General features: G+C 41.7%; 1 pseudogene; it reads right to left on the bottom strand.

The window, feature by feature from the left end:
- Positions 1-45618: 45618 nt before the first annotated feature.
- LOC144790861 (F-box DNA helicase 1 pseudogene) lies at positions 45619-47648 on the bottom strand (annotated as a pseudogene).
- Between the last annotated feature and the right edge of the window lie 24441 nt (positions 47649-72089).

The following is a 72089-nucleotide window of genomic DNA, read 5'->3' as shown; positions in this document are numbered from 1 at the left end:
GATAGCAAAGACATATTAATTTTGCACCTTGACTCAAAGACTATGTTCTGTATTGTGAACTCCTGGTTAGTAATGAGCCATTCACATCTAAGTTCATTTTCAAAGGGCTCCACTGATTAGAAAGAACAATTACACTGAACTAATCATCTACTCCTTTTGTACTAAATAAAAATTGAACTGTGCCATGAGTTATGCCTTGTAGCATTATCAAACAGCTGATGGCTTTACTATTGATCAAACCACAAATTCTACCATTTACCAGAGCATTTGAGGTCAATGGTACAATGCGCCTCAACACATATTTAAGAAAAAAATGTGATGTAATTTTTATATAGTGATAAAAGACCAGTGAATCTGCCAACACGTGCAGTTCAGAGTAATGAGCATGAATAAAGCAGTAGTCTGGTAGCTCAATTATTTTAATCCAGGAAAATGTACTTGCTTGGAATCAAAAAAGTTCATCATTTTATATTCAATCATTTTGTTGTCTCACCACTTGTCTCTAAAGGAATGCAAATCCAGGGTCATGTTGGAACATAAAGCATGATTTATGCTGCATAAATTCTTAATTTTCCAGTTCATTACCAAATCCTATTTGAATAGAATTTAATGTAGCCTCTTATTTTGTCTGACATTTGCATCATTCTTATTTTATTGCACTTTTGTGTTTGAATTCAGTGAAATACAAAAGGATTAGGGACAAATAATGCATTACATTTTTTATATTTTACTGCAGACAATAATTACCAGTAACCCATGGTCCTTTTCCATAAAATTGCCTTTCTCTGCATTCATTAATCTACTGTCAGTGCTCTTGTGTTTCTTTTTGCAACGTTTGGTTGATATATTTGAGGGTATTTAGAGAGCCAAGAATGCAAAAGACTTTGATCAGTACAGGGTTGAGCATTTATACTTTGAAATTGAAACGATGTTTTAGATATAATTATTTGCAGACTTTTAGACATGAAATGCTTGCTTAATAGACAGAAATATAAGTATATTTAGATGCTGTTTCACTGATGTACCTCTGTTTTATGAGGTCTAACAGGAATATATGAAATATTACATTTTAAACTTACACTGTCACTAGTGAGTAAGTATCAATCCTTAGACGCCATAACATAAGTCGAAAATCTGTGTTCTGTATATGTTCCAAACGTATTTGATGTCTTTCATCTCACCCACGCACACATGTATACACACACACGTTCTCCCACATACTAAACTCGCACTCACTTTCTCCAAACTCACCAAAGTAAAAAAAAACATGCACTCAACGCATGTGCCTGTGCACACGGTAGCACACACAAACTCACACACATATAGGATTCATAGACCCATTGCAAAAACACGAACACCAGGCACTTTCTTTCTCTTAACCAATGCTTGCTAAAGCAACAGAGTAAGCAATGAGATGAAGGAAGCGGGCAATAAAACTCATTGCATCCCAACATGCTAGGCTTTTTAAGTGGTAATTTATTTGCATTGTAACAGGGCCGGACTTCAGAAGCTAAAATTAGCCCCAGCCAAAACCTTCCCAGAAGCCGCAGATGCCAGAAGTGGCGACTGGAATGGGGCATGGAGGCTTTCATGATTGGCTAATGGGTGACCACCGATATGTGAAAGAGTGGCCGTTATTATATTTTAACAGTAGCTTTTTAATTTTTGAGGTTTTTAAACAAACTTTAAGGTATTACAGCCACTGCAAATCAGCCTAGCACTGTACATCTTAGAAGCTTAAAAACTGGTCTGCAGAGTGCCTCAAGGTTCATCTCTCATCCTTATCTCTTCAATACATATAGGACTCTACTAACCAGCGTCCTGACACAACATCAACACCATCTCATATGCCAATGACAGATAACTCATACTGTCCCTCTCAGACAAAACCCCCAACATAAGGGACATGTTCACCACCTGCATGACTGAATTTGCCACCTGGATGAAGTTCAACTGCCTCAAACTCAACACCAAGAATACAGAAGTAGTGATCTTCACAAAAAATACCTCAACTTGGGACTCCACCTGGTGGCCGGATAACCTTGAACCTACACCCACCCCCAGCTCCTACGTCAGGAATCTTGTGATCATCATTGACAACAAGGTGGACATGTCCGCACAAGCTAATGCTGTCCCAGCATACTCCTTCAACACCCTGAGGTTGCTGAGGAAGACCTTCAAATAAGTAAGTGAGTTGCTCTATCATGACCCCTGATCAGAACTGATAATTCTGGAAATGAATCAGATCCGTATGGATATGATGGTTTGACTTTGATGCCATGGAACTAGGCAGAGATTCATTCTAAACTCTCTGACCCGATTAGATCATGTTTAATGGTAAAACTATATATGTGTTTTCGAGGAGACATGGGCAGTGGATAAAGTTTATGTCAATGGCTTCTGTACATACAGTGCTGAAGCCAGCCCTCTGGAAAAAGCTGGGAGAGTGATCTAATAAAACATTATCTTACCTGTGCCCACAAGCAGTTAAAATTGATTCCCCTGATATAATAGGGCTCAAGCTCAATTTTCTCTCTGGGTTAAACTTGATTGTACTTGATTGAAATTAATGCAAGATCGGCCTCTTCGGTGTTGACTCAGTAGTTTTGGCTATGTTAGACGATCTAGTAGGCCTTTACAAACAGCAGGCTAAAATTGTGGTTACAGGGGAATTTAATGTTTAATTTCAAAATCTTCTATAATACCTTGATAGAGAAGGAAGATGAGCTCTGGGGCATCCCCCTGTTGCCTGGGAACACCCAACATGTTTTCCCTAATGACGCCCTTCAGCTTGCTTCCCTAGTGGTTGGCAGGAGCTTAAGGGCCGGCATTGGGTGAACGTGTTCTTTCAAAAGGGAAATGAGTAGTAGTGTAATTGATTATATTCTGCTTGATGTAAGACTTTGGCTGTTTCTTAGTGACGAGAATAGTTTTATGATTAGATTGGTACCACAATCCTATGTGTTTATCTCTGGCTGGTGATTTGCTTGAGAAGTCTGTCTTCCTGCTATACCTAAGCCCTGGAGCCCATCCTAACAAATACATTTTGAGGAATTACATGGTCTCAGGTTCAAACAGACTGTGGACTGTACTCTATGATCTACCAGTTGTTTTTGCAGTGTTTAATCAGTATGAAAACAGCTCTTTTTCCCCTCTATCACTATTAACTTTCCAGAGTGATTTAGATATAAATATATGCTGACCAAATCGAAAAACGAATGGGCTGACAAGCTACTAGGGCCAAGAATAACTGCTCCTTTTGGTACATAACTTCCCATGGAAGCTTAGGTTGCATTAGCACCCCTAGTTATCATGTTCAGCCGGAAAGTGGGTTGATCCCTTTTCTGCACATTATGACAAATATGATACTACTGCTATTATACTTGAGCACATGGCACTAAACACTCTTTCTTATGATGCATCTACAGATGTTGAATTAGCTTTCAGTCTTGAAGACACATGTACGGCCATTAACTGATTAAAATCAGCAAAAGTGATTGGCCTTGATCACATTCCTGGTTACCATTTTAAGTCTGAGTCCCTAATCTGGGCGCCGTACTTTAACATTATATCAAATTTAGTAGCTACGGGGCGAGACATTCCCGACACTTGGAGGGGTGCGGAGATTATTCCAGTGTATAAGAAAGGAGATGCTTCTTGTCCAATGAATTACAGGCCCATAAGTCTAAATTACAACTTGCCCAAAAAATTATTCTCAAGTATTGGACACATTACAGAGCTAGATGGATGCCAAATGCATTATTTCACGTCTTCTGTCAGGGTTATGTGCTAAAAGAAGTATGTTCTCACTGTTAAACTGGAAATATGTATTGTTAAATATCTAGAAAATGTACATTGCTTTTGCTGATTCAAGATCACCTTTAGACCTAGTGCCTCAATAAAGACTATGGAATGTAATGTTGAGCATGGGAGCCCCTGTTGACCTGGTAACTTTGCTAGCTAGAATACATGAAGCCAATTATGCTCAATTTCATTGGGGGAAGCATTGAGAGCTAAAGGAAAGAGTACCCACACAGCGTGGAGTACACCAAGAGTGCATTTGACATATCAAATGACAACACTGATGACTTCATCTTGTGAGTGTGTTTTCAAGAGTTTTTGGCTGTTAAACATATATATATATATATATATATATTACCTACTGGCGGTCGCCAGTAGGTATATATAGTTAGGATTTTTTCTCTATGGGATTTTTGAAAATTCTATGTCTAATAACTTTGGCGTTTGTGGACGGAATTGGCTGAAATTTTCAGGAAAATTGAACATTTTGTTTCTGAGCAGCCCCTGAAAATTTGGGGGGGGGGTTCGTCAAGGGGGGGCCGAGAAAAAAGGGGGGTCCCAAAACGTGTTTTTAACATTGAGTTTTCCATAGGGCGGTTGGCCTCACTTTTAGCCCGAACGGCTGAATGGATTTGCACGAAACTTGGCAAAATTGTAGGGACTGGTAGCCCGATGTGCCTTTGCTAGGTCTCAATATATGTGCTCCAGTGGATTTTGAGAAATTAACGTTCAAAAAAAGATATATATCTGTAACAGCGGACCGGGCAGCGCTCCAGTTCGCGTACTTTTCGCGTTACGGAGCTTTGTGAAGCGAAGCTGATTGGTTCTCCGGCGTCTGTAAACATTCCAAACAGTCCGTAGCGGCCGCCATCTTGTCTCTCGGTAGGATCGAGAGACAAGAGGAGGCCAAAGCGAAGGGGCAAATGACCATAAGGGGGCATAGTAGATCCTCCCTGACCCCCTAGGTTTGTTGTGGAGGTTTTAAAAGGGCCCCGCGGGGCAAAAAAAAAAAAAAAATAATCATAATCGAACAGCTGAATGGATTTGCACGAAACTTGGCAAAATTGTAGGGACTGGTAGTCCGATGTGCCTTTGCTAGGTCTCAATATATGTGCTCCAGTGGATTTTGAGAAATTAATGTTCAAAAAAAGATATATATCTGTAACAGCGCTCCGCTTCGCGTACTTTTCGCGTTACGGAGCTTTGCGAAGCTGATTGGTTCTCCGGCGTCTGTAAACATTCCAAACAGTCCGTAGTGGCCGCCATCTTGTCTCTCGGTAGGATCGAGAGACAAGAGGAGGCCAAAGCGAAGGGGCAAATGACCATAAGGGGGCATAGTAGATCCTCCCTGACCTCTTAGGTTTGATGTACCATTTTGCCAAGTTTGGTGTAATTCCGTTCAGCCATTCAGGCTGTAGACGTATCTGAATGTCCTATGGAAAATTGCATGGGGAAAACACATTTGAAAGTGTTGAAATTTAGAACCAATTAAAATGTTACTTTGGTTTTGTATTTGTGTGTGATGAAAGTTAATTGGTTATGTATATATCTAAAATGAGAGGAAACCACAGCCATTTTGTGATACTACTGTCTGAGGTACATTTGTGAGGAATTTTTGGTGGTCAATTGCTGGTGTTTGATTTACACAGTACTAACACTTCTCCTACTTTTAAAAAGGTGAGTTGTTAATTTGTAAGGTGAACTATGTTGTACACTTGAAGATAATTTGAAAAATGTTTTCTGTTATTTATTTACAGTCCTTCTGTTATACTAAATACTTGATAAAGTTAGTTTTATATTATGTATTACTAAAAACGATAAATGAAAGTGATTATTTTTTTCTGCAATTTACAGCAAGCAATTTCAAAATAAAATGGCTCACAATGAAGAGACCGTGGCAATTTCTTTTGAATTATCCACTACATTTATTGAAATTGAGAGCACCAATAATGAAATATTGTCACAAGGAGGAGATGACTTGAATGATTTTTTTGATCAATCTGTTGATGGCGAATTTATCGAATGTTTGGAGACCATAGAGTTACAAGAATCATCATTGCATTCTTTTCATGAGGAGATTCCAGATGAGATGATTGAAGAGGAAATTCCTGATGAGGACATGTTACTAGTTCTTTCAAATTTTGAAAATTCAGAAGAATAAATTTATATTTAGAAACCAAAAGTTGTTTGAGACATTATTTATTTTTAATTTATGAGGTTGTAGCGAAGTGATTGTAGTATAAAATGAGACTTATAGTATAGAGTGCAACATTTTTATGTTACATGGTAAGTTTACTCATATTTACTTCCCTTCTCCCACTATATTATCTCCAATGTGTATTTGACATCTCTTCTTCATCTTCGGCCTCCTTTCTCTCACTGTCTGTCTCTGATGCATCTTATCGCTGCCATTTTGTGTAATTACAGAAGAGAGTAAAAAAAAATAGTTCGGAACGTGAAAAGGGGGCAAAGTAGAGTACCCCTCACCTCCTAGGCCTTCTCAGGCGGTCCCAAAAGGATCAGTTTCTGCTTTCCTGAGAGATTATGGTATGAGTTCCATATACCACAATAACTTGCATTACAACATGCAAGATATCTATCTCCTATTACCAACTTTTGGAGATATTCGCGCTAAGCGCGAATATCTCCAAAAACTAACACCTGCCCTGAGCAGTTCTTAGCCATGTTATCCAATGGGAGGTGGATAACATGGCTAAGAGCATTAGCTCGGTAATGCATGAATATCGCTGACTTTTTAGCGATATTCATGCATTGCGGCCGTTTTTTATCGCATTTGCGATAAACCTTGATAATAGCAAGGTTTATCTTCGATAATTTCTGACGATGCTTAGCGGTAAAAAATTCGTTGCTAAGCATCGTTAGCGATAAATATCGCTTAACTTTGGTAATATGCACCAACGTCTGTTAACGTTCGATTCGAAGGAAATGAGGAAGTGTTGAAAAACATTGTCTGCGCCATCTTGCCTTTTTTGAAATGCCACACTTTTGTCGTGCACGGCAGCCATTTTAGATGCCTTGACCAGACCCACTCTCTGCACGCTGTCGATTCGTAGCATGGCTCCCCACCCTCGCAAGCATCTTCCCCAGGCACTGGTCACCCCCGCTCTCTGTCTTATGCATGGGCAATAAACCTCCCCCCATCTGCGCTGCTCTTCCCTGAGAATCACACTCTGTGCCCGCCCGACACCTCCCTTTCGCCCTATTCACTACCGCACCCTCTGACACTCCTCTTCCTCTGTGTCCGATTGTCCAGGCTATCAGCTAGCCCTGCAGATGTAGTTTATGGCCCCAGCTGTAAAGAATCACCCCTCTTCAAAGGAGTTATAGTAGATCAAGGCCCACACCCGATGAGATCCGTCACACCACACGTGTTCCTACTATCTGAAAACCATCCTGTATTGTGATTGGGGAAGGGACCGAGCCTGAAGCGGAAGATTCCAGGGATGACTCTTTGTACATCAAAGTTTTTACAATTATGTGTCATATTAAAAATATATAGCACTCCAAAAAGTAGTAGGATTATAAAACTTTAATAACTTATAAATATATACAACAAAACAAAAACAGTAAAAACATTTAAACAACGAAGAGACCGTGGCAATTTCTTTTGAATTATCCAATACATTTATTGAAATTGACAGCACCAATAATGAAATATTCTCACAAGGAGGAGATGACTTGAATGATTTTTTTGATCAATCTCTTGATGGCGAATTTATCGAATGTTTGGAGACCATAGAGTTACAAGAATCATCATTGCAGACTTTTCATGAGGAAATTCCTGATGAGGACATGTTACTAGTTCTTTCAAATTATGAAAATTCAGAAGATGTTGCCTGGGTGCCGCACTGATTTGGGTATCCGGCGTGGGGCGTCCCAGGGGGTGGATTGTCAGTAGCGGTCTGTTGTGCGAATAGTTCCAAGGCAGCAGAAAGCGCTGAAATCTGGATGTCACGAAGGTGATGTCTAGTAAGTTGCCGCCCAGCAAATAACGGCGTGGGGCGCCGCGGGGGTGAGTGAGTCCAGTAGGCACCACAGCTATACTTACCGGCATTGCAGAATTACTGCTGGGGACAATGCCTGTGCTGTAGCAGGGTCACAGCAGAAACAAAAAGGATTCTGTTGAAGATGTTGTTGGTTTTCAATTTGAAAACAGTTCTGGTGTCAACTGCTATGCTAATGTAGTGGTTAATGTTTTGTTTTCTCTAGAAAATGTAAAAGAGGGGGAGGCAGTCCAAAGTTCCGGTAAAAGGGCAAAGGAAAGGATCGGTGGTTTGAACTATCAGTCAAAAAGGGGAGGGGGTGCAACAATTTTTCCTACCGGGTTACACTGTGCTTTCACCGGAACTGAGGTCTGCAGGATTCTAGTCATTCAAACTGAGGCTGGCGGCAGCATGGGAGCGCCGACGTTACGCGGATACAGTTTCGTCACTCCACGGGCGATCATGGCAGTCATTCCCCATCGGGGGGTGTCTGCGGGGGTCGGAGACTCCCGCGGCTCCTCTAGAATCTTCAAGGTCGTGGAGGACTACGGTGGTGGAGTCAACCAGTGACCGGGCCATTTCTTTATGCTGGGCCCGCTCTTGCCAGGTCGACCGCCATTTTGAGAGTTCGGTAGCTACTGGCGATCGCGGGGTCAAATGAGCGGACGGGCTCCACCCTGCCGGGCGAGACGTTGCAGCATTGCCACAGTGGAAGAACCCTTTTCCGGGCGCCTGGAGCGCTGAGGGTGCAGCTGGGAAGCCTCCACCTGGGGAGGCGGGAGAGGCCTGTTCGCACCGTCTCTCCCTCCCAGTGCACCCCACGGCGTCTCGCTTGACATTTGTTATGGCCGGACCAGGCGATGAGGATGAGGAGGGGGGGGGGGTCGGAGGCATGTGCAAGACATCCCCCCCCAGTGTTGTCGCAGCCATTATAAAAGAAAGAAGAAATGTCCCGTCCGTCTTTGGGCCGCACCTCCGGTGGATGGCGGCCGGACGCCCTTTGCTCTGGCCCCATGAACGGGTTCCTTGGCTCATCGGCTGCAGCCGGATCCTTTTCCGGGCGCCTGGAGCGCTGAGGGTGCAGCTGGGAAGCCTCCACCTGGGGAGGCGGGAGAGGCCTGTTCGCACCGTCTCTCCCTCCCAGTGCACCCCACGGCGTCTCGCTTGACATTTGTTATGGCCGGACCAGGCGATGAGGACGAGGGGGGGGGGGTCGGAGGCATGTGCAAGACATCCCCCCCCAGGGTTGTTGCAGCAATTATAGAAGAAAGAAGAAATGTCCAGTCCGTCTTCGGGCCGGACCTCCGGTGGATGGCGGCCGGACGCCCTTTGCTCTGGCCTCATGAACGGGTTCCTTGGCTCATCGGCTGCAGCCGGATCCCGTCAGCCCCAGCCCCCGGCCGTTGGTGGCCGGACCGGGAGAGAGTGTGGGGGGACAACCTGCAACTCTCAAGGGCCACCGCGGCCGGACTGGGAGAGAGAGGGGAGGGTCGAGGACACGGACATTCCCCCACCTAAAACTGTCCAGTGTTGTCAATCCCCCTGGCCGGGTCCCGCTGGCCTCGGCCTCTCCTCCGGCTACACCCTACATGATGATCTCCTGGCCGAGGCGTGGCAGCAGGACCCGCCTTATATGTGTTGCTTCCGGCTGGGCGTAGCCGAAAACCTGTTGCACTTTGGAAGTTTCTAGAATGGGGTGGATGTCTGCTGACTTGTATCTTTCCCAGTTTGCCGTTATTTGGCCGTGGCAGGCGGTGGGACAGACAGGTTTTGGGGCAGTGAGGGGCGATATTTTCAGGTTTCTTATTACAGGCTTACTTTTAACGTTTCTTGTTTCTAGGACAATAATAGGTTTTATCATTACGTATTGTTATCGTTTCTTTGTTTGTTATTTAATAAAAAGTTCATCAGTGGCCTACTGATTTTCGTTTTCCTATTCTTTTCTTTCCAGGTTGTTTCATGCTAAAGTTTCTGTTAACAGGATACAGTGATCACTTCGTTATTATTGCATATGTCCTTTTCACTAGGGGTGCTCTCTGGTCGGGCCAGATGACGTATCTCTAGTAAATGGTCCGGGTGAAACAGATGCATCAATCAGTGGGGAGTAGATAGGCATGACAGATTACAACGGGGGAGAAAGGTCCGCATTACGTACCCTTTCACTACTTGCAAAGATTTTCCTACGTATATTTGCAAACAGGGAATACCTCCAAAAAGAACCAATTCCCAAACAGTCAATGTTTGGGCAAACAATCAATCAATGAGGAACGAAATAGGCACGATGTGTTAAAGGTTTGCGTTACCTACCCTTCACTATCTGCAAAGGGAGAGAGAATATTCCTATTCTTCCTCGTTTGCAGGCAGAGAAGATCCTTAAGAGAACCAACTTTGAACAATTCAATGTTCGATTCAAACAATCAACAAGGGGTATTGTGAACACAAATGAACGCCGCTTATGTACATACACATTGCTATTTTCAACAGGTTGTTCCTAATGTTTCTATTTTAGCGAGGTCAAAAAGAGATCCCATTAGTGGCCTACTGATTTTGCTCGATTCCTTTTGTTTTTTTACACGATTTTTCGCTATCTGCAAAGACTAAACAGAGTATTGCGACTCTGTGCTTGTTTGTAAATAGAGAATGAACCAAAGAGAACAATCAATCAAATGGAGAGAGAAGCAGGCACGACGGATTACAACGGGGGCAAAGGCCTGCGTTAACTACCCTTCACTATCTGCAAAGAGAGAGTACTCCTAATAGAAATGAGGGGTGGGGGCAGCATTCAAAGCAGATCAGTGTGCATAAACACGAAAATGTTTTTACTTACCACGTACTTGACATTCGACAGCTTATGATATTTGCTATTAAAAAACCATTGAAATTCACTGAAAAAACCATAGGTTATAGACCATATATAGTTAGGAATTAGCATTTACAAAACCTTGAAAATTCACTGAAAAAACCATAGGTTATAGACCATATATAGTTAGGAATTAGCATTTAAAAAACCTTATTTTACTCACACAAAACCATTGAAATTCCATATATAGTTAGTTGCACTAACTATATATCGCGCACCCGCAATCCACTGCTGATCATGTCACATATTACATCATTCATGACATGGTCAGTGACATCACTGATGACATCACTGATGACATCTCAAATGACATCACTGATGACATCAATGATGACATCTCATTTGACATCATTCTTGTGCTAATACGATAAACCTCTTCAGACTCTAATATAACCTTAGATACACTCAGTGTATACAGACACTCACACACTGTCACTCATCCATGGAGTTACTCACACACCTAGTCAGTCATGCAAAGAAACAATCTCACCTCCATTTCTTCAACTATACAGTTATACACACCCTACTTATTCAAACATATACTAACACATATTTACTCTCTTATACAATCCCTGATACAAGTTCACAATGATCCATACAACCACTCACACATTCAGTGGCTCTCATGCACAGTTATTTATATATGCCAACTCTCACATGTACTGTGTTTTACATATGTACTTACTATGACATGTAGCATTGAGATATCCATTCACTCATCAATACACTCATGCACACAGTCAACTGCCCATGTAGCTGTTTCCACATGCACTCTTGAACTCATACACCTAGTGAATCAACTGCTCACACATCTATGCACAGAGTCACACACCTCCCAGCCACCCCTACACAAACTCAATCTCCCATACAAATACTTGGGCAACCAATCAATAACACATATAGCCTCTCGTATAGCTAATGATCAACACATGCAGCAGTTTACATCACAACAGACATAATGATGCACAAATTAAGACAGTTTAGTCACTAACCCATGCATTCAGTGAGACACATTTAATCACTCACTCATACAGTCAGTCACGCACCTACTAAATCCTTCATCCAGACACTTATACATCCACTCATTCTTCAATATGTAAGACATATTTTAACTTTACAGAAACATACAGTCACTGGATGTTGTCATCAGTGATGTCATCAGTGATGTCATTTGAGATGTCATCAGTGATGTCATCAGTGATGTCACTCACCATGTCATGAATGATGTAATATGTGACATGATCAGCAGTGGATTGCGGGTGCGCGATATATAGTTAGTGCAACTAACTATATATGGAATTTCAATGGTTTTGTGTGAGTAAAATAAGGTTTTTTAAATGCTAATTCCTAACTATATATGGTCTATAACCTATGTTTTTTTCAGTGAATATATATATATATATATATATATATATATATATATATATATATATATTTTCACTGAAAAAACCATAGGTTTCACACCAGTTATAGTTAGGAATTAGCATTAAAAAAAAACGATTAAATTCATATAAAAAACCATAGGTTTCACATCAGTTATAGTTAGCTGGAAGTTTTACTCGCATAAAACCAATGAAATTCCCACGTTATAGTTAGTTGGACTCACTATAACATGCGCGTGCAATGCACTGCTGATGACGTCACATATTACATCACTCATGACATGGTCAGTGACATCACTCATGACATCACTGATGACACCATCCAGTGAATGTGTGTCTTTTTGAAAAATAAATATTAGTGAGTAATGTTTAAATATTTAAATATATTAATTAGTGTTTCACTTTGTGTATAAGTGGCTGCATGGGTTGGTGAGTAGGTACATGTGTATGTATATGGGTTATTAGATGTTTTTCTTAGTATCAGTATGAGTGTTTGTATGGTTTGGTGGAGGTATTACTTAGCACATAGATGCATGAATGACTGACTCTCTCTTTGTATGTGTTTTGAAGACAGCATATGTGCAGGACTGTATGGGTGGATGACTGTGTATATGTGTGTGTTACTGAGTGAATGAGTGTCTCACTAGTTTCTTTATCAGTAACTACATATGTTTTAATCTAGTGTATGTGAATATTGATGTATATAAGTGAGTATATCTAAGAGTAAGAGATTGTAAGAGTTCCTATTTAAATTAGTATGTGTTTCTATAAGTGATTGTTTAAGAGAGTAAGTATGTGTAAGTTTTCTTTGAAGTAAAGTGGTAGTGTGTGTATAGCTGTATATGCAAATAAATGGATGTTCAATAGTTTATTTGCATGTGTGAGTATGTGTGTGAGTAACTTTTGGATGACTGTCGGTGTGTAACAGGATATATAGGTGTATCACTACATATGATGAGTGACTATATGTATGAGTGACTATATAGAACTGTTGGTGAATCAGTGCATGTGTATATAGATGGTGGAATTATTCAATTGGTTGTAGTAACTGGTATGGGTATCTCCATTTTTTTGAAAATGTTACTTTTTATTTTTGAATATGTGTTTCAAGGATTACATTTCAGTGAAAGGAGGTCTGTCACTCTGTCACAAGGATGGTGTCATCAGTGATGTCATGAGTGATGTCACTGACCATGTCATGAGTGATGTAATATGTGACGTCATCAGCAGTGCATTGCACGCACAAGTTATAGTGAGTCCAACTAACTATAACGTGGGAATTTCATTGGTTTTATGCGAGTAAAACTTCCAGCTAACTATAACTGATGTGAAACCTATGGGTTTTTAAATTAATTTAATTGTTTTTTTAATGCTAATTCCTAACTATAACTGGTGTGAAACCTATGGTTTTTTCAGTGAATTTCAATGGTTTTTTAATAGCAAATCTTTATAGTTATAAAAAGAATACATTTTAAAGCGAATTTTATATTGTATAATTATGTCAATTTTTTATTTATTTATTTTTTAACCCGGGGCGCTCCCGGGGCGCTTACCGGTGAATGCACAGGTAAGCGCAATATTGCGGCGCGCTCTGGGGCGTGTACCGGGGAGCGTCCCGTTAGCGCTATTGCCGTGATCGAAAAAACCACATCGTGACGCGTCGCGTAAGCGTGACGTATCGCGTAGCCACGTGATGCGTCTTATGGCGCGTCGCGTTAGCGCACCCGGGAGCGCTCAGCGGCGCGGCCCGGTGCGCATAGCGTAAGCGTGCCGGAGCGCGTAACGTAAGCCCATCGGGTCATGTGTCGGGTCATGTGACCTGAAAATAACACTTTTCATTAGTTCTCATCATTATTTTCTCCAAATGATGAAAGCCCCCCCTTTTTTCCTCATTCTAACTTTCTTCATTGAGAGAGCAAGAGCTATTTTTGATCACTGCAATGGCATCACTTGTAGCTGCAGCTGGTGCACCCCCACCACCACCACCACCACCAAGAAAAGAAGGTCCACCACCACAGTTCCTTGGAGGAGAAGAAGAACAAGAGGAAGAAGAGGAGGAGGAGGAACAATCAAGGCGCTTCCTGCATGAAGAACCAAGGCAAAGGCATGTTAAAGTGCACTATATTTGGCAATTCTTTTCAATACCTGAAGACAAAAAAAAGGTGAACGCCCCCAAAGTCACCTGTCTAATTTGTGGCTCAGTCCTCTCCAGGGGCAATCCCCTAAAGAAATATTCATTTGGTAATTTTACCATGATCCGCCACATAGAGAGGTTTCATCCCAATAACTTAGCCCACGCTGAAGTACAGGAACTTCAGAACAACCCACCCCCTGTGGCCAGCACCTCCTCTACTGAAGACTCACTTTCTGGTCCTGAAGCACGCCGAATGGTGCCAAATATACAACAAAAATTTGGCACCATAAAACATGTTTGCATTTTCTGTGGCAAAACGTTATGTTATGGTGAACTTAGTGTCACCTTAATAAATAATGCTGTGGACAACCACCAATGCAACAAGAAAAGGAAGCACTAATTCTTTTCTTTTTTTTGCTCCTGTTGAGCCATTTCCACTTCCCTGTTTTTTGTTTGTTCCCTTAAAAAACACAAAAAAATATAAAATTGTTCAAAAATACCAAAAAAAATATGTTCAGTAAAATAATAAAAAAATATAAAACAACAAAAAGAATTAAAAAAAAGTTATTTTCAGAACTACCTCACATTTATAAAATTAAACCTATATTTTTAAAGGATCTCTGTCAATTTTTTGTCCTTAGGGTACGCGTACCGGGGCGCGCCCCCCCCAAAAAAGAAAAAAAATATTTAATGAAGCAGTTAGCATGAGGGAAGGACACAAACAGAGTTATGTGAAGAGAAAAAGAGCTACAAGATGACCACAGAGGGATTGTTTATTACATAGTAAAAAATAGAGAAGGTGTAATTGGATGAAAGTGAGAAAAGTAAAATGACTAAAGGAGCGAAAGAAAGGAAGAGAGAGGAAGAACACTAAAGTAGAGATAGTGTGAGACTGTGATTGGCTGTTAAAAGAAAAAGAAAGGACAGTAAAAAATGGAGAATGAAGGGTAGTGGCTGAACCACGATAAATGAAGAACGATGAGGGAAAGTGAGAAAAGACCAGGTAGTATAAGTAAAGAGGGGTGAAAGAGGGAGAAAAATTGAATTAGGATAACACATGGGGAGTGACAAAGAGAGTAAAGGAAACAGTACCTGAATGGGCTTGAGTAAAACAGCAAAAAAAGATAAGTAATGCAGTGTGTGTAACTTATAGGGATACAGTGGGTGTAGGTCGCGGTGTGGGTGTGTAAGGTGTGTCTGTGGGTGTGGCTGTGTGGGGTGTTTCGGTGTGGGTGGAGGTGAGGGTGTGTGAAATATGTGTGAGGAGTGTATGAGTGTGGGGTGTATATGTGTGCGATGTATGTGTGTGTATGGAATGTATGTGTGTGTTTGAGGAGTGTGTGTGGGAGGATTTTTTATGTGTATGAGGTGTGTGTGTGGTGTGTGTGGGGTGTATGTTACAGGTGTGTGTATATGTTGGAAGGGGGATGAGGTGTATGTGTAGGAGTAAGGTAAATAATTAAGAAAAAGAGAATGAGTGAAGAAGCAAAGAAAGGGAACAGAGGGTAAGTGAAGTAAAGAAAAGGGATTGAAAGAAGTTGAATATGAGATGGGAAATCGGAAAAGGGGAGTAAACATGTAGAATAAGAATAAGTGAGGGAAGCAGAGTAAAGACACAGGAGTGTGGTAGATTGAGAAAATGTTAGTGAGCTTAAAGCAAAGGGTGATGACAAACTACATTTTTTTAGTCATACTTACCATATAATAAATATAACTTCAATTAATTTTTTTAACTACACTTTGTATCTGTGAAAGAGAGAAGAAAAAATAAGTTATAATTAGTAAAATATGTATTTTAAATTAAAAGATACAAATGAAGAGATTAAAAATCATAACGCTCTATTTAGAAATAAAGTTAGAGTGAAGAACACAAAAAGGTAAATAAACTAAGGTAGAAGGACAAAAAGAGAGAAAAAGAAATAGAAGAAGAGGAAATTACAAAGAGTAAGGCATATAGATTCACTGACAAAAAGAGAGAGAAGAACAGAGAAATGAACTGAAGGTAAGAAAGATACTAAAACAATGTGAGTTAGCAAAACTAAATCAGGAAACAGAAGTAAGTAAAAAGATAATGACTGAGACAGAAAACAGTCTAATTAAGGATGCATTTAGAAGTATGAGGAATAGAAGATAACTGAGAGTAAGTGAAGAACAGTCATAGAGTGAAAGGATGAAGGGAGACAGGATAATATACATTGATTGAGGGAAATGGACTGAGGAAGTTATAAGGTAGACACACTAAGAGAAAAACTGAGTGAGGTGGAGTACAATGAGTGAGAAAAGAAAATGAGTAAGTGAGCAAAAATAAGGAAAGAGAGGAGAAGACGACTAAAACAGTGGTACTGAGAGAAAATAATTTGGTGATGAAAGTAAAGAGAAGGACATTGAAAGAAAGGAAATGAGGGATAGTAATGGAACCAGAGTAAAAGAAATCGGAAGAAGAACGATGAGAGAGGAGCAGTGAAGTTGTTATAAAAGAAGTGATAGAAGGTAGATAAACACAAGTGAAAATAACACAAGTACAGTGAGGCACTGAGGACATAGAAGTAGTGAACGAAAAATAGAGAGAAGAGGTCAAAAGTAAGGAGCAAACAAAGATAAGCTAGGGAGAGTGGGTGATTTATAGTGATAGAGTGCAATAATACTGCTGAGTGAGTAAACAGGAATTACTAAAAGAGCAAAGGAGGAAAATACGGAAAAGAGAATTAAAGCAGAGAGACTGAAAGCTGAAAAGTTATGCAAGGGAGAGACGGGATACACACAGTTGAAATGAGAATGAGGGGTTGTCAAAGAAGTGGAGTAAGGGAACGGGGGTTACAGAGAGTGAGAGAAAGACATTATAAATGAGTAAAAAGAGCTGAAAGAGGATGGAAAAAGAAAAGTAAGTGTCACAGAATGGGAATACAATTTATTTTACACAATCCAAAGTATAAAATAACTTGTACAACATGTTACATAGTTTATTTTTGCTGTTCTCAGAATATATTGAATTTCACTTAAAACAGTGAGTTCAAATTACTCATCATATGACAGCGGAAAAAAAACCACAATCTAAAAGATTGTGTTTTAAAAAAAAACTTAAATACTGACAAATGACAAATGTACGCTAAAGTTAGATTGACTTACTTTTCCTCGAGGCCAAATACTGTATCATGGTGGTCCTTTTCTCGTTGGAAAGTACTTTGCTGTTCACTTAAAAATCCATTTCATCGACTTTCTATAAGAAAAGCTCCAAGAACATCTGAAATATTTTCAATATTTTCATATACTCCTTTTTTTCAGTCATGACTCTTTACTCATTCCTTCACCTTTCCATTTGGCCAAATAGTGTCAGATGTATGAGTATATGTTCAAATTAATTCTAAGGCACTCTGAAGTGACCTTTTTCCCGACGTTCTGAAAGAAAGGCTCTACAACATTTTCACAATATTTAAGTATTTGTAAAACCATCTCTGACTCACTCATGTTCATTATTTTGTATAATACTAACATCACTTACAATGAGATCCACTTACAGTACCTATATGACAAGTCAATTGTTTATATTGCCTGGATCACTTTTACTCAGAATATATTTTTAAACAGCAAAATAACCTTTATTAACTGCTCCCGTCTTCATTAGCCAATTACTTTTACCTACATATTGGCTGTAAAAACACTAGGTATGAATTTATAAAGCCAAAAGGCAAACGTTGTTTGAAAGTCAAATGAGTTACATTGGGTCCAACCTTTAGAAGTTTTTAAATAGCATGTGTAATGCCCTGATGTTGTAGAAGGACCATCATGAAAAATAATACCTACAGTTGCAAAGGTTCTTCCTAATATCGATAACTGAGAAGCCACAACATTTTTAATAGAAGTTGTCAATTTAGTTCCATCAGGTCTACATCGTTGGAACATTAAAATGACATAGTGACCATAATTTTGTAGAAATAATGTGGACAGCATTGTAGACTTACATTGGGTACACACCATATTGTGATCCGCTGCTTTAACTAGATTATTAAAAGGCACTGATTTGCAGTCTGGTAAAGTCAAATATATAAATCTTTCAGAGTCTATTCTAGTACTACTTGATGGAGCACAGTTATCACAGTCATGTTGCCATTGATAAGAAAGGTTAAAAAGATGTTTTATATCTACTCCTTCATCTTCCAATACATCAAACATATACATTAAAAATTCCTGAATAATCTGTGAAAATTGATGTTGACCTGAACATATGTCTACAAGATTCCTAATTTCTGAAACACTTTCTATTTTTCCTCTATCACTACTACATTTCTCTAACACAGAATTCAATAAACAGCACAATGTTTGTTCCCGATTTTCGACAATCTGTTTTTGTAAATTTTGAAGAAAAAAAACAACATTAACTACTACATTAGCATAGCAGTTGACACCAGAACTGTTTTCAAACTGAAATCCAACAACATCCTCAACAGAATCCTTTTTCCTTCTGCTTACAATTACAGTTTCATCTACTTTTTGTTTTTTTGCTACTACCTCACTGCAATTACTCTCATTTCTTCTTTTTCGGCCTACCACATGTTTTTCAATCAGAGGATATTGAGGCAAATGTGGAGCTTACTCTCTTCTTAACCTATTGTATTCTTTAACATAATCTAGAGCAGCACAAATCTTTGTTTCATCACACTCAATCAAGTACAATCCTGATAAAGTTCTGACTCGTGATAATGCCACATATGCCATACCCTCTTTAAACACAGAACTTCCAATGTTCACCAAAGAACTATCTACACTTAAACCTTGAGATTTATGAATTGTCACTGCATATGCCAAACAAATAGGAAACTGTTTTCGGCGAACATATAAGTCTTTCACGAGCAAAAATCTAGCTGAACAACGACAAATTTGTTCTATTTCATCAATGCCATCAAATTTAATTTTTAAAAGTTCAATTCCATCTCTATTTTTGTAATTCACAAAACCAACAACATGACCCATTGCTCCATTTACCAGATCTCTTTAAACATTTAAATTCCTTCTCAAAATGACACGACAATTCAAACACACATTCAGAGTCTTTTCAAAACCAGCAGTTTTAGATATACTCTTCTCTAATGAATCCAATTTTGATTTCAAATTTTCAGACAAAACAATTGTTGCTCCCATATGCTCTATTTTATCTGTAGCTTCCAGTTTCACTATCTCTTCATTTTCTAAATTTAACATTTTGTTGTTGAACATGGAACATTCTTTCAGAGTTGGCATCAAACATATGGCAGATTTCCTCTCGTTAATTTTCTTAAAAATATTCTCTGGAAGAATGTTTTCATTTGGGTACAAATTTGAAATTAACCGTCCATGTAAAGCTTCTTTCCCTTGCTGACTTATTTTTCCTACTCTTACATCTTGTAAAATATTTTTATAATCTTCATCCTTTGCCTGCCGCATATTTTGAAGCAGTTCTGCATATTTGAAGTTTAACCATATATTAACGTTTCCAATGCTTCCTAGGCACTTTCTGGTATCTTCATGCATGAGCATTTTGAACACAGGTTGTCCTTTCACTGGAGTCAACTGCAGAAGATGTCCAAAAAAAATAATATGTTTTCCTCCAAATAAAACATCATAGTCTGTTCTAAGAATTTCTTGCATTCTCAAATGCACAAAAGCAAGCATTATATTTGACACCATGCTTACTTCATCAATGATAAGAAGTTTCATTTTCTTCAGGACTCTCGAAACTTCGGAACACGCATCTCCAGATAGCTTGTGATATTGCAATTTGTTATCATGCTCAACTGGCAGCATCAGTAAACGATGTAAAGTAATCCCTTTAATATTATGTGCTGCCAGCCCAGTTGGAGCGGTAACAACACAAGACAGCGGTGATTCAGTCCTTTTCTGCAGATAAGATGCAATTGCTTTAATTAGAAAACTTTTTCCAGTTCCCGCTTCTCCACTCACGTACAGTCGGACAGGCTTAAATGATGTACATGAGCACTCTTTCTTCTCATGACTCAATCCATGTTCAACCTGTTCTGTGACTTCGTCATATATCAGTTTCTGCTCAAGGTTTAATTGTTTCACCAAATCTTCTAAATTAATTACATCCTCTTGAGCTTGTTCCATATCTCTTTCCACCTCATCCATGGCAGTGGCAGCTTCATTTTGGATAATTGGTCCTCCTAGTGGATCCTGACTCAATGAAGCAGAACTCTGACTGCCTTGAGAACTGTCTCTCGCAATCTCTGCAGCAATTTTTGCTTCTTGCTCTATTTCTTCATTCAACATTTGCAGATAATTTGGAAAAACAGGACATTCTATGGTATCCTTCGTAGCATTAAAAGAGTCTTCATAACAGAGAAAATCTCCAAGTAGTTCCTCTTCTTCTCGCCATGGTTTAAAGAGTTGCAAAAGAGCCAAATAATGAAATTCTCTTTTATCTGGATTTTCACAACTCAATTTTCGATGATTAATCAAATGACCTTTTTTCTGTTTCACTAGACATCCTTCACATCCAATGACTCCATATATTCCATTATTGATAGCTTCTCTGATGTTCCTCTTATAAATATATCTTTGCAGAACTTCATAGAGAAAGCATTCTCAAGGTGATTGCTTCTATTTGGATAATATGTATCCAACATGTTTGTCTTCAAAATATCTGTACTTTCTGGTTCTTTCTCCGCCAAATACTCTATCTCTTGTACAGATTTCAAAACTCGATTTCGTGTTGCAGCAAGACCTAGACTCACCCAAATGATGGTTCTAGATTTCGCACAGAGACTTGCTGACGACAATCGATCAGAACATTCATATGCTCCAATTTCTCCATGCGACAACATCTTCAGACTGTAACTGTATAATTTCTTGCTTAGGCTCTTTTCATGTGAAATGTCCGCCCACATTTCCTTCAGTTCTGTCTTTTCTTTTTTTGTGATGTAAGACGTCACATATCGAGCCACAGCAATAGAGTTGTCAGCAACGAATTGAATATCCATGTTAGCATTCCACATGGACAAAATCACTGGGTTGTAGTCGTTGATGTACTTGGACTCTTCGTTTCTTTTTAAATTGTATGTATTTTTTGGTGATTTCCTCGTCACAGTATGTCGCAGAGAAGACATCAAATTATTTACTCTTCCTTTAGAAATCACTGGTCGTGGAAAGCCGAAACGACATTTTGTGTAGAACTTGTCCTTGTTTCTGAATTTTCGACGACAGTACTTTCCACAACGATGGGATTGAAAGCGTAAAACTTGTTGCCTTAAACTGTTTTCTTCGGTAGTTTTCGGAACAGCACATGTTGAATACTCTTCAATGAAGCTCATCACTGTCTCATCCGAATCTGTTCCAAATTTGGGTGCATCTTTAATCCATAACAACATATGTATGTGAGGAGCACCTCTCGCTTGATACTCCTTTCTCCAAAAGAAATCCAAAACCTCTCCAAGGGGAGGATTTTTTTTGTTGGTAATAAAAGACATCATAGCTTCAAATCTATGATTGAAATATCTGCATACATTCACTGGATCCAAAGAACACAGTTCTCCAGGTGTTTTGAATTCTATATTTTGTATATTTGCATTTGCCTCTCGTAGAAATTGAAGTAAGTCCTCCCATGCATACCTGGCACAGCTAAGAGTGAGGAACCATGTAGGAGTTCCTAAGTATCTTAGCATACATTTCAATTCCCCATGGCGACTGTACCAATACTCGTTTGTACCACGCTGACATGCCATGAGATTGATTAGATGAGATTCTAAAATATTATCTTGCAGATTCACTTTCTCCATAAAGTCCCTCGCCGAAACATTTTGCAGATGTGTTCCACTTTTCAGTATATGGTTTACTGCATAAGAAAGCCCAGACAAGTCACTTTCATACAGTAGATGAAACAAATAGGGAATGCATTGACGAAACCTTGGATCTTCAGCATATAATCTTACAGTTCGATATTCAGATGCAGGAATTTGAAGTAGTCGATCGTCATATCGTCCACCTCGACCTGTTGGAAATAGCTGTGGAAAACAACGAGCTTCCAAACTTTGTTCCCATACACTAATGGGACTTCCTTTTGCTGCTTTCATTTGAAACAATTCAATTGCATTCCCCATTACTTCTTTGGAATGCAAAGGATGAACAGTATAATGTTCATATATTTCTTCACTTCTAGACACATCAACTTTTTCAATTTGGCCGCCTGAACAATCACTGTCTTCATCTGCAGCTGTTTCCTCTGCTGCAACACATACATCTTTGTAATACTCATTGTTTTTGACTAAATACAACGTTGCCTTTTTGACTTTTCTAACATCCACTAAATCTTGCCAGATTTTTTTACTCTTTGTCGGAACCCCATTAACTAGAATAACTAAAGGTTCCTCTTCTACTTTTTCTATACCAATTGTATCAATATTTTGTTTTAAATCTAGGGGCAAATAAACAACTCTTCCCTTTAATCCTCTCTGCAAATCTGTAGGAGGCAATTTCCCTATCTTAGGCTCCATGCGAACAATTGCCTGAAAAGGATGGACACATTGAATCAAAATAGACTCATATGTATTTAAATCCATCAATTCACGGGGAATGTCTACCAACTCCAGATTATTATGAACAGCTCTAGCAGGCATTCTGTTTTGATTTAATTTATCATAACAATATTTACAAATACGCTGATCAGAACTCAAATCAAAACAATTCTCCACCCACAAAAAAGTTGCAAAATCTTTCCACTCATAATTATTCATATTTTCACTTTTTACATGTAAATCAACTAATCTAGTTTGATGCTTATAATGACTTCGTCGACAACACACACAAGTAAATTTCGGCCTTTCACTTGATTTCACCTTAAACCTGGTAATTTCCTGCTCAAACTTTTCTGTATTTGAAATCTGTACATTGTCTTCCACATTACCTTGAATTGGTGTGTCAATTTCTACACTGTCCTCTTTTTCAACAAAATAACAAATCTCAATTTCTTCACAAGTCTTCTTCACATCTAATTCAGTTCTATGCAAAAGAGCACTGTTTAATTGTTTAAGCTTAAGTGCTGGACTTTTTGCATAATACAACATTCTCACTAATTTCCTCATTTTGGTATGATGCACTGCTAACATCCTAAAATGATGAAAAACACTCTGACTGATTTTTCTAGAAAGACAAGCCAGTGAATGCCCTTGCAAACCTGTGTTTTCTCTCACTCTTCAAGGATCTAAGTCTTGCAACAACTTCACTTTCTGCTCTAGACTTTATTTCTATATGTACATAAGAAATTACAAAACTAATCAATTGATTCCTGTCGCACACTACAAATACTACTACACTTCCAAATGTACACTGGACCCTTAGTACGTCTCCCTAAAACTTCATCAGTTAACACCTCTTCTGGTTCTCTGGGCACAAGATTCTCTTTTTCAATCGGACAACCGTCTTTCACTTCATAGGCTCGACCACAGGTGTCAACTGCATGCACTAAATCATTATCCTGGAAGCAACTCTCCTCATTAAAAAATGGCTCACAACTTGAACTGTGCTTCCATTCTCCCGAAAAAACTTTACAAAAATTAGTCTGATTAATTACTCTTTTCCATCTACTGTTTGATTTGAAAACATCAATTGTCTTGTTAAGTGTCCTAATTCTATTGATTATTAAAATAAAAAATGTTTTCTTAACTTCAAAAGTCTGATCAACATTCTTCTCTACACTTTTCTTTTTCTTATAAAAAGCAGCTCTCTGTTTACCTTTCCTAATGTTTTTTAACAAATTTAAAACCACCCTATTGCGAAACATTCGTTTATGAATGTCTCTAAACTGATTCTGCCTTCTATTCCGATACATATTATTCTCTCCTGCTCCAGTACTAACATTTTTTGAGGGCCTCTCCTTCCTTTTCAAACTTACTCTCTCCTTCTCTTTTTCTACATGCTGTCCAACATTTTTTTTTGTTCTACATATGTTCCGTAAGAAAGACTTAGTTTTCTTACCAGGAGCTTCTTTGCTGTTTTTTGAAGTCTTTGTTGTGGAGGAGTGCTGTAATTCCGTTGCTCTTTTTGTTTTTTTGCGGTTATCTTCTTTTCTTCACCTTTCCCTTGAAGGCATTTTGTCTTACTCTTGAAATCTTGATTTCAATCTGTGTTAAAGAAAGAAATAGCTCATTATAGATCACTATTACCAAACAACAAAGCAATGACAAAAACCAAACAGTCTATTCAGGGTTACAGATCAAGTCAGGATTCTCCAGGGGAGCAGAAGAGGTGAGGCCTGTATTGAAGAGTGTAGTGGAACACAGCTCTGTCCACAGGTACAAAGTAGGTGAGACCTATGTCTAAGAGTCCAGTAGGAGATAGACTTCATGAAGTCTAGTCCACTGAACTCTTATACAAAGGCTTCACCACCTATGCTTCCCAGGAAAGGCCTCTCTCCCACTACAGTCTTGAACATAGATCTCACCTCCTCTGTCCCTCTGGACATGCCTCACCTCATCTCCACAATCTACTTCCTAATCTCAGGTGAAACAGGTGACATGATTGTGAAAAGATCAAATTTTTTTATGTAATCATGCACACACAATTTATTCTGTCTCAAAAATGTAAAACACATTACTTTGCCCTATAAATGTTTCAATAGTGTAATGAAAAGATTATACATATCACCTTATCTCTGTTTTTCAAATTTCATTCTAAAAAAAGAATATGAGGCCTAAGCAGGACTGCTCATGTGATGAATCCTGTCCAGGGGAGCACAAAACGTGAGGCTTCTGTCCAAGAATGCAGTGGACAGGACTAAACTGGAGTAGTGTGCAAGAAAAAGATGAGCCTAATTTATAAAACCATGCGTTAGTTTTGCGCTACTGATGCGTCACTTTTTGTGACGCATTGGTGGCATAAAACATATGCCTTGTTGCACCATATTTAAAAAGTGACGCATGTAGGTAGATGCGTCATTTTTTAAACCTCTGCACCACATTATACCTCTGTCATGTGTAATGTACTTTACGATGCTGCTGAGGGGTAATACCCCGAAACACGTGTCCAGGGATGGTGAAGACAGCGAAGATAGCAGAAGATCGAAAGATGATGCATCGCGAACAATTTACTACATTGACCAGAGTCCTTAGGGGCGACACCGCCGGTGTGTGAGTAGTGTGCGACCCCAACCCCATTTGTAACTTTAAAGCTCCCTTGAGCAGCGGGCTAACGAGCCTGGGATCCCGCACCTACGCGCCTGAGTGGTACTATACCTGGCAGATATTGGCAGCCATCGGCAACCCCAGTACACGGCCTATCCCTGCTGATGAGGGGTAATACTCTGAAACACGTGTCCAGGGATGGCGAAGACAGCGAAGATAGCAGAAGATCGAAAGATGATGCATCGCAAACACTTTACTACAATGACCAGAGTCCTTAGGGGCGACACCGCCGGTGTGTGAGTAGTGTGCGACCCCACCCCCATTTGTAACTTTAAAGCTCCCTTGAGCAGCGGGCTGACGAGCCTGGGATCCAGCACCTACGCGCCTGAGTGGTACTATACCTGGCAGATATTGGCAGCCATCGGCAACCCTAGTACACGGCCTATCCCTGCTGATGAGGGGTAATACCCCGAAACACGTGTCCAGGGATGGCGAAGACAGCGAAGATAGCAGAAGATCGAAAGATGATGCATCGCGAACACTTTACTACATTGACCAGAGTCCTTAGGGGCGACACCGCGTGTGTGTGAGTAGTGTGCGACCCCACCCCCATTTGTTACTTTACAATGATGTTACCTGTGTTTACTCAGTGTAGGAAGGATATTGAGTTTGTTTGCATAGAGGAATTGTATTTTGTAAAATGGTGAGGTTTCAGTAATGACATGGAATGCTTGTACATAGGACCTGTGCTGTGTTTCCTAAATGTGATGTCAAAAACGATTTTGAGGAAAATGAATGGCTTTTACATTTTTGAGTATAATGTGGCGCAGAGGTTTAAAAAGTGATGCATCTACCTACATGCGTTACTTTTTAAATAAGGCGCAAAAAGGTACATGTTTGGGCTTTCCTGGGGAGAATAGGTGGTGAGGTTTGTGTCTAAGAGTGCAGTGGACTAGGCTTCATGAAGCCTATGCTTGTACATAGGACCTGTGCTGTGTTTCCTAAATGTGATGTCAAAAACGATTTTTGGGAAAATGAATGGCTTTTACATTTTTGAGTATAATGTGGCGCAGAGGTTTAAAAAGTGACGCATCTACCTACATGCGTAATTTTTTAAATATGGCGCAAAAAGGTACATGTTTGGGCTTTCCTGGGGCACGTAGGTGGTGAGGCTTGTGTCTAAGATAGGCTTCTCTGTTATAGTTATAGATTGAGTTAGGCTTCTCTGGTATAATTATGAATTTACTTAGGCTTCTTCACATACACTTTTTTATATTTCTACTTCCTGCCTGATACCATACACTGCCCAAAGATAACTTCACTGTTAAAAACTCAGAAGTACCTGTCTGAACTTAAACCCAACAGTGCCCTAACTCTACTGATATAGTTATTTTTTATGCAATTTACAGCAATAAAATGGAAGGTAAACAAGAGACCATCAATATTTCTTTCGAAATTACGGATGAGGACATTCTTGAACAAAATTCCCTTGACTTGGATTTCATGGATGTGTCTCTGGACCAAGAATTAATTGACTGTTTAGAAAGAATTGAATCATGTAATCAAAATTTTCAGGAGATTCCAGATGATCAGATGTTGGACGCTACAGAGGCACAGTAACTCACCCAGCTGATTTCAATGCAGTTTATTTAAATCTAGTCCGCCCTAAGTGGGTGTGGCTTACGATGCTGGGTTGCCAGGAATGCTGGTAACGGATGTATGACGTTACAACGCATACTTTTACTCCGCATACCATTACAACGCGGTATTTACAACGAATACCGTTACAACGCATAGCGCTTTGGGGTGCTGGATAGTGGTAAGTATAATTTACTATTCTAACTCCAGTCCCCGTGGACCCTAGGGAAGGTGTTGGATAGTAAATTAAACTTACCTCTTATCCTAGAGCGCCCCCCAGCGCAATGCGTTGTAATGTCATGCGTTGTAATGCCCGCGTTGTAATGGTAGTGCGGAGTAAAAGTTGCGTCGTAACGGGTGTATACCGCTGGTAACTGTAGTTATCAGGTGAGTTTTTTAATAGTCCTTAAGTAGGTTGTGCTCCCATATGTTGCATTTGTCATCTTGATTTCATTTCCTTAAGTAGGAGCTTCGGGGGCAGGTTGTGAGATTGTAATTTCATCACGATGTGTCGCGCTGGCATGCAAGGATAATGTATCCTCACCACAGTCCTCGCCGGGTGCAGTATTCCTGTTCGCCTGACGACGTGGAGCCCCTCCCTCGGTTAAGGCAGACGTGAATAATTTTGAAGAGCAATGCGCCAAGCGCTTTAGGGAGGGCTCACCACGACACACCTGGACCCTCCGGTCTCTGATTGCCTGCCGAGAATCTCACAGCTTCCCTCCACACGGTTTAAAAGAAGTCCGACGCGTTTCGGGGCAGACACGCCCCTTCTTCATGGACGCTTCACAGAGGCACAGTAACTCTAGTCCGCCCTAAGTGGGTGTGGCTTACGATGCTGGGTTGCCAGGAATGCTGGTAACTGTAGTTATCAGGTGAGTTTTTTAATAGTCCTTAAGTAGGTTGTGCTCCCATGTGTTGCATTTGTCATCTTGATTTCATTTCCCTAAGTATATTATGTGTGCTAGTACTGACAAATACTACTTCTAACATATATTATATGAGTGGCCATATATATATATATATATGTATATATATATATTTATATATGTAATATCTACTGGCGGCCGCCGGTAAATAGTTATAGTTAGGAACTATTACCCATAGGAAATCTGCAACATTCTATTTGGAATAACTTTGGCGCCGATTGCTGAATCTGCGCGAACTTTTCCAAACTTTTGGCCAGCTCCGGTCTGCTCCTATCCTGAAAGTTTAGGGGTGATTTGTTAGGCGGGGGCCAAGAAAAAAGAGGAGTCCCAAAACACGTTTTCCCCATGCAGTTTCCCATAGGACCTTTAGATGCAGCTACAGCCCGAACTGCAGAACGGAATTACACCAAATTTGGCAAAGAGGTAGTCCTTGGTTCAAACTCTCACCTTTTGCTTATTTGGTGTAAATCGGCTCAGTAGTTCCTGAAAAAATTACAGTTAAAATCATTTATATATCTATGGGCGCGGTGAATCCGCGGATCCTGCGCGCATTGTCATCGTACCATAAGCGCACCCTCCCGATCATGCGCTGAATGCTAATTGGCTGTCAAGTGGTTGTCAACATTCAAAACTAGAAACTGTTGGCAGCCATTTTATGCCTCGGTAGAAGCAAAAGTTTTACAATCCAAACTTGTAATGCGCGCATATCCATATAGACTGGTGAAAAAAGCCATGAAACGCGCATGGTATTATTAATATCGTGAAGCTCTATTAATGAAGAGCGTTAATTCTGACATAGATGACACTAGTACTAAGCCCGTGACATGTGTAATGACGTTTGGCTCGGAATCCAATCAGATCAGATCAATTATAAAAAAGAACTGGCATTTGATCAGAAAAGTTGAACCTCATTTAGCGCAACCACAGGTTGCATTTAAAAGAGGTAGAAATTTACGAGACTACTTGGTAAAAGCCTACAAAGAACCTCCACCGATCACACTACAGTCACAGTGGGGTTTAGCTCCTATCACTGGGCATTACCCGTGCGGTAATTGCCTAGTATGTGAGACAACCAAGGAAATGAAGGGCTATCAATTGAATGGGAAGTAAATCAAACTGTTTCATCATTCGAATTGTAATACAAAAAATGTCATTTATTGTATCCAATTCCCTTGTTTGTTACTGTATATAGGCAAGACTACCCAAGAGGTAAAGAAACGTGTTTTACAACACCAGTTCCGCATTAGATGTAATGTGACTACTGCCCCTCTTGTTGAACATTATCGTCAGAAGCCGCACTTGCCTAATGAGATGTTATGGTTTGTCATTGATGTCATTAAATGTACAAAATGATACCACAATGTAAATTGTCTCCTCACCCTAAGGGAGAATAAATGGATTTGGACATGCAATACGGTTGAGAAGGGGTTAAACTCTCCTATTGAATGGCATACTGTGGCTACATTATAGTCAATGTTGAGGAATTAGAGTACAGACACGGTAGGGACTTGATTTTCAGTTTATTTACTCAAATGTTCAATCTTGATTATAAACGGTTATTTGTAGATGATTTTAGTGGACTCATGGGTCATTATGGAGCAGTCGAAGCATCTGGCACCTTGATGTTGGGTTGATTTTACAAACATTGGAACCCACTCCAAGATGGCCGCGATTATATAGGTGGATATTTCTAATGGTATTGACATCAGTACGTTTTAATAATGACTAACGGTATAACTCGACTTTGCCACCGAACCAAGGAAGGCAACAATATGAGTTATTATTATTAGTTTCTTTGTTACGGATTATACATCGATAGAGAGGATGACGTTACGTCATACATCCTGATGCTGCAGAGGCCAGAGGTTATGTACACGGAAAGCCGCGGTCGTCATTCCCGAACTGACTAGTCGAGAGGAAGTTGAACGCTGCACCTTCTATTTTAAAGTAAGTGTGAACCACGCAGTTTTCTTAAATTGAAATACGAGCGGTGATATGGCCTGGTAGCTCAGGTTTACGCTCTTACAGTCGCTAATGTTTTTTTTTGATTTTAGGTGATTGACACGCTACCACTTGATTTGGCTGTAAGTACTCCATCTTGTTACACGATAGGTTTTGGTTGGGCTTTATAAGGTGATTCGGTTAGGAGAGTTTAACTAATTAAGGGTTCACTCTCATTATGTATTGTTACAGGATTCATTAATATTGCGAATAATGTGACCGATTGACTGAAGCAATCTGTGAGTACGGTTTCCACGCGTGTTATTACATGTGATGACGAACTTAGATATTTTAGTTTACTGTTAGTTTGATTTTGGTTTTAGATTTTTGGACATCTTTGTCCTCTCAGGCGTTACTACTACCGGCTGGTGGTTATTGGTAACACTTTTTATTCTAGATGATTGATTAGGACTTTATTCGTAGTGTACAGATTTTTTGCACATTGATTGTGGTGTGAATAGGTGGTGGTTTGGAACACTTTAAGTTACACTTAGGTGTATGTCCTTGGTTTGTTTTCCTTTTGGGTGATTAGACGATATCTGGCATGCAAGGAGTTTTCGGTAGGGATTATTGATACTCATATTTATTAGTAGATATATATGTGCAACTTGTCACGATGATGGTCCTATGGATTATGTAAACCGAAGAGGGACCGAAACGTCGACGCCTGACACCGTTTTGTTTGCATCTGTATCATTTTGTGATGTTACAATAAATGTATTGCAATGAAACATTTTCTCTTTGCATGGTATTTTGTTTTTCCATGTTAATAGCAAAAGGTGTTATATACTACTGGAAGCCAAAAAAACACAACTGTAGTAGTATTTATGTTGCCATGTTACAGTTTTTTGATAAAGAAAACAAATGATAAACAAATTAAACAGTAAAATACTGTACTTCCCTTGCATTTGTTGAATGATAGATCACTGTTGTGACAATATTAAGAATTGATGAAGAATATTTAAATAACTCCTATGGGGACAATTTAGAAATTTGTTATTGATCATACCCAGTCCTCACGGGATTATTGGGTGGCTCTGTTTTGTTGAACATTTTTTGCGCAGACACTAGTCTGCAAGGGCCCTTTTTCAAAGAAAGTGGTTGTTTTTGAGGTATCTGTCTATTGTAGATTTACTTCTTCTTTTTTGTGATTCCTTTATGTGTATTTCTATATATTTGTATCTTTGAATTGCTTACTAATGTCTGAAAAGGAAACCTTGACTTATACTGACGATTATATTGCTAAAATGGCGGGTGGCCCTTCCCTGCTAGGCCCACAAAATCCCAATATCAATCTCAATACCCAACAGTCTGTGGCACGTAGTACCTTGGAAAGACTCCATAAAAAGCTTATTAGGACTGAGCTACATGCAAAATTCTTAACAGATTATCTGAGTAATAATATCATACCCATCGGACTACAAGTCCGGAACATTCCAGCTATTTTTCTAGATGACGAAGACTATAAGGTTGGTTTCAGCTTCGTCGGTAACAAATGTTCTAGGAGTTGGATGGTTCTAAGCATAGAAACGGCATTAAAACATATTGAAAAACTAAAACTAGAGATTGCTGAGATAGAGAAACAAATCCGTGAGGATACAAAAGCCACAGATACGGATGATTTCCTAAAGAAATTAGATGCCGTTATTACTGATTCCCAAAGAAACAATATCCTAAAGAAAACGGAGAAACTATAGAAGGACTTAAAAAACTACAGTAGAGAGCGTACATATCCATATTTAAAAAAAGACTTTTTCCAGCAAACTGGGAATCAATCTAATTGGGCACCCAAACATACAACATTCTCAGAGACTGGTTCCTCCAGCTCTGACGATAGCCAAAATCGGGGTGGTGGCTCCAATTATAGAAGAGGTAGAGGACATAATTCACCATCTTCTTTTTTAGCCAGGGGCCAACAACAACAGAGAAGACGCTCACGGAACACCAGGAGAGGCTGGTTCAGAAACCAGTATACTCTGGGGTTCCGACAGACATGGAACAGTTATTACGAGTGGTAGAGTCTAGCAATCAAGTCAATATTGAAAATGATCTAAATTTGACAGTTGTGCCAATTTTTTATTTATCATCACACATTCTCAGCTCTAAAGAAATGGAGGTACTGAGTTATGGACTGTCTTTCGTTCCTACTAATAGAAACAATGCATTTACGACCTGTGTAGAACTTCATAAATTCTTTAGAACTGTGCGTTTGAAATACTTTTTTGCGAATACCCCTATTACCCATACAACAAACATAAGTGGTCTTAAATGTCCCTCAACTTTTTTGCCTCCGACAAATCTGATGCCTAAAGATCTCATTACCTTCGAAAATGTAGTGCTGAATGAAATCCAACAACTTTTCCAAGACAGAAAGTACGTGAAGTTTAACTTCTCGAAAGAGGAGGAACTTGTTCTCCAAACCCTATCCAATTATCCAATCGAGATGATCTGATTGTGAAACCGGCGGACAAGGGGGGAGGCATTATTTTACAGAATAGAACAGACTATGATAGTGAGGTCTTACGACAACTTAATAATCCAACTCATTACAAAAAACTTAGAGGCGACCCGACAGCTAGAATACGTAAGGAAATTCTAATACTGACGACTAGAGGCTTAGAAGGACAGTGGCTAAGCGAAAAAGAATTTGATTACATGAACAAGAGTGATTATACTATTCCAACGTTCTACACATTACCAAAAATTCACAAGCACAGTCAGTGTCCTCCAGGGAGACCTATTGTGGCTGGTTGTCAATCCATTCTACAACCATTAGCCGAATATGTTGATTATTTTTTAAAACCCTTCGTCCCCCTAACAAAGGCTTACACACAAGACAGTAGGGATGTTATTGTCAAATTAGAAGGACAACCATTCAACCCAGACTATGACATTTTAGTTACTATGGACATTGATAATCTATACACGAGCATTCCACAAAGTGATGCTCTGGTAATAATTAGTGACATTCTAGAAACGAGGACACGTCCCCACCAAGTTCCTACAGATTTTGTAGTTCAATGTGCAAAGATCGCCCTCAATGAGAACTACTTTATCTTTGGGGCAGATTTCTATGGCCAACTCAAAGGAGTGGCCATGGGCACAATTTTTGCGCCAGACACAGCCAACCTTTATGTGGCCGCTTTTGAGGATAAGGTAATATATAACAACAACCCATTTGTGGACCATTTACGACATTATCTGCAGTATATCGATGATGTTTGTTTAATTTGGAATGGTACGGATGATGAACTTTTATGAGTGGCTAAATCAACAAGATGTGAATTTACATTTCACATTGGAAAGCAGCAGAGATACCATTAGCTTTCTTGACTTGTCAATACATAATGATAATAATGTCTTATCCATGTGCCTATATACAAAACCCACGGCAAGAAACACCCTTTTAAAATATAACAGTCATCATCCGCGGAGCTTACGCGATAACCTCCCTTTTGGACAGTTTCTGCGTCTTTGACGTAACTGTACCAAAAGGGAGGATTATTTTCGCGAAGCAAAAGTTTTACAATCCAAACTTGTAATGCGCGCATATCCATATAGACTGGTGAAAAAAGCCATGAAACGCGCATGGTATTATGATCGTGAGGCTCTATTAACGAAGAACGTTAATTCTGACATAGATGACACTAGTACTAAGCCCGTGACATGTGTAATGACGTTTGGCTCGGAATCCAATCAGATCAGATCAATTATAAAAAAGAACTGGCATTTGATCAGAAAAGTTGAACCTCATTTAGCGCAACCACGGTTTGCATTTAAAAGAGGTAGAAATTTACGAGACTACTTGGTAAAAGCCTACAAAGAACCTCCACCGATCACACTACAGTCACAGTGGGGTTTAGCTCCTATCACTGGGCATTACCCGTGCGGTAATTGCCTAGCATGTGAGACAACCAAGGAAATGAAGGGCTATCAATTGAATGGGAAGTAAATCAAACTGTTTCATCATTCGAATTGTAATACAAAAAATTTCATTTATTGTATCCAATTCCCTTGTTTGTTACTGTATATAGGCAAGACTACCCAAGAGGTAAAGAAACGTGTTTTACAACACCAGTTCCGCATTAGATGTAATGTGACTACTGCCCCTCTTGTTGAACATTATCGTCAGAAGCCGCACTTGCCTAATGAAATGTTATGGTTTGTCATTGATGTCATTAAATGTACGAAATGATACCACAATGTAAATTGTCTCCTCACCCTAAGGGAGAATAAATGGATTTGGACATGCAATACGGTTGAGAAGGGGTTAAACTCTCTTATTGAATGGCATACTGTGGCTACATTATAGTCAATGTTGAGGAATTAGAGTACAGACACGGTAGGGACTTGATTTTCAGTTTATTTACTCAAATGTTCAATCTTGAGTATAAACGGTTATTTGTAGATGATTTTAGTGGACTCATTGGTCATTATGGAGCAGTCGAAGCATCTGGCAATTTGATGTTGGGTTGATTTTACAAACATTGGAACCCACTCCAAGATGGCCACGATTATATAGGTGGATATTTCTAATGGTATTGACATCAGTACGTTTTAATTATGACTAACGGTACAACTCGACTTTGCCACCGAACCAAGGAAGGCAACAATATGAGTTATTATTATTCGTTTCTTTGTTACGGATTATACATCGATAGAGAGGCTGACGTTACGTCATACGTCATGACGCTGCAGAGGCCAGAGGTTATGTACACAAAAAGCCGCGGTCGTCATTCCCGAACTAAGTAGTCAAGAGGAAGTTGAACGCTGCACCTTCTATTTTAAAGTAAGTGTGAACCACACAGTTTTCTTAAATTGAAATATGAGCGGTGATATGGCCTGGTAGCTCGGGTTTACGCTCTTAGTCGCTAATGGTTTTTTTAATTTTAGGTGATTGACACGCTACCACTTGATTTGGCCGTAAGTACTCCATCTTGTTACACGATAGGTTTTGGTCGTGCTTTATAAGGTGATTCGGTTAGGAGAGTTTAACTAATTAAGGCTTCACTCTCATTATGTATTGTTACAGGATTCATTAATATTGCGAATAATGCAACCGATTGACTGAAGCAATCTGTGAGTACGGTTTCCACTTGTGTTATTACATGTGATGACGAACTTAGATATTTTAGTTTAAAGTTAGTTTGATTTTGGTTTTAGATTTTTGGACATCTTTGTCCTCTCAGGCCTTACAACTACCGGCTGGTGGTTATTGGTAAGACTTTTTATTCAAGATGATTGATTAGGACTTTATTCGTAGTGCACAGATTTTTTGCACATTGATTGTGGTGTGAATAGGTGGTGGTTTGGAACACTTTAAGTTACACTTAGGGTGTATTTCCTTGGTTTGTTTTCCTTTTGGGTGATTAGACAATACCTGGCATGCAAGGAGTTTTCGGTATGGATTATTGATTCTCATATTTATTTGTAGATATATATGTGCAACTTGTCCTGATGATGGTCCTATGGATTATGTAAACCGAAGAGGGACCAAAACGTCGACGCCTGACACCGTGTTGTTTGCATCTGTATCATTTTGTGATGTTACAATGAATGTATTGCAATGAACAATTTTCTCTTTGCATGGTATTTTGTTTTTCCATGTTAATAGCAAAAGGTGTTATATACTATATACTACTGGAAGCCAAAAAACCACAACTGTAGTAGTATTTATGTTGCCATGTTACAGTTTTTTGATAAAGAAAACAAATGATAAATAAATTAAACAGTAAAATACTGTACTTCCCTTGCATTTGTTGAATCACTGTTGTGACAATATTAAGAATTGATAAAGAATATTTAAATAACTCCTATGGGGACAATTTAGAAATTTGTTATCGGTAGAAGTGAGGCTGAAGAAGTTTGAGAAATATGTGTGAAAAACGTGAAAAGGGTGCAGTGTAGATACACTGTGACCCCTTAGGCCTGCTCAGGGGTTCCATAAGGACCCCTAAGGCCCAATATTTTTAAATCACCAATGCGTGTAGGATCTGTGCATTTCGCTGCTGGAAAAAAAAACGAAGCACAGGCTCCCGCGCTTTAAAGGTTATTAACCCCCGGGGGTGCCAAATCCCCGGGGCATTTAAAAAAAAATAGTTTGGGGTTCCACCCCGGGGCTGTAACTTAATATATGCGGTGGGCTCACTGGGCCCTCCGGCAGCCCTGGGGGTGGCCACATCCCGGGGCTTGTTTAAAAAGGGTGGGGGGAATCTTAGGACCCCCAGCCCGGGGCCCCCCACCCCAGGGGCTTTTTGAAAATGTGGGAGAGGGGCCATGCAGCCCCTCTCCTGGAGCCCTTGATGGCCCTGGGGAGCCCCCCAGAGCCGGGTCCTGCAGTGTCCCAGGGTGTCCACCCCCGGGACACTGCTGTTTTGCAATGGCAGGGTGGGAGCCTTGCGGCTCCCACCCTGTCATTGAAACTGATTTCCTATTTGGAGGAGAGAGCAGGTTAACCTGCTCTCTCTTCCAAATAGGAAAGCAGATTGCTTTTCCTCGGGGGGGGGCAGCATGTTAGCTGCTCTCCCTGAGGAAAAGCAATGCCGGCTCCCGAAGGACGCGGGGAGCCGGCTGGGACAGTGGGGGCATTGGGGCTCCCCCCACGGTACCCAATGTGCATTTTAATCAGACTAATGTGTTTGTCCTGCTAAAGTGCAGGGAATATTTTTGTTTTCTCTAGAATTTTATTGTGACTGTGTGTGCTTTTAAAAAGTATTCTGAGATAAGCATTTGTGTATTTTATGTGCTTGCAGACAGATAACTATGCTGTTCTCATGTTTTGGTAGAATTAGAAACAATTTATTTTTTTTTATTTGTAAAAATTACTCAAGTTTCTACATTAGAATGCAGTACTCACTCTAGACTATTGAATGTGTTTTGGTAAAATGCAATGGATAGTGTTGGCTGTATAGAGTCTCACAGTGACTCTTGTGTGCCTTTAGGAATTATTCTGATAGAAGCACTCTATACTAATGTGTAGTAGAACATTGTGTGCAATGTGTAGTCACATAAAGTCTTGTTGAGTGGTAAATGTGTTTTGGTAAAATCAGCGGATAGAGTTGCTTGAGTAGAATCACACAGTGAGTCGGTGCATTTAGGAATCACTCTGAGAGAAGCATTTTGGTAGTTCATGTGCTTCCTAACATGTAATTGGTTAAAAACGTATTGTGTTCTAACATTTTGGTAGAATTAGAAAATAGTCATTGGTTATGTGTTTCCAAAATGAGTTTATCATTAATAGTAAAATGTAGTTCTGAAATATATGTACTCTTGCAGTGACACTATCACTAGCATGATCCCCTACAGTACATAAACACCACTTCACTATGCTAGAACACTACCCTAGCATGACTCCCTACAGTACCTACACACCATTTCACTACCCTAAAGCTTAAGTCTATCACAGCAGGACCCCTTACACTACCCAAACACCACTATACTACCCTACTACTGCATTTATAGGAAATGTTTTTATTTGTCTAGAATCACACTGTCAATCAGGGTTAATTTGGGGAAATTGAAAGACAATGATTTGGTTGGTTTATGTGTTTGCAGATATATAAATACGTGTACTCTTGCAGTGACACTATCCTAAGCATGATTCCCTACACTCTACAAAGACAAGTGCACTACCCTAAACCCTTAATCTACCTCCAGCATGATTTCCGACACTACCCATTCACTACTGCAGTATCCTAAACCATAAAACACTACTCCAGCACGACTGCCTACATTACTCAAACACAATTTCACTACCCTAAACCTTAAAGCTACCCCAGCACAACCTGCTACACTACCCAAACACCACTGCACTACTATAAACCCATAATTTACGTCTGGCGCGACTACCCACACTACCCATTCAACATTTTACTACTCTAAACCTTAAATCTACCCCAGCACAATCTCCTAACCTACCCAAACGCCATTTTATTTCCTAGAACACTACCCTACCACGACCCCCTACACTACAGAAACATCACTGCACTACCTTAAACCCTAAAACACTATCCCTAGCATGATCCCCTACAGTACACAAACACCACTGTACTATGCTAGAACACTACCCTAGCATGACTCCCTATACTACCTACACACCATTTCACTACCCTAACGCTTAAATCTATCACATCAGGACTCCTTACACTATTCAAACACCAGTATACTACCCCACTACTGCATTTATAAAAAATATTGTTTTTGTCTAGAATCACACTGTGAGTCAGGGTCCATTTGGGGAAATTGAGAGACAATGATTTGGTTGGTTTATGTGTTTGCAGATATTTAAATACATGTACTCTTGCAGTGGCACTATCTCTAGCATGATTCCCTACACTACACAAAGACCAGCACACTACACTAAACCCTTAATCTACATCCAGCACGATACCCTACACTACCCATTCACTACTGTAGTACCCTAAACCCTAAAACACTACCCCAGCATGACCTCCTACACTATGCAAACACCACTGCACTACCCTAGAACAGTACTCCACAACGACCCCCTACACTACACAAACACCACTGCAGTACTGTAAACTCTAAATCTGTACTGTTGGTAAACGATAGTGACTGTTCATGTACCATGTAGTAATCTATTTACTAAAGTAAAAGTGAGCCAATCATGAATTCACTCAGTATCTTTCCTTATAGTATTGTGAATATTTAGTTAATATGCATTTACTAATAAAGTGCATCAGGTTTTAGTTTTATGGAGTGCTTCAAAGTGGTATGTACTACATACAGTTGTGATTCAGGCCTAACATTTCTTAGTTAGAATGTATATGGAATGTGTTTGTATAGTAATAAAAAAGTATCATTTTAAAGTTATTAATACATATTTATTTATGATTATGTTTTACAGATAATGTTTATCATTATTAAAAAAAAAGTTATCATGCCAGACAAAAAATAGAAGAAGAAAAGCTCAGAAGAAGGATATTTACTTGAAAAAATGTCAACCACAAGTATTGCAAGACCAACATATAGGGGCGATTCAGATTCGGGAAAATGCGCTCCGAATAGCTTTACGGAGCGTATTTCCCGTACGAATCTTACACCTTCAACGTCCCCGTAGGTACGATCAAGTACTATCCAAACCCAAAGCAGATCTACGTACGATTTGTAACAAACACCGTACAACACAAAAATACATACGATTTGTATCCGGTTCATGCAGTACGCTATGTCCGTACGTAAACAAGCAGCAGTTTCCGGCCCAGCAAGTACGATTCGTCTCTGCAACACTACGTATGACCCTTTTTCTACGGGACCCGAAAACAGACGTAAAAGCAGAGCCCGGCTCGAACCCCACCCCGGTACTTGACATACACGCCATGAACCCCATCATCCGTGTCATCCCAGTCCTGTACGCCTACGACCTGGTGCATAGAAACCAAAGTTGGTAGGTGCCCCTTTGGTAGAACATTGGCAAAAGGCAGGACATATGTTGTCTGATTTAAAATGGTTGGTTATTGAAAAAGTATCACTAGGAGAAAGAGGTGGCAATTTATGTACGGCCCTCAATACACGTGAATCCAAATGGATGTCCCTTCTGGACACGATTCAAAATGGTCTGAATGCACAGGACAGTAGTTTGGCACAATTGGCATCTTTGGGTTGATATAAATGAGTATGACTGAAAATAATCTCTATGTAGAGTTCTCATTTCAAACCTGTCTACACTCTTGTGTCGTAGAAGTGCACGGATTGCTTTTACATCCAATTACCTTGAATTTTGCAAGATTTAATTCACTACATTTATCCAACTTAAGTCAGATGGTGTTCCCCGTCTACACTCTCATGTTTGAGAAGTGCACGGAATGTTTTGTAATTTGAGTTATCATGCTTTACTAGCTCTTCTTTAACAACTCGATAACAACCTCCTGTGAGAGAGTTGATCGAGTTTAAGATTCAATTGATCCAAATTAATATCTTGGTTATAAATTGTGAGCACGAAACTATTGTACGTTGGAATATCACTTATCTGTTGTATTAACTGTCAGGTACGATATTCCATTCTCAGGTTTGAGAAGTGCACAGAGTTTTTGTAAATTGAATTTTCATGCTTTATTGGGCCCCTTTCTACAACTCGATTACAACCTCCTTTGAGAGAGTTGATCTAGTTGGGAAATTACCAAATTAATGATTTTGCTATAATTTTGAATTATAAAATTATTGTATGTTGGAATAACACTCATCAGTTGTAGTAACTTTCAGGGATGATCATCCTTGTAGAACGTTAGAGTAACTTTTCTATGTCTTTTAAGCCAAGCCTAATAGTAGCCCCACCCCAAACTCTGCGTAGCAGGTTGACGGAGTTCCGTGTCCACGATCGTATGGAGGCAGCGCCCTTTTGCAAAACCGGTAATTTCAGCATCTCTCCTGCTCTGGCGATAATTGCGGCATCTGCTGAATGCCGAATGTTTAACGGTGAAACCATAGCACCCCTGATGGGTATTTTTTGTTTTACCCGCAGGAATTAATTTCCACGAAGGTTAAAAATTATACTTACCTCGTGATTCAGCGTTGTGGCTACAACGCCGACGGCGGTTGATGTAGCAGTCTCTCAACCTTACCGCACGGGACCCTCAGGCGGTATTTGTACTAACCTGATCTCTACTGCATATCGAGATCAATCTAGAGGTATGCGATACTTCTCCCTTTATTCATTTTTTGAATTCAGCATGATACATTTCTACCCTTTTACCAATAGGGTTTTTCTCATTTTTACAGCAACGCCCGAGTTGCCAAGTGATACTGAATACGTCATAGATGTTAAAGATCCTCAGTGCGTATTCCCTTGGGTTAAATGTAAGTTGTAATCTGGTCTCTATACATATGATCATGTTATTAAATGACACCAATACGTAATTCCCATATATTTTAGACCACCTACATCTCATGTAAGCTAGTAGTTGGTTCTCCCTTTGTTCCGGTTGAGTTAGCCATATTCAACTAGTCTCGTTGTTCCATGTGGTTTTGATCAGTCAACGTCAATCCACGAAATTCACCCAAGAGTGGGTATAATCGTGAGGTGCAATAATGTAAGATGACAGAATATTATTATTTTTATAACATCGTTGGTTTTAGTCTTTTTCTTTTCCTCTGGGGTGTAAATAAATAACGCGGAGTATGACTTTGACCCTTGGCCTGGGCTTACTCCATTTCCATGTTCAAAGGCCCTGTCGGGCTTGCATCCCATGGTAATTGTAGTGATTGTACTAATAAATTGTCGAATAAGACGACAATCATCAGGTCCAAACCAATTAGCCTGACTTCTGTTTTTAAATTCACAGATTTACCACCCTTCCCTTCTCAACACTTGTCCTGATGAAGACCCCGTTAAAGGATTTAATTTAACCTGCAATCAGGGGTCGAAACGTCGACGGCTTTTCTTTCACCTTGGACCTACGGCGTATGTCCCTGATTATTTCGAACTGTGTATATGACCGTTGAATGTCCTCAGCACTACATGTTTTCCAATGAATGCCTCAATTACTTTGGCTTTATATTTCATTTGTTTTGCATTTGATCCAAGTGTGTTATAACTTACCTCTCCTGCTTTGATTGTAATTATTCTTCTGTGACTTTTCACCGCCCTGAGCACATCCCTTCCCTTTTCCTTCCCCACTGGGGCTATTCACTAAATGTAAAATATGATTGTGTTTATACAGTGAAACTGGTATTGTCAAATAAAGGACAATCCCTTTGATAAGTTCCTTTGATTTTTGTTTATTTGATTATAAGTGTATCAGTGTGTGTTGTACACAACACGGTTTCCTTGCGGGGACCCCTCTTTATATGTATCATATAACGCCCAGGTCCCCGCGACTGCATGGGTTCAACCCCCTTTTTGGTAACGTAGAAACCAACGACGGCGCAGACGGTGAGAACATCGTACCGCAACAACGGAAGTGTACATGTACGGTGCGTCATACACGCTCGCATATGGCACCATTGCAATAGTTATATGAGCCGCACACACACCATGAATGTTGGGGTACGGTGCGTCACACGCGTTCGCGTATGGCACCATAGCACTAGTGATACGAGCCGCACACACGCCATGAATGTTGGGGTATGGTGCATCACACACGCTCGCGTATGGCACCATTGCAATAGTGATACCACCTGCACACACGCCATGAATGTTGGTGTACGGTGCGTCACATTGGAGGGGTGGTTGTTTATGACTCCCAGCAGTGCCCAACAGTATGGGGGTGGGTGGATAGGACTCCCAGCAGTGTCCCCCAGTATGGGGGTGGGTGGATATGACTCCCAGCAGTGCCCAACAGTATAGGGGTGGGTGGATATGACTCCCAGCAGTGCCCAGACATAAGGGGGGTAGGTGTAGAGGACTCCCAGCAGTGCCCAGACATAAGAGGGGTGGGTGCACAGGACTCCCAGCAGTGCCCAACAATATAGGGGTGGGTGGATATGACTCCCAGCAGTGCCCAACATTGTGAGGGTGGGTGGATAGGACTCCCAGCAGTGCCCAACAGTATGGGGGTGGGTGGATATGACTCCCAGTAGTGCCCAACTGTATGGGGTGGGTGGATATGACTCCCAGCAGTCCCAGACATAAGAGGGGTGTGTGCAGAGGACTCCCAGTAGTGCCCAGACATAAGAGGGGTGGGTGCAGAGGACTCCCAGCAGTGCCCAGACATAAGAGGGGTGGGTGCACAGGACTCCCAGCAGTGCCCAACAGTATGGGGGTGTGTGGATATGACTCCCACCTGTGCTCAGATATAGGGGGGGGGCATCATCATCATCATACCACAACTACATGGGGGTATGTGCACATTTATTTATTTATTTATTTATTTCAAAAGTTTTATATAGCGCTGGCTAGACCCGGAGGTATCAGAGCGCTTTACATGAGCATCATATCATAGTTACAGGTTACATCGTTACAAAGGTTACACAGTTCTTAGAGCATGGCAACATAGTTACTTGTAAGGTCGAGATAAACAATAAGCACAAATACGTAAGGGGAAAAGAAGGCAAGGTGAGAGTTTCAGGGGGGGTTGGAGTAGGGGAAGTAGACAGATAATGAAGGTGGGAAAGAGGAGGGGAGGGTGAGAGAAACAGCATGGGGAGAAGAGGGGAAGGGTGACGGGGACACCAACCGGAAGACGAGTCAAGGCAACGTCCAAAGTACAGTAAGCTGTGATCCCAGGGGAAGTCTATTGCGAGAGGCTCCCTTTACGCAGTGCACTCTCTCAGAGAGGTCTCTGAGACTCTGAGTCCTACATACTGGATCCTTCCCCAAAAAGGGGAGAGGGAGTGCTTTGGCAAGGGGTGCCATACCATACCTCAAGTGTGAGTGGCTCCCTTGGCGCAGTGGACTCACTCAGCGGGTTCGCTGAAACTCCAGAGTATAAATATTGGATCTTTCCCAAACAAGGGGAGAAGGAGTGCTTAGTCAAAGGGCACAAAGGACAGAGAGTAGGCAGAGTAGCAGGCAAGGGGAGAGATTCAGGGGAGAGAGGATAGGAACTTGGGAAGAGACAATAAGGGGAGACGAAAAGAAGTCTGCCTAAAGACCGACTGGGTAGGTGACGACCAAGGAGGGAATCCAAGGCCCATCTCCCTTATAGCTAAACCAAGTAGCTCCATCGGCCAACAGACAAAATAGTTCAGTCTCAAAACATTGAGAGAGGAGGGAGGGAGAGACATAAATAGAGGGAGGATGCGGTAGAAGACGATAGAAGAGACGACAGGAATTGCAACAATGTGGTTCAACAATATACTAGAAGATCAACAAGTAAACATTAAATCAAACAATCAGCAATACAATTAGGGGAGGAGAGAAAGGCGAGAGAAAGTAGTGGGGGGTAGGGGAGGAGAGAGAGTGAGGATATGGGAAGAGACAACCATAGAGACGAAAGGAAGTCTGTCTACGGTTCACAGAAAAACAGGGTGAGGACAAAGGGCAAGGGCATGTGAGGGCTGAGGACAGAGGACAGAAGCTGGAAAGAGTAGGAGCAGAGAGGGGGAAGGTTGCATAAGGTGAGGATCGCTAGGTTCAGGATCAAAAGTACGGGGTCTCAATCTGCACAGATTCTCAAGGTGGGTGCATTGTTAAAAAACAGGCCACAAGGTGGAGCTCCAGGCTAAGGAAGGGAGCAGTTTAAAATTCAAAGGAAAAAATAGATCAGGAGTGTTTCTTTAGAAAAGAGGCGCTGTTATTCTAATGGCAACGCATCCATCTTGAGGGGCCTAGAAGTCATCAGATCTCGGCTTTGGCGCCATTTTGTAAGGCTAGTTGGATCACGCAATTTCGGTGCGGCCGTTACTACTCCATTCATGTCAGCGCTGCTTTGCTCCTGAATTCCACCCTGCCCTGCCACTATAATCATTTAGCCCCCAATTTGAAATCAGCGCTCCCAGAAAGTGTCTTCGCACGAGACCAAACAATCAAACAACTAGGTCATTGCTGAGCTAGGCCAGGGAGGCCTCACTTGGTGCCGGTGCTGAGTTCCGAGCTCTGCCTGCAATCCCCGCTAGGAATCCCATCAGCCGATCTCGCAAGTAGCAAAAAGACTACTAACCAAGAGATGGAACACACAGATCCTCCAGTTGTTAACAATCGGAGAAAATCGCTCACAGTGTAGACACAAGCAGAAAGTGCATCAATGCGCAGAGAGGAAATAGCCGGAGTATGCAAATACCCCATTGCGCAGCACTGGGATACTAAACTCGAGCATTTGAGAGGCATAGAGGGGGAGGGAAGAAACAGTTCCTCACAGGTGGCTAATGCACGATATGTGGACACAGACTCCTGACACACAACACTCCCAGCTCAGGATAGCTTAAGGACTGACACATAAAATGAGCTGTACCCGAGAGACATGAACATCGACGAAGGGGTGGTCCGGTCACACTTCCTATTAGACACTTCTCGTGATGACTGAAAGGCGAACCTGATGAGGAAGTGTTGGATGGGCATTACCTATTTCCTACATGCGTTAACCCAGGCGTGGCGATCAGATGATGTCCTTGTTAGTTTGTTTGATTAGAAAATAGTATCATATTTTGCTTTATCCTTTCTTTCCAACTGAATGTTCGGATATGGACAATCAGATTAAGTGACATTTGGGCGCATAGATACAATGACAACATCATGGAAGGCAAGATAAGTATCTTGCTATCCCAATAGACATTAAAAATGCACCCCGTTTGGACACTTGAACGGGATGCAGTGTAAAGAGGTCATAATAGGCAGCCATTTTCTTATTATATGGAATTGATATTGTGTTCAATTTGACATGTCCCAGGAGAGAAAATGATACCAATTATCATGTTTTATGTAGCTAACTGACCCCTGATGTTATATATGTCATCAGTAAGTTTGAAACATGTCTTTTAAAAACAAAAAACAACAAAATGCAAATAAAGATATTTAAACAAAAAAATGATGATGTTGCATACTCATTCCCTCACTACACGTCCATGCTTTGCTTGTATAAACGTACATAAACTTAGGAGAGATTCTTGCCTGTGGCAGTGTGCACAGTGACATCCGTTAGAGGCAGAAATAATGAAATGTAACAATTTGAAAACCTTTCATGTTTTCACCCAAGGGCGTTTTGTCTGTATCATCATAAAATCTTATGGTCATGGTGGATGATGAATAAAACAATTCACCCTACTTGTCAGGGAAATCCTGGGTTTATTTATGAACTTATTATGTTTGCTTAAGAGTACCAATACCAGCACATCGACACTAAAACAATGTTTTAATCTCAAATCAGTTGTTATATTGAGAATATAGTCACGTCTTTAATGGTAGAACTTACCTGTTTTTCCACCTGGTCTACCATGACCCTTTTCCCATGTGTATCTTTGTGCCACAGAGGCACATGCTCTGTAGTGATGGATGCATCAGCAGAGGCAAAGAAGGCTTCAACTGTCTGAGCAACCATTTTTGCCCTAATGAAACCACCCTGGCCTTTCGGTAGAACAAAGTTGACTGTGAAGGGTGTCAACTTGGAAGTGTTTAACTTCTTCTTTTGTTGGTAGAGTTTTCCAACATGATAGTAGGCCATAGAATTGAAGGTTCTGCATTCAACATTGCTGGGGAATATCCGTGAAGCTTGAACTGAGATGGACTTGTTAAAGGTTACATAAAGAAACTGAAGATGCGGTCTCTTCTCGGCATACTTTATCAGAGTCAATGTTTTGCCAGTGCCTGCAAATGCCATCATTTTCACAACCTGACCAGGAGCGATATCATGATTCAAGATCTGTCTCTGCTCATGTGTCAGTTTAACAGCGGATCTGTTCCTGAGGCAACCATCTTCTTCGTAGTTAAGGATTGTATTCTCCTTGTATTCATCAACAGGGTTCAAGTTCTCCATTTGGTTTAAGCAGTACAAAATACTGTAGTGTAGCCTGTTTGAAATGTTAATACCATGTTCTCTCATTGCAAACAGTAAAGCAGCCATTTGATATAAAGCTTCAGTTACATCTCCAACAGTGAGGGTGGAGCCGGGTCTAGTCAGATACGATATCAACATCTGTATATCATCAGCACCATCAGAAAGGAGAACAATAACTGCGATTACAGCCCACATGTTCATTGTCCCTAACGGAGTGATCATGTCGGGAAGCATCTTGGACATGCAAGCTTCCGCCTAGGCATACAGATGATGATTCTTCAAACAGGTCAGAACTGCTTCATGATTCATTCTTCGGAGGCACTTAATGGTTGAAACACATCTTATGAAGTTCAGGACACACATTTCTTCCTGTTGGTATATTTTGAAATTTAAGAGCATGCTATCCACCTTCTCTACAGCCACTTCCTCTTGTTTGAGGGACTTGTCGTACAGCTTTTTCCAAGGAATGAACGATGGCTCATTAACTAAGTTCCTCCATCTTTGACAAACCTAAGAAATGTTCTTATAGAGATCGGTAACTGGTAAAAAGCCAAAGATAGTCATCAGGACTTCATCAGGCAGCTGGGCCCAATGTCCTTGAGATTCCTTTTCAGAAAATGATGCCCCCAAAAGGCCAAAACAGGCATCAATCATCTGATGTCTCACATCTCTGCCACGCTTACATAGTCCACTTATATGGCTGGTATTTCCTCTTGAGCAAAATGGTCACTTTCCACGCTTAGAGCTGTCCATGTAAGTCTCATCACCAGGACTAGCAGGTATGTCATTCTCTGCCCTGTTAAGTCTCAGATCATCTGAAATGGAGGGTTCAAAATCACTAGTGGAGTCATTCAATCCTTCAGTACTGGTGCTTTCTTTCTCATGATCGGCATGTAATTCCTCTTTTATTTTACCACATACAGGGGGCAGACCAGGGCTACTGGATACCATATTTCTTTTAGAACCGGTACCCCATTTGCAGAGGCTAATGCTCTGGTTGCGGACTACATGAAACAAATGGCCGGTTTTGAGATAGGTCAGTCTCGGATTGGCCAACAAATCCAGAGCACTCTTTCAATGCCATGCAAAACTGTTCATCTTCAGCAATGGAAGCATCCATAGCTTCTGCCTTTAGTGCCTTGATTTCCTATCCATTAACAGTACAATGTGAACGGTGGCCTTTGACACTGAAGTAATCTGTGATGCTCTTCTGGCAGGTGTTACCTCTTCGCTGTATCCTAACAAAGGGGTAAAGACCCCTGTTTGCATCACGACTGGTTCGTCTTTGACGGAATGGCTGGGTATGAGCCTTCTCTGCTCTCAGCTAATGCTCTGCAGTCACTAAGCATTAGGTGTTTCCGTATTGGCCTTCTCACACGTTCCTGTGCGCAGTCTGGTCTCTCCATCAACTTGTGACTTTCATGATAGTGCCATAGCAACACATCACTTAAAGCATTGTCCCACTCCACGGAGGGTGGATTTCTGTCACACACTGCGTGACACACCACATGTGGGTGTGATGTCAAATCCCACATGCATACCCACCCATGGAGGTTGCTGGCAACATACACACCCTACCATCATGACACACTAGTGTATAGTCATGTAACAGCCCACCAAACAAAGAGAGCGAAAGGGAACATACACTGACATGTACGTCCCTGGGCTGATATGAATGTCCAGGTGGTGGTCAGACCACCAAGATGTAGTCTCTCATGGAAGGAATAGGGTTGAAACCCCTTAGATACAATGCACTAAATTGTGAGTCATGTGCCCAAATACCCTGCATAAGAATGTCCAACATAGGGGTTGGCTGTGATGACACACCTGCATAGTGGGAAAAAGGGTGAATGTGTCCATGAAGGCATTTGTACATACTCAAAACAGAAGTACAGTGAGTAGCATGAATGGCACAGACAAATGAGCAGTAGACATCTGTGAGCAGGCATGGCCATTGCTGAAGGGAACCGTCACCAAAAAAGGAAATGTGCACACATGTCAGTACAACATTTGTGCAACTGTCTGTAGTGAAGATTTCAGGTGTCACAGAGGAAGGAACACTCCTTGGGACAATGTCTCTAGCCAAACTGAACAGCAATGATACATTGCAGAGACATTGTGATGGCACATAGATACTATGGTCCACCTCATTACCATCATCCAAAAACATCTTTCAGACCCCAAAACATTACCATGACACCAACTCCTGGGCCCTCAGCACCTGAAATGCAATACTGTAGAATGAAAAATAAAAATGCTTTATTCAGCTCCAAATGAAAATAAGTGCAGAAATGAGTGCAGAAATGAGTCCCAGCTCAAACAAGGCCAATGGCCAGTCCACATCAAAGTCTCATAGGGGGACGTTGGGGAGGTCGTCCACCCCAAACTTGCCTGCACAAGAATGACTTGATGGGTTGTTGACCCATGGGGGGCATCATCTGGGTCAGGACTAGGCACTGCACGGACAGTAGTGTGAAGGGTAGGTGTTGTGGGTGCAGGGGGGAGGTATCCTCCTCAGTGGCTTGTGCAGCACCAAAGGTGGAAAGAAACTCAGCGCTGCACACTGCTGCCAGTACTCCAAGACCACCACCTGCACCCGGGGACACTTTGGGAGTGGAGGTAGAGGGCTGTGAATCTTGCGGACTTTGTCTTTGGCTGCGTGTCTGCCGTCTGACCCCAGTCCCTGTTGGTGTGCCTGCATCCCTCTGAGATTGTGTGCCGGGAGATGTGCGCTTACACTTCTGTGGTGGTGTGCTGGTTGTGTCCATTGTGTCCTGTTCTTCTGCGTGTTCTCTGGACAGGTATGGGAGAGGGGGGTGTGGATGGGTCAGAAGGAGGGGGGGACAGACCGCCACAGGAGGGAAACTGCTGCCGTCAGTGAGGAATCCATGGACGTGAGAATCCGACGTTGGTCAGATATCGTAGCTGACATGCCCTCCATAATTGACAACAACTATGTCAGTATCCGAGTCCGGCCATGGAGGATAGTCAGCATTGATGTCTGACCAACCTGAATCTGGTGGAGTAGGTCCACAGACTCCGCACTGAGGGCAGCAGGGGAGGCAGGGGCTGCGGTGCTGGGGCCAAAGGAAACATGGTGCGCTGCACAGACAGAAGGGACCCTAGCAACTGGGAGGGTGGAGATGGGTCTGGAGGAGATGGGGACAGACACAGTGATGTTGGATGCTGTCGCGGCGTATTCACCCTCCTCCTGGGTGTCAGAAGCGGATCCGTCAGCGTGGTAGGAAGTGTCGCCTTCCAACAGTCCCGCCGCCTGACTCCCCTCACCCTCCATGGCACTGGCTCCTCAGCTGTGGTTGCAATGTGGCTGGGTCCCTCCTCTTGGTCCGTGCTCATGTCTTCTCCTGTCGCTGTTGATGATGCTGTGGGCAAGGAGAAGAAACAAAAATGCATCAGTCACCTGTACACATCTGACACATGAGCACAAACTCAGTAGGTCACACTGCAAATCATGGCATGCATCATGAGTAGCAGCCAGATAGCTCTGCACATATTTCAGACTTGTACTGCCCAGTTGGTATAGACACAATGCTACTTGGACACAAGGATCCAAAGAAAACACCAGGCCACAACTTGAATGAGAATTACACAGAGAAGCTTCTGTTTGTTTACAGGAGAGAAGATCTATACAATGAAGTGATGCCACCTCAAATTCACAAATAAATAAACAGTAGTGGTGCCCCTTAGGGCAAAGTAACCCACCTCACTCCCCAAGGTGACACCACACTCAGAGCCCTGTAAGTACATTTGGGTGAAAAATAATGTAACAAATTGTTGGCATCTTGGGACTCACCATACTTCACACATTCGACATGCATTGAATGTGTTAAATCTCCATCTTGTGAAGAGAACACGTATGTGCCTGCATGAAAGAAGTCTCACAATGAAATGCACACAAAAAACATTTACACAATTATTGAAACAGCTGGCACACTGTGATAGAGATCGCAGGTCACCCGGCCAATAATTTCACCATACACGTACCGGGCCCATATATTTTTCAATTATATCATATACATTAATCGGGTGACCTTACACTCTACTACCAGTAACCCTGAGTCCTTTCCTATTTATTTCTCGTGTACCCGACTTACCAATCCACCGTTACGGGTACCTATGACCACAACGGATCAGGGAGCTAGCTGTGAAAGAAAGGCAGACAACCAAAAACCCAACATTTATCTATCTTTGTATTTGTAAATGACCACAAACTCAGGAAGTTTTAAAGGTTTTATCTAGAATTCAGATTCGGAAAGCATACAGTTTACAACTAAAAGGCAATCAATAATCAAAATAACGAACAGCACATAACCATAGAGAAAGTAAATCAGGGCAACCATTTATGAGTCTATAGGAAGATAAGGACATGAGAAATGCTAAACAGATTTCAAGAACGGAACTTAAGAAAGTATAACTATGAACGGACAAGTTTGTGCACGTACTAGAATTTTACTACGGGGAAATACTTCAACAGTTGGGTGAGAAGTTAGAATTCCTATACATCTATAGGAAGGGTAAAATTGGAACACGCTATAGTTCTAGAAACCTTACTTCAATCAATTCGAGAGGAGAAAAATTTTAAACCACATCTATATTTTCATAAACGGTATGAAGATTTGTGCTTAAAGGAAGGGTAACATAGGAACATGCTAAAAACAGCAATAACGTATGAGCTTTTATTCAGTAGCTTTGCGAAAGCATGGAAAATCAAATGTGCGCAAAGGTGTGTCTTTATTAAAGCAAAAGACAGTAAATAGAAGATGCAGTATAGAGTTTCAGCACTATATATTTACCTAGAATGGTGTGAAGACCAACCCTGGCCACGGATCAGTCAAGGACAGGAAAAACCCCAAGGAAGGACAGTCATCAATGGGACAGCAGGTGCAGAATGGACACCACAGGAAAGGCCAGGAAAACCAGATTAGGATCAGGACAGGACCACCAAGGCACGACCAGCACCCGCAGTTTGGAAGCAACGCCTGCGCTCCACCCTCTCTGCAGCTATCGGCCAGAACCCCGAATGAGTTTGCGAATTCTCCAGCAAAGTGCTCCGCCAGCACTAAAGGTTCAGTAAAACCTCTTGAGTCTATGGTATATTTCGGACAGAGTGCTCCGCAGCGCTCTGTATTTAGTCACCTATTGAGTGCGTTGGGTCAGTGACAGGTCAGCTATTCGGACAAGTCGGACAAATTCTCTAGCTAAACCTAGGCTAGTTATACTGTTTTCGGGTCAGTGTACCACCCCTCAAATGTTGCAAGTGTCAGAATCCCCAATTTCGATTGGTCCCTAAGTAGGATAGGTCAAAACACCAATCAGAACAAACTTCTACAATACCACATTTGCATGTTTTTGGGACCGCCTAGCAAATTTGGGTTTCCCATGAGATACTCTACAGAATACAAGGAAACCATTACAAAGTATCTATTGCAGAACAGTTAGCCGCTTCGGCTGGGTGCAGGTGCATCTTCCCAGGCACATCTTGGCCGCCACCTCTGGTTGGCAGTCATTCAATGTCACTGGCCGAAGACAGACATGCGCAGAAAAGCATTTCAATATGGCTTTTCGAGTGTCCCTCAGACCCTCAATATCGCGGTACATGAAAAGTAAGCGAAAACAAATTAAAACATAGAAAATAAATGAATACACTGTATACCATGAATAGCTACTCTATACCCCTTTAATTGTAAGATATTAATGCGTGAGTGTTTTAGTGCAGACAGACAACAACATAAAACGTTTGCGCAAGCTTCACCATGTGAGAACACAGACAGCCATCTTAAAAGCAAGTGCGCAAGCGCAAAGTTTCCCACCAGAACTGCAAGTGCGTCACGTCACGTGAGTGTGACTAACGCATGCGCAGAAAGAAAACCCGCCAAGCAGCGGCCATTTTAGGAACAATCGTTATTGAGTTAGTAAACACATAGGCAAGCGTCTCTAGGACACCCCAAATGTCAGAATACAGGGAAATTAGTAAGACAAACAGGTTGAATTACATGGTTATAGGTTATTCGAGGTTCATGAGTACGAGCAAGCCGCGTAACGTGCAAATTCTTGCTCCATTTATTTATTTATTTATTTATGAATTTGTATCGCGCCTGAATCAGCCCCGAAGGGGTATCTCCGCGCGTAGCTTCTGGTAAGGCATTAGGAAACAGCCTAAGATATGAGACTGCACAGATAACAGGAGAAATTATTGATCTTGTGTGAAAAGGTATGTTTTTAATTTCTTTCTAAAGGAGAGGAGATTAGGGGTGTGTCTCAGCTGTGGAGGCAGAGAGTTCCATAACATGGGGCCTTTAAGTGAGAGGGCCCGTCCTCCCTGTCTTGCTCTCGTCACTCTGGGCACCTGCAGCAACATAGTGCTGCTGGAACGCAGGACACGTCCCGGTGAGTAAGGGACGAATATGTCTCTTAGGTATTTAGGGCCAGGCCCATAAATACACTTATGCATTATACAGCATACTTTAAAGTTGACACGTTGTCTCACCGGGAGCCAGTGGAGGTGGGAGAGGAGTGGGCCTGAAGGAGTTCGGGGAAAAACATTCAAGATGAGTCTAGCTGCGGTATTTTGTACTACCTGCAGTCTGCCCAGTTGTTCTTGATTGGCAGAGATGAGGAGTCCATTGCAGTAATCTATCCGACCGATGACCAATGCTTGTACCAACGTCTTCCTGTGGATGTCAGGCAGGAAGGGAAAAATGCGTCGTAATAGCCCAATTACTCGGAAACAAGTTCCAGTAACTTGATTGACATGATCTTTTAATATCAATGCTTGGTCTAGGCGCACTCCCAGGTTTTTGACAATCTGTTTTGGTACGGGGACGGGTCCCAGCTCAAGTGGCCACCAGTCGGGGGACCATAGCAGGGTGGCCCCTCCAAACAACATGACTTCAGTTTTGGTCACGTTGCATTGGAGGAAGTTCTGGGCCATCCAATCTGCCACGGCTCTCATACCATTTTGAAAAGATTGTATAACTGTCGGTGTGAGGGTTTGGAAGGGATACAGCAACTGGGTGTCATCAGCGTAGGAGATTGGGGAGAACCCGTGAGATCTTATAATGTCCGCCAAGGGGGCCACGTACACGTTAAATAACGTGGGGCTTAAACATGAGCCCTGTGGCACTCCCTTGGTGAGCTCCCTACAGATGGATTTGTGGGAGCCTAATTTGACACCTTGTTGACGGTCCGCAAGAAAGCTTTCTAGCCAAGCCATGGCGGTCCCTCTTATTCCCACCTCCCTCAAGCGGCCGAGAAGAATTTTATGCGACACCGTGTCGAAGGCAGTGGACAAATCCAATAGCACCAGAATCACTGAGCTCCCCCCGTCAAGTGACATCCTGATATTATCAGTCACTGACAGGAGAGCTGATTCTGTGCTATGGTTTGGCCTAAAACCAGATTGAGAGTGGTCTAGGCCGCCCGCTGCCTCGATGTAATTGGACAGGTGCGCGTTGACGTGTTTCTCGGCAAGCTTACTAAGATAGGGTAGGAGGGAGATGGGCCGGAGGTTGGAAAGCTCCGTCCAGGGGAGAGCAGCATTCTTACGGATGGGGTTCACCACCGCTCTCTTCCACTCAGTTGGCACGTGTCCCTTCTTTAAGGACTGGTTGATTACGTCTTGAATGTGAGGGCCCAACAAAGTGCTCAGGGGGACTAGGGTTTTGGCAGGAATAAGGTCCTCCGGAGACCCAGATTTTACGTTGGTCATTAATATTTGAAGCTCTCTGCTATCAATAGGGGGAAAGGTGGTCAGTGAAAAATTTGTACTCTCAGTGGGGAGAGGAGCATTCAGGGTGCCTTTTTCTGTTTGGGACGCTAGGATCTTACCGTAGATGGATTCAATTTTGTTTTCAATCCCCATCAATCCCCTCTTTGATGATATTTACTATCATCATAACTAATGGAATCAGATGCCAACTTTTCTTTCACACTTTGTACATTTCAATTTCTTCCAACATTCGGTTCAATTTTTCTTTAACGTCTTTGGTAGGGTGAGAATTTTTCACCCTTTTGTAAATCTGATTATTCTGTTCTTCTAGTTCAAGTTCATCCACACTCCTTTTCACACCTCTCTTATTTACAGTATATTTTCTTTGGTGTTGGCGGCATTTGCAACAGACAAATATAAGGAATATAATAAACCCTATTATGGCAATTGGCATCAGTACCTTAAACAACAAACCTTTACCTAAACTAGAAAACCAATGAACTACAGAGGAGATCCCATCAGTGAGTCTCTTCCAGGCACTGTCAACCTCCAGTGGTTTGAGTTCCTTTTCCAAATTTGTGATGTTCCTCACATACTTTTTTATTTGTACACTTTTATCCGGTATGTAAGTGCAACAATGTTGCGCTTTCAACATCCGGCAGACTCCGCCCTCTTTTGCTAATAAGGTATCAAGCGCAAGTCTGTTCTGTACAACCATAGATCTGATCGCAACCATTTCGGTATTGACCATCAGAAATCCACTAGCAGTGTCAGTAGCTAACCGATCCACTACTGTAGACAATTTGCAAATTCTGTGTGTGTTCAGAACCACTCCCACTCCAGGTATCAGTGCACTAAAAATACTACCCATTATTTCACCTACGCTTTCCCTTTTACTACGCACTAAGCCATTAGTGTTTTCACTGCTTCCAGCAATTTCATTCACATGGTATATTTTCGGGAAGACAATGCCAAAGTAGCAGCTTCCATACCAGTGATCCGGTAATTTGAAAAAAGCCTTGTTTCCACATATATAATAAATTCCGGGAAACACAGGTTCTGACCCATTTTTGAAACCCCAACCTCCAATTACCTTGTAATTGTGCTCACATTGACTGGAACCAATGAAAATGGTATTATAATACCTAGTCTTTTCACGGTGAAGACAGAGTTTCCCTTTTCTCTCGAAATCCAGCAACAAAGCAGGACCACTTCCACCATTTGAGGTGCTTTCCATGTTTTCAGCCCATTTAGGAGTTTTCTTCCTTTTGTCATTTGCCTTTCTTTGGAAACTTTCCCTTCTTTTCTCTGCCATGTTTAAAAACATGTTTTCTTGTTCATGTAATGAACAGGTTAAGTTATCTCTGTGTGCTTCACCTAAATCTATGGTACCTATAGTCAGGAAGTATTCTCCCATATAACGTGTAACGTCACTTTTAGTATGTACAGGATTCAGATTTCCACGTATAGGAAGTTCAGAAAATATTACGTCAGAGTTTGAGTAGTAGTACTGTAACGGTCCTCTTTTGTAAAATAAACTAGCTAAAATACTACAGGAAATTCCATAAGTCAAGGGCAGGTGATGATAAGTGACGCCTTCAGCTACAGAAGTAGGTAGCTTCATGCAGACATAGCAGTCGTCTATCTCCATAGTTTCAACGCAATGTACTAAAAGGTTAGCGAATACATTTAGATGAGTCTGGTTCTTGATTCCGTGATAGTGTAGTCCTTCCTCATCTGGTGCTTCTAAGTCTGGTCTTGTTTGTCTGAGGCTAAGTGTTTTCTCATGTCTTTCTACACTTCGTGTTGTCAGTTCTTCAGTGTCTTTTGTCACAGTCTGTGTAGGGTCAATACTAGTGTTTTTGCTCACCATATAAGGAATAAAAACTGTTAGTCCTATCCATAATATTAACACTATAGCTACACTACATATGCATACTTTGCAGCATGTCTTACAAAAATTACGTCTAGGCCTTCCATTCACATTTGAATCAGACATTTTTGCTCAAAAGAAGTTCTCAACCCCTCTTTGTAACTTTGCACAGGTAGCTTACACTGAGCAACTTCAGGTTGGTTCGTCTTCTTCGGCAGACTGATCAGCTGTCTGTTCTTCGTCACTTTCGTCCGTTATATCAAGATCCTCAAATTCCTCCAATATCAAATAAGTCCATTCGGGATGCTGATATTTTTCGTTTAGTCTTTTTATTCGGTCACTTCTTCATTTGGAGCTTTCTCCAGCCTGCTCTGCTATACGAGAACTTTTCCTCCTTTGCTCAAGCTTTTCTTCTACTGTTTTTAGTCTCAATCTCAGTCTCTTAATATATCTTCGTTCGATATGTTTCTTTTTCTTAAGTCTTTTAGCTGGCACTGTAGTTTGGCTTTCTTCTAATGCTCTCTTATTTTCGTTTGTTTGTGGCACTTCTTCCTCTGCTTCTTCCCTTCCTGACTGACTAGTCCCAGGTCTTTCTTCAGTTTCTTCTGCCTGGTCACTAAGCTGGCCGTGTTCAGGTGTATACTGGATTTGGCTTTTGGGTGTTTCTATTTCTGTGTCCTGAACACGTTCTTCTAATTCTATCTGGTCCTGTTCAAGCACTTCGAGCCTTTGATTTTCTTCCGCTTGAACTTTCGCCCTAATTTCTGTCTGTCCCTTTTCAATCTCAGGAGTTTGTGGAGGTGTGTCGATCACTTGTTCTGTCCCTATCTGATCTTCTTCTTCTCCTTCAGATTTTACCTGGATCTCGATAATCTGATTGTCTTCTCCTATTCCTGTCTCGTCCTCACTATTCCACTCTCTGTCTGCGTAGGTTTGACTTCTTGTTCTGATTGGGTCATCGGTCAGGTCGATTATGGGTATCCACTCATCTTGACCGGTGCTCGGTTGTTCTTCATCAGCTACTTCGGAACCTACGTCTGGAGACTCCTCAGCTGGGCAACCTTCAGCGTCAGTCTTCTTTTCGTCTCTTATTACCTTCTTGGTATGGCTGGCATGGATCCACTTCGGGACGCCGGCACACTTCACCGCTGTCGTGGTCACCAGTATCACTTGGCGTTGTTGTCCCCACTTCGGTGCAAGGCAATTTGAACGAGTATGTTTCTTGAGTACAACCCAGTCACCTGGAACCAATTTATGGACTGGAGTTGTTGGATTGGAGACGGCGTCCTCCCCAATCTGGCGAGAGATAGAATGCACTTGGTCACCTAGTTGCTTGCAGTATTCAAGTACCAAATCATCAGAAATGCTTAACAGTTTGTATCCTGGTACCCATGCCTGTCTCATCACTCTTCCCATCAGGATTTCATGGGGGCTCAGGCCTGTTTTTCGGTCTGGAATACTTCGGATTCCCATCAGAACAAGAGGCAAAGCCTCTATCCAGTTCATACCAGTGGATCCACACATCTTTCCTAATCTCGATTTGATGGTGCCATTTATTTGTTCTACCACTCCAGAAGCCTCTGGACGATATGCACAGTGCAGCTTTTGTGTAATCTTGAATGCTTTACAGAGCTGATCGATTAGCTCCTTCTGGAAATGCCCACTTCAATCTGATTCAATTGTGACTGGAACCCCGTACCTAGGTATTAATTCTCGCAGTAACAACTTGGCTACAGTTATGGCGTCATTCTTTTTGGCTGGGTAAGCTTCCACCCATTTTGAAAACAGGCAGACAATGACAAGGACGTATCTCATTCCTTTACAAAGGGGCAACTGGATGAAGTCTATTTGTAATCTTACAAAGGGACCTCCTGATTTCCCAATTTATCCCAATTCAACTACTGTTCTCTTCCCAGCGTTGAACTGCTGACATGTCAAACACCTCTGGCAAAGTGACTCTGCTACTTTCCTGAACTTCGGGTTGTACCAAGTTTGTTGGAAAACCAGAACCATGGCATCCCTGCCAACGTGTGCATCTCCATGCATCAATCTGGCCATAGAAGCAAGCAAGCGTCTAGGCAACACAGGCATACTGTCAGGGCCCACAATGATACCATCCTCACTTCTCTGTCAACAACCAAGCTTTCTCCATTTTTCCTTTTCATTTGGTGGTGCAGCATATTGCCAATCTCTCAATTCCTCCCATGTCGGCACCTCTTCAAACACCATAAGTTGGCAGCTGTTTCCATATCCCCCCAACTTAATATTTACAGACATTCGATGTCTGGCACAATGTTGGGCCACTTCATCAGCATATCTATTTCCCACTGTCACATGATCAGTGCCAGATTTGTGAGCAGCACATTTTACCACTGCCAATTCTTTTGGTAACTGGATTGCATCCAGTAATTCTTGTACAACTTTTCCATTTCTGATAGGAGTACCTGATGAAGTCAGGAACTCTCTTTGTAGCCACAATTGGCCGAAGTCATGCACAACCCCATAACAGTATTGACTGTCAGTATATACTGTTATTCTTTTGTTTTTCCCAATTTTACAGGCCCTTGTCAAAGCAATCAATTCGGCTACTTGTGCAGACTTCACTCCAAATAAACAGGATGCTTCTATAGTGCGTTTTACCGTGACTACAGCATAAGCAGCACTTAGGCCTACAAGTTCGTGTCTCAGACATGAGCCATCTACAAACAGCTCGCAATCTTCTACAGGCAGGGGCATTTTTTTTATATCTTGGCGTGGTTTTGTACTGAACTCAGTTAGGTCAATGCAGTCATGCTCGACCTCTCCCTTTGCTTCTGCAATCAGTGACTCAGGCAACAAGGTTGCGGGATTCAATATGTTACACCGAGTAATGACTACATTTGCAGCACCTACAAGGATCCTTTCGTACTTAGTCAGCCGACTAGGGGTGAGGGACTGAGTTTTAGTTCTTGTCAGTAAGATTACAACTGCATGTGGAACATACACAGTTACAGGATGTCCCATAATAATGGATTCACTTTGCTCAAGACTTGTGTAAGTTGCAGCTACAGCTTTCAGACATCCAGGTAATCCAGCAGCCACTGGATCTAAAGTGGCAGAAAAATATGCCACTGGACGTCTAGTCAAACCATGGGCTTGGGTTACGACCGACAACGCACAATTGTGTCGTGTGTCACAAAACAATGAAAATTCCTTAGAATAGTCAGGCATGCCTAAAGCAGGGGCTGAACACAGACATTCTCGTAATTTAGTAAATGGTGTCATGCTCTCTTCATCCCATTCCACTGGGTCCTTTGCTCCTTTCTTTGTCATTTTTATTAAAGGCTTTGCTAGGACTGCAAATCCCACAATCCATTGCCTGCAGTAGCCTACGACTCCAAGGAACATTCTAACTTCTTTCTGAGTACGGGGTAACTGCATGTTTTGAATTATTCTGATTCTCTCTGAAGTAACCTTCCTGATGCCTTTTTCTATCTGGTGCCCCAGATATTTTACTGACTTGTTACAGAACTGAAGTTTGTCAGGTGATACTTTATGTCCACCAACAAATAGGATAGCAATGGGTCAAACTAACCTCAAATTGTGCAATATATAGACAACCTCTTGGTGGCGTCTAAGAGTCAGAAAGACTGTGTTGTTGACACCATTGCCCTACTGAACCACCTAGGTGAAGGAGGACATAAAGTATCATAGAAATAATTTGGGGGGGGTCGAAAGGGAATGTTTAATGACCTAACATTGCTATCATCCCTTAGCAATATGCAAACCAACAAATAGGATAGCAATGGGTCAAACTAACCTCAAATTGTGCTCTGTATGTGACACAGGGTACCACCGCGAAACCTACCAAAGGTGAATCGTGGTGATACAAATATTCCCATCAGAACACCAACCTGTACCGCCCTGCATCATTTGGGATTCTTCACCAGAAAGACAAGTGGTTTCACCCACAATAGATAAGGCAGGTGGTAGCCTAATCTAGCAAGATATCTCAAAATGGCGTGTGGTATTTTGTATAGTATCAGGTGGTGGGAAAACTAGCAGTGCAAAAAATAATAATAATAAACGTGCTATGTGCAAAAAGTTTAAAATTGGGTAGTGGAAATGGACAAGAAACTTTATTGGAGTCCTATCCACTCTCAAAGCTAAAAACAGAACGTTCTTTCCTGACACATTCATATTTTCCAGATCCTTGTCTGAAAAATCTGCTCTGTAGGGCTTTTGTAATGGCTTTGATTTGGAAATAACTATTCCCATACTAGCCGCAGTGTCCGTTAATTTCTCATGGAGCACTTTGGTATTACGGGTAAGACTCTTGCAGATAAACAGCAGCTCTTCCTCGGAAAAGGTATTTAATCTGTCTAACCCCACATTTCCAGCTGTCAGTTCTTCCATTTCAATTCTTAATTTATAGGTCTGAGGAGTTTGTCTCTCTAATTCTCGACTCCATCTCTCAATCTCTTCAGGAGTTACCAATGTGACACTCTTGGTACCCGAAGTCGATTCCATTTAAATCTCTCTCGTATTGAAAGGATTATATCTCTTCTGCAAACTCCTTCCCGGGTTCCTAATTGGTAAATCCATTAAAGAAGCTTCAGATTCACATTCACTCATCTGATCATCTACAATTAAGGGCTCTCTTCGAGGCTGTACTATAGTCGGGGAAATAATTGGGACTTGTGGACTCACTTGTCTATCCCCATACAAAGGAACAACAGGTCCAATAGTTACTGGGATTGTCAAGGCTTCGGGGCTTGTATTTAACTGGGGGAGTTTCTGAATGATCTCGGTTCTCTGTTTGGCTAGAGCCTCTTGCTCAGTTTCCTCCAATAACCGTTCTAGGGATTTCTCATGCAATACTTGTGGAGTCAAAGTTGGAGCACAACTCGGGCAGTGGGATGCGTCGTGCTTGGTCCTTCACCATAATTAGGTTTTGGGAAACAGCTTCCTGTATTTAAGGCTCTCGGTCCTCCCTCATAAGGAGGTCTTGAACCGAAATCTCGGTCACCTGAATATCTTGATTCCCCACTAAATGGTGGTCTTAGACAGGTGCCTCCGGTACCTATAAGTCCTAGGCCCTCGCTATAGGAAGGTATTTGACAGCTATCTCTTGGGTTTCCAGATCCACTCCCTTCCAGACACGGGGGACGTTGGGAGGTGTCCCCTAAACTAGATGATCTGGGTCCTTCATTATAAGGAGGCGGACTTTTCATAAACATGTAATCTAATAATTCATCATCCGACTCCCCAGGGGGCACCCAATGTTTACACTTTTCTGTCCTTTTCTCTCCCCCAGGGCCACCCATTTGCATCATTGGAAACAATCCTTCCACAATCATATTTTGCCTCCACTGTTTCATCTTCTTATCATGGGTCTCTTGTTTTAATTTCGGATAAAATTTTGTTAACCCCTTGTCCAATCAGGGCTTGTCTCTCTCAAAAGCCTCGATCTCCCATTCCTCTAATGCTTTGTACTGCGTTAATCTAGGTCTGGGATGTAAGTCATTCATTCGGGTTCTCAAACTAAATAGAATTCTACCATTAAATGTACCTTCTAACGGGAAAGCCAAAATTCCGTCGTCTTTTGTGTATTCCCCCCAATTTTCCAACCATACACATGAGTGGTACCCTTTATCAAACATCATGAAAGATGCGGGAGTATTAGGTGGCGGAATGACAACACCTTCTCTAGTTTTTATAGGTTTGTCCTTTTTGAAGTAATTCTTCACTTTATTTACAAGGGACAATTTTCTCTTATTCCCGTACATGATGCTAGTGTTATGCCCTTTCCACTGATCGTTTTCAAACCCTAAATGTCGTGGATCAGGTCTAGCATTCGGTCTATACGTGTGCCACATACGACTTCTGCAAGTGACTTTGTTTACAAATCACTCCCAATCCAAATGCGCCTTTTATTTTCGTGCAACCAATCAAGTGCACGGGTTCAAATAATCTCGACCAATGGGTGCGCGGCCTTTCACGAGACAGGTTCTCACGCTTCGGCACTCACCCCTCCTTTACAATTTCAGCTCCGCTACACACCCGCTGTTCCGACCAATACCAGCGCGGCACAGAGTGACGTCAGAGCAGCTCTGCAACTGACTCCCTCCCTTACAAGGTAACGGAAACTTGATTTCTCTTTTAAAGTGCAAGTGCTTTTAGTTATTTAACAACGAAAACACATTCACCACTGTACTCGAGTGCCTAGAAAGGAAGGATTATGTTTTACTGCAAGTAAACCTCTTCTGTCTACTTTTCACACACTACGGATAGCTCTCTTCCGCCTATCCTTCACTCAAGCATTAGGGAACCTACTACTCCTTTTGACTCATCCACTTCTTTCTGGGATATATATACTAAATCTAAAGTTTCGCTAGCGAACCCCTTTGCTGTCACTCAAGCTCCGACGATCCTGCTACTCCTTCCGGTGTGACCCTTACTAGGGTATATCACAATAGAAGTTTTGCCAGCGAACTCGTTGCTATCATTTATTCAGACATATATTCAGAAAAACCCTAATTAGTGCTTCCAGTTTTGCCTAACCTGCACTAATTTTCCTAGAGCCAGTGACCTCACCACGGCGTGGATTCTCTTTACCACCCGCTATTCAATTCCCCGGGGATTCCAGACAAACACTAAACAATTACTAACAAGTGGGTTAATACATAAATCAATATAACAATAAGAAAAACAATTTAAAACATTTCATAATTTTCAAAAGCAATAACACATTTGTAAATACGTTCGAACGTTTTTATCAGCAAAAATGTTCACAATTAGCAGCAATAACTTTTAGCAGCATCCGACCTACCTACCTATCTTAACTAGTCTTACCCAACTTTAACTAGTCCCTAACCATAGCTCTGCTACCATAAAATTACTGATAGAGATCGCAGGTCACCCGGCCAATAATTTCACCATACACGTACCGGGCCCATATATTTTTCAATTATATCATATACATTAATCGGGTGACCTTACACTCTACTACCAGTAACCCTGAGTCCTTTCCTATTTATTTCTCATGTACCCGACTTACCAATCCACCGTTACGGGTACCTATGACCACAACGGATCAGGGAGCTAGCTGTGAAAGAAAGGCAGACAACCAAAAACCCAACATTTATCTATCTTTGTATTTCTAAATGACCACAAACTCAGGAAGTTTTAAAGGTTTTATCTAGAATTCAGATTCGGAAAGCATACAGTTTACAACTAAAAAGCAATCAATAATCAAAATAACGAACAGCACATAACCATAGAGAAAGTACATCAGGGCAACCATTTATGAGTCTATAGGAAGATAAGGACATGAGAAATGCTAAACAGATTTCAAGAACGGAACTTAAGAAAGTATAACACTGAACGGGCAAGTTTGTGCACGTACTAGAATTTTACTACGGGGAAATACTTCAACAGTTGGGTGAGAAGTTAGAATTCCTATACATCTATAGGAAGGGTAAAATTGGAACACGCTATAGTTCTAGAAACCTTACTTCAATCAATTCGAGAGGAGAAAAATTATAAACCACATCTATATTTTCATAAACGGTATGAAGATTTGTGCTTAAAGGAAGGGTAACATAGGAACATGCTAAAAACAGCAATAACGTATGAGCTTTTATTCAGTAGCGTTGCGAAAGCATGGAAAATCAAATGTGCGCAAAGGTGTGTCTTTATTAAAGCAAAAGACAGAAAATAGAAGATGCAGTATAGAGTTTCAGCACTATATATTTACCTAGAATGGTGTGAAGACCAACCCTGGCCACGGATCAGTCAAGGACAGGAAAAACCCCAAGGAAGGACAGTCATCAATGGGACAGCAGGTGCAGAATGGACACCCCAGGACAGGACAGGAAAACCAGATTAGGATCAGGACAGGACCACCAAGGCACGACCAGCACCCGCAGTTTGGAAGCAACGCCTGAGCTCCACCCTCTCTGCAGCTATCGGCCAGAACCCCGAATGGGTTTGCGAATTCTCCAGCAAAGTGCTCCGCCAGCACTTAAGGTTCAGTAAAACCTCTTGAGGCTATGGTATATTTCGGACAGAGTGCTCCGCAGCGCTCTGTATTCAGTCACCTATTGAGTGCATTGGGTCAGTGACAGGTCAGCTATTCGGACAAGTCGGACAAATTCTCTAGCTAAACCTAGGCTAGTTATACTGTTTTCGGGTCAGTGTACCACCCCTCAAATGTTGCAAATGTTGCAAGTGTCAGAATCCCCAATTTCGATTGGTCCCTAAGTAGGATAGGTCAAAACACCAATCAGAACAAACTTCTACAATACCACATTGGCATGTTTTTGGGACCGCCTAGCAAATTTGGGGTTCCCATGAGATACTCTACAGAATACAATGAAACCATTACAAAGTATCTATTGCAGAACAGTTAGCCGCTTCGGCTGGGTGAAGGTGCATCTTCCCAGGCACATCTTGGCCGCCACCTCTGGTTGGCAGTCGTTCAATGTCACCGGTCGAAGACAGACATGCGCAGAAAAGCATTTCAATATGGCTTCTCGAGTGTCCCTCAGACCCTCAATATCGCGGTACATGAAAAGTAAGCGAAAACAAATTAAAACATAGAAAATAAATGAATACACTGTATACCATGAATAGATACTCTATACCCCTTTAATTGTAATATACTAATGCGTGAGTGTTTTAGTGCAGACAGACAACAACATAAAACATTTGCGCAAGCTTCACCATGTGAGAACACAGACAGCCATCTTAAAAGCAAGTGCGCAAGCGCAAAGTTTCCCACCAGAACTGCAAGTGCGTCACGTCACGTGAGTGTGACTAACGCATGCGCAGAAAGAAAACCCGCCAAGCAGCGGCCATTTTAGGAACAATCGTTATTGAGTTAGTAAACACATAGGCAAGCGTTTTTAGGACAACCCAAATGTCAGAATGCAGGGAAATTAGTAAGACAAACAGGTTGAACTACATGGTTATAGGTTATTAGAGGTTCATGAGTATGAGCAAGCCGCGTAACGTGCGAATTCTTGCTCCATCAACTGTAACATGAAACACTGTTAGAAACAAATGGCGTTGCAGATTTGCCATATACATGTTCCAACGAAGGTCTTGATGGCTGGACACACATTAGTTTGTACAATTGACAACAAAGGAGTTTCAAGGCCTTAAGACCCTTGTGGGGACATGTATATGGAGATCAAGGCACAACATTATTCACTAACACTGGCCTCCTTCAAAAGCTGCCTGCTTCTTGAAAAAAATTGCAAATTTCGTTTTGTGAGCACTACCTTGTGACACAACTATCATGCAGGCACATAAGTGTTACTTACACAATTCATCATTTTAACACATTCAAAACATGAACAACTTTTAACAAGTGTTGGGAGTGCCAAGGTATAAATCATCAATGTGGGACAACTTGAAATACGTCAGTCCTCACAGGGGCATCCATTACCTGATCATACAGTTGCTAGCACATAAGACCTACTGGCTGTCATGTGAGGTAGGCCACATGTCCCAAATCAGGACAATGCTTAAGCTTTTGGGCCTGCAATTGTGATGAACAGAATCATTGCTGCATTGTGGACACACCCTTAACCCCAGGCAAAATGTCAACACAGTAGTGTGCAGACAAAACAGCATTGCACCAGAACTTCATACATGTGGCAAAAATGAATGAGGCACAATCATGTCTGGAAACAAATGACATAGGCTGTCAAGCCCCAAATGAAAGCACTGGTCACCATCACAGGGGAAATGCATGGTGAAACATCGACCAGCCAATTCTCACCCACAGGTCACAACTGCCAAGGCCAAATCAGGCAGGCCCATTAGACCTCTCCTGCACAACACCCCCATCGCTCAGTCAATGTGATTGATACAGCTCAAGAAGTGAGAACTCAGAATCTGGGTAACAGAAACTGTGCAGCAACAATTCCAAAAGTAACCCAAGCTCACCTTGTGTGGCTGCCAATACATATTACTCACAAACAACCAACAACAGATTGTTGTGAATAGGCACACAGGCACTGCCCAGTGTGAGTATGCACAAGCCAATTCTTGTATCCATGTCCAGTGGAAACATGTAGCAGACACAGGATAAATAAAAACTATGCCAGGGATCAATGTCACAGAGGCAGACCCATGCTGAACCCACATAGAATGGGCACAGTGTTGGATAAGACCCATGATTTAGAAGCCAGAGTGTCTCAGGGGACTGTAGTGGGCACACTGATCCATGGGTCTTGAATGAGCTGACTGTTCCATTATTAACTGTCATGGCACTATGCATATCTCCCAACTGATGTACATCATGTCTGAGAACACAACATGGGTCATGCATGCTGCAAGGGTGTGCAATTGAAACCTCACACTCCTATGTTGAGACTCATAATCAGTGCAAACAAATGTCAAGCCCAAACACAGTGCCCAGGTCATGGCACAGGCAAGGTCCCAACACATGTCACAGACCACCCTCCCACATGATGCGCAAATCTATGTGCAGTCTAATTATTTTGCACCCTAGATGAACATGTGCACATGTGAATACACACAGACCAGGGGACACATGTGAAGGAGGGGAAGGGATGAAAAAGAGCACCAGCTGAATATGGGGAATTGAAAATACACTGCACATATAACCTGTCTGACCAGACACCCCAACTGTGGGAGTGTTTCCAGGCTTCAGATCACCTCAAGAAACAGGTGACGCACAACACAACAAACAGCCATGTACCTACCCCTCCTTGCTGCTGTCTTTCCTGCAACTGCCTATGGAAGTCTGGAAAGACCACTGCCAGGACCCGGAGCATGTGGGGGGTGAGGTGACGGCTTCCACCATGCCGGCGTGGAGGCTCCATCTTCAGCTGGACCCGGGCGATACGCCGGGTCCAGCACCGGATGTCCTGCCACCTTTTCTGTATGTTGCGCAGCCACCGGCGATGTACCCCCACAGACCTGACAGCCCTGACAATCTCCAGGGCATAGGATGCTGACAGGACTTGCATCCTTGTCCATGTGAATTAGGCCTGTGGGCAAACCCCAATGCACTACATGACATTGAAAGGCAACAGATGGCGTAACAGATGTAACATACTCAGTGATCATGGCACACACTGGACAACACATGCAACTGCAGGGTGTGGGACAGCAAGTGGCAAGCTGTCACATATCCTACTGTACTTATCAACCCACAGCAGACCAGACAGACACACCCTGGCACAGATCACTTGCCTGTCACTGACAACAGTGGATACAACCCTCACTTTGCACATGTGCCACTTGACAAAGTGGTGTCACAGGTGTCGTGCTAACTTTGCAATTGAGGCACACAGCACTGCTTACTTGTCACATCAGATGGCTATAGCTGCTGCATACGCCATGCAGCTGTGGTGCAACACATCACATTCACACTCACCCAGATGACAAGGAACATTCACATACTTGAATGTCCCTTAGGTTAAACACATCATTTGTACAATATCACCAGAGGTCCCCACAAAACATCTGTGAGTACAGTCAGTTGTCACTCCGGGGGGAACACTGTTATACCTCAGTAAATTTGGGAATAAAGCCACCAAGGTGTGGCACGGCTGAATGTGTCATTCACTATGCACTGAATGTCACAGTAAGCATAATGCAAGTGAGGAGTGAACACACATGGACTACATCATGCCCTGCATGGGAGACACCACAATGTACACTCCGGGACTCACTCCAAACCACGTTGCATGTCTGTCCCACCAATACACAATGCCTGTTGTGACACTCACACAACAGGTGCACAGTCAAAGCTAGTGCAGTCAACACTCACCTGCTCCCCTGGTCTCCCATACAGCGCGCTGTACTGTGGTAGGAGAACCACACAGGGGTTTAGCCCATTGACAAGAACCAGGTAGGGCCAACAATACAAGATACATACAAAAGGACCTGGATTCCAACTTTTCAATTTAACGAAAACCACACTATATTCTTTTGATGGTTAGGCTATTTTAATCAGCCATTCTGTTTTTATTTTTAGATATTTTCTCGGAATAGGAAAAAACTCCTCGATGCTCAGAACCACATACAAGTAATAAAAACAAAGCATTAAATCAAAATATATACATACATTTCAACCAACATTAATTAGACATCAAAAACACAAAATATACATGAATGGCTTCAATATTTGATTTAAGAGAAATACACTACTCGACATATTTCATCCCCATGAGTAGCATGACTTAGTTTCGCCTATTTGTAAAGGACCACAACAACCCAATTTGTTATAAATACAATTTTTTTAGAATCAATATATATAATTTAATTGATTCCAGCATTACAACATGTCAAAACATGCCGGCGCGTTTCCAGCACCGTATATGTTCTTCACGGGCTTTCCTCAGGGCTTCTTACTACTGGCAAGATGGGTAATCTATGAAGCAAGTAAAATTCAAAATGACTAGTCAGCAAAAAACCTTCTACCCTTCCTAGCCACCAATGTCTATGTTAAAACTCATACCTTCTTGAAGCTTCTTAATCTATGGAGCTTTTTGGACAATAGACAGTGTCGGCGACAACCTGTAAAAGACCAAATCCTAAAATGACTTCTCATGTCTACTGTAATAAAATTACCACTCCTATCAGCGAGCCAGGTGGTGGAGCCTACCTCAAAAGACAGCTTTTTTGGACAGCGGTGGAATTCCAAATCAATTGTGTAGTTAGGGACCAATTGTGGGGGCAACTCTGTGAAAACACAAGCCACAACAGATGGGTGTAACAACTCCCCCAGTGAACTTCTTTTCTATTTAAACAGGAAACGGTAGCATTATCCTACCTTCACTCGCTTAGTCTAGCATCGCGGACCCGACTGTCGACTTCATGCGGTCGGTCCTGTTACCAAAGGAAGTATCAAAGACCCACATTAGTGATTACTCATCCCCCAGTTGAAAAAGTCTGACACTCGCTTAACTAACGACCCCTCACCTTGGATTTAGTCAAGACGCTCCACACGCCCGTCCCCGCACTCTCACTCCGCCGTATCAGATTTAATTTCAATCTTCTTCGAAACTGTTTTTCTGCCGTTCTATACAAAAACGGAGCCACAATTAATGAGCGGCTCGCGTACATGGGTAGTTTTCTATACTCCCGCTTGTACTCAGTTCTCACCTGATCAATTCCAGCCTTCCTTGCCGAACTCCTCCACTAGTTTGTGAGTCATGAACCCGGAAGTGGTCTCTTTCTAAACAGGGTGCTTGGCCGCTAGGAATGTTGGGACATGTAGTCCTTGTCTAATTCATCTGTGCCGAAACTCCCGCTATTGTCTATCTCCACGTTAATGAATTCTACACTACATGTAATTGCAATGTGAGGCTTTCTGACAGTACAAAAGTCAGAACAAGCCAAAGCATTCATGGAGTGATGTAGTCTGAGTCACACACTTGTCGCCGGATTACGCAAACACAAATTGCGTCAAACCGATCAGGATAACTCAGACATTTCGTTAAGGCCCGATAGAGTGCTGTCAAATTTCATGATAAGGTACGCTTCTTTCATCAATAGTACCGAGTCGATGTCTGCGGTGAGTCTGGATGTATTAACCACCATTAGGACCGTCCATTTAAAATCATGCTCTGAATGATTTTCTGCCATGAAATGCTCCACCATAGGGGCTGTGTGCACTTTCTTTTTAATTCTAGAGCGATGTTGCGTGATCCTGTGGTTGATTTGTTGATTGGTTTTGCCAATATATATTTTTGGGCAAGGGCAGACAACCGCGTATTTGAAATTTTTTGTCTTACAGTTAGAAAATGCCACGTGCTTCCACTTTTTGTTCCCATGGATGAATTCAGTTCCCTCTATGGTACTCGCGCAAGCGGCACATGTGCCACATTTATGGTGCCCCTCTGCTGGTTTCATTCCCCATTGGGCAAGCAGATCTTTTTTCGCCTCTCTTGGACTGATATCAGCTCTGACTAATTCCTGTCCAATGCTTTTATTTTTACGCATGGCAAACAATGGGCGCGGTAATTCGAACCCCAGATTCTCCAAAAGGTGCCAATTCCGAGTTATAATTTGTTTAAATTTGTTGGTCTGTGGGCCAAATGTGATCACACACACCAATTTATCCACTGGTGACTTCTCCTTTTTCTCTAGTAGTGTCTCTCGATGAGTGTTCCATGCGCGTTTTTTTGCGTGCTTAAGCATTTTTTTGGGGTAACCCCTCGTTCGCATCTGCTCACAAAATATCTCAGCGTGATAGTCAAAATCATCTCTAGAGGAGCAATTCCTACGAATCCGCAGCAGCTGACCGTAGGGAAGGTTTTCTTTTAGACTTTTGGGGTGTGAACTCCCATAATGAAGGATAGTATTCTTGTCTGTGGGCTTGCGGTGTAAAGTGACTGTTAAGTGCCCTTCCTTGGGGGCCACATCTACATCCAAAAAGGTTAATATCTTTTGGCTTTTGGCGCAGCAGAATTTAATGTCTCTATGTCTGTCATTCAGCCATACAAAAAATTGGTCCAGTTCACCACTTGTTCCCCTCCACAGGCACCAGACGTCGTCAATATAACGGAGCCATTGTGTGATGTTTTGTGAGAAAGGATTATTGGAAAAAATAAATCTCTCTTCAAATTCCGCCATGTAAAGGACCGCCATCTCTGGGGCAAAAGGACAACCCATGGCGGTCCCCTTGACTTGAACATAAAATGAGTTGTTGAATTTGAAATAGTTCTTTTTGAGGACAAGGGCGGCCAAACTGAGGATAAACTCAGTTGGAACCCGGTGAGGTCTTTCTCTTCGTTCAAGGTACAATTCTATAACCTCAAGCACCTCTTCCAGAGGTATTTGGGTATACAGTGAGGTGACGTCAAAGGACACCATCCACTGTTCCTGATCATTGAACTCCATAGATTCCACTTTCTGTATAAAGTCAGTTGTGTCCCTTAATAGGAGCGGACACCTGTGAGAAAGGGTTTCAAGAATACGTCCACATACTTGAAGAGCGGTTCTAGTACTGATTCCACCCCCGAGACGATCGGACGTCCCGGAGGGTCCTCTAGTCTCTTATGTATCTTCGGAAGTAAGTACCTAATTGGCACCCTGGGAAACTTTTTCTGCAAGAAGTCAGCTTCTTTAGGGCCCACCCACTTCTCTTCTAAGCCCTGTTTGACAATCAACAAGATCTGTTCTTGTAAACCTCAGCTTGGATCATTTGCTATTTGTCGATAACAATCTTTGTTGTCCACATGGGACATCCCTTCTTTTATATACATCTCTTTTGGCCATAGAACCAGGGCTCCCCCTTTATCCGCCTGTTTTATTATGACAGAACTGTCATTCTTGAGGGCAACAAGTGCTTTTTGTTGTCCTACTGTTATATTTCTTTTAATGTATTTGGAATGTTTCTCTAATTGTGTCAATGATGACATCACTGCTTGTTCATAAGCCCCTATCGCTTTAGGGACGCTTGATGGCGACGGAGTGAACTTTGACTTATTGGCCAGCCCAGTTGGTTCAACGTTTTGCTTGTTTTCCCTATCTGCAAAAAAGGCCTTTAAGCGAATTTTGCGACAAAACTCCAATGTTTCTAATTTTAGCTTCGTAAAGTCCATCGACCGATTCGGGACAAACTTTAAACCTAGCTCCAAAACTGAACACTCGCCAGGAGTCAACGATCTCATTGACAAATTCACAATAGAACTTTGGTCTATGACTGGTAGAATTGTCTCCTGGTTTGCATTTCCCATGGGACTTGCTTGAACCTCACCTTGTTTTTTTGCTGGCCCTTTTCTAAAAAAGGCCCGCCTCCTTTTTTCTTTTGTTGCTGCTGCCCTGATCTAGAATCTGAGTCTGTGGAGTATTCAGAAGAGGAAGTTTCTGAAAAGGTCTTGAACCTGTTCCTGGAGCGTCCTTGGTAATTAACCAATGCTCTACGGGACTCTCCTGAAGTATAATAATCTTCTTTCAAATACGGATAAGCCTGTTCCAAGCTAAATGCTTTGCTATCTTTTTCGAACTTTAATGTCTTGTAACTTATCGTATTGTCTTTGAAGGTAATGATTTCCTTCTCAATTTTCTCTAGCAGGGCCCTAGCTTCAGTGTCTGAGTGATTATTTTTAAGTTCGTCAGTTAATTTCTCCAATTCCTCAAGTTCTTTTTTGCATAATCTCGCGGCAGTTTCGATCGTGTGGACCATCAGGTCTCTACTGCACTTTGTGCTGATCCCACTGAATCCTTTTTTGTATTCAGGGTCATCCACAAATATGACAGGGGTATTTTTAACTT

Source organism: Lissotriton helveticus, chromosome 11, assembly GCF_964261635.1.
Source record: "Lissotriton helveticus chromosome 11, aLisHel1.1, whole genome shotgun sequence".
Lineage (NCBI taxonomy): Eukaryota > Metazoa > Chordata > Amphibia > Caudata > Salamandridae > Lissotriton > Lissotriton helveticus.
The sequence above is the reverse complement of the archived record's forward strand: the minus strand, read 5'-3'. Positions and strand labels throughout refer to the sequence as shown.